We start from the raw sequence: 72,089 nt of genomic DNA, 5'->3' as shown, positions 1-72,089 counted from the left end.
TAATATTCAAGATAATGACCAAAAACTGCAAAATTTCCTTAAAATTACCAATTAAGTGGCAGCAACCCAACAATTGGATGTTTGATTCATCTGAAAATTTCAGGGCTGATAAATCTTGACCTAATGAACATTTTTACTCCATGTCAGATTTGCTCTAAATGCTTTCGTTTTTGAGATATAAGCCAAAAACTGCATTTGACCCCTATGTTCTATTTTAAGTAACGGCGGCCATGTTTTTTGACGGATCAAAAATCAAAGCACACACTTTGTGCAGGATAATCTAAGGAACAATCATGCTAAGTTTTAACCAAATCCATTTAGTAGTTTCAGAGGAGAAGATTTTTTAAAGTTAGCAAATATGATGAACAAATTGTGAAAAATTGTCATTAAAGGACAATAACCCCTTAAGGGGTCAATTGACAATTTTGGTCATATCAACTTATTTGTAGATCTTACTTTGCTGATCTTTTTTGCTGTTACAGTTGATCTTTATCTATAATAATATTCAAGATAATGACCAAAAACTGCAAAATTTCCTTAAAATTACCAATTAAGTGGCAGCAACCCAACAATGGTTTGTTTGATTCATCTGAAAATTTCAGGGCTGATAGATCTTGACCTAATGAACATTTTTACCCCGTCAGATTTGCTCTAAATGCTTTCGTTTTTGAGATATAAGCCAAAAACTGCATTTGATTCCTATGTTCTATTTTAAGTAACGGCGGCCATGTTTTTTGACGGATCAAAAATCGAAGCGCACATTTTGTGCAGGATATACTAAGGAACAATCATCTTAAGTTTCATTCAAATCCATTCAGTAGTTTCAGAGGAGAAGATGTTTGAAAAATTGTTAACGACGACGACGACGACGACGACGGACGCCAAGTGATGAGAAAAGCTCACATGGCCTTTTAGGCCAGGTGAGCTAAAAATCTCCATTCGGAACAAATCTGAACTTAAATAGCTTTATACATACGGGTCAAGAGTTTGAACCGCCATGCACAACAATTGTAAATAAATCTACATAGAGTAGACATTTTTTCCTACGGATTATTAACAAAATAGGAATAATAAGAAGATAAGGGCCATCCGTAATTTACGATGTATTAGGGTTTTTTTATATTTGTTTCAGACCGATTGTATCCTGTTCCCGATTATTATCTCTTGAAATGTAGATTTGCATGGTGATGGAAACAGGGAAAATAAAAGACGCCTACTCTGACATCACTGTCAATCTTCCCAATTTGTTTTTGTTATCATGATTTGTATTTTTTAATCAATTTATGAGATTAAAACTTAGATAATAATCAAACCAGAAGAAAAAAGTAAAAAGTACAAAACAACATTGGAAGCTGTTGTCCCCAAATATTGTATTTATTTATGGAAATTTTCACTACATGCCAATATATATTAAAAGAAGATGGGGTATGATTTCAAATGAGACAACTCTCCACAAGAGACCAAACTGACACAGAAATTAACATATATAGGTCACCTATAGGTCACCGTACGGCCTTTAACAATGAGTAAAGCCCATACCGCATAGTCAGCTATAAAAGGTCTCGAAATGATATTGTAAAACGATTCAAACGAGAAAACTAACGGCCTAATCTATGTAAAAAAAAATTATTATAAAACCAAGAGGTGCCTCTTCGTGTCTCTTAACTCACAAATTTTCTCGCTGAACAATTAATATGCTTTGATAAACATATAACTTTGAAACTAGCTGTATCTGCCAATATGATTTTTTTTTTTAAAAGGTGTGATTAAGGCAGCACAATACAAAGATTTTATAACTCCAACTCCCAAAATCTGTAACTTTCTTAATAATACTCGAAAATTTATAAAAGTGGTAGTTTTGGATATCTAACATATTAGTCTTTCAAATTAATGCAATGTTAGTATTATGCAACAATTATGTAATCAATTATAATGTTAACTGTGTCTAAAATATTTTTCACCAAATTTCCACTTTCAATTGAAATTAGCTTCTGCATAGCTAAGTATCCCTAGAGGATTGATTTTATTATATGTTATTCCTATGGCCATCATCTACAAACCTATCAAACCTCAGATTTCAAATAGAATGTATAGAACAAGTTTTACACCTTATTAAACATTATCTTCTTTTATGTGGTAAGGATGTTTACACTAATTAGAGATTTATGAGAGAATAGAATACCATAGAGACAATCTGCGACACCCTTTTGAAGCCCATGATAGATGATAGAGCTAAATTCATTGAAGTGAACTTACCCAGATTTTGCCGCTAATAATAAAAATATGGCATTCATTTAAAAATGTTATATTTTATCTATCTATATATACCTCTTTTATTATTTTCTATGCATTCATAAGAAAGTAACAGCATTTCAAAGGTTAGTTATTGGAAGTAAAAAAATCTTTGTATTGTGCTACCTTAAAACACATGTACAATTAATGCTCAATCTATATACATGTTTACCAATTTGCTATTGTTGATGAACTCTCTTGTATTTATTTTTCGGTATGTTATAAATTAAAATGCTAATCCATATGTATCATTCGGTCTTTTTTCTCTCAATTAAGTTGTAAGTCAGAAAATAAATCTCGAATATTGAATTTCAATGATTGATTTGTGTTTACTACAATTGTACCATTTTCAGCACTTCTTAGGCCGTGTTCACACCAAACTCCATGTACAGTAAACTTGTTTACAATTAGTTTAATGTACTGGACATTGGTTTCACATTAAATTTGTTCACATCTATACAGCTTTTTTAATTACCTGTACATAAGATTCGTTCACACTTGTAAACTCTATGTCATTTAAATGTTCATTACGTAGAATCGAATGAAACAAGTTTTCGGACAACTTTTCTAGCAGTAAGGGAACGACCATTTGACTCTGAATAGGGGGATGGAAATATTCCAAACACCAATTGGATAAAGAAAACAATTCTGGTTCTATAGATGATAAAAAATATTCTGAATCAAGAGTTTCCCCATACATTATAGTGTTAAATGTTGGAAGAAAAAAAATTGATTACCAGCATCAAAAAAAAAAAAAAAAAAAAAAAAAAAAAAAACCCGTAAAACGTTTGTGCGGAAAAAATTCTGACTCAGATAAATAAAAAAAATACCCCCCTTTTGTTTTTTTGAAGTAAAGGGGTTGCTTCTTTATGGAAGCCAATTTGATTATTTGCAGTGGTTTAAAGATACTAAAGATGTCTCGATTAAGCATTAAAAAACGTAGGCTGCAACAGCGTGCTTACAGACGAAGAAGAAGGATTGATATATTAGGGATCACTATATTTCTATCTTTTCTGTTTGTTCAAATGGTACTTTTCTCCAAGAAGTATTTGGCAAAAAAAAGGGGGGGTAATGTTGTTTTTTTTTTAACTTTTTAAGTGTAATTTCACGGATCCGAGATACTGCACAAACAATACATTTACCTCACACTGTTTTAGTAATGCATTTATGAGTGAATCGTTGTTTGAGTAAAGACCAGTGGCAAATATTTCTGTGTAAGTCAAGTTTATTCGGAAATCCCTTAATTTTCAAATGAATTATGTGTTCGGCAATGATGCTGCTTTTAGTCTTGATAAGGGCTTAATAAAGCTACGTTAAGTTTTATTTCTAAACAAAACAAATAAATATATCAAGTTTAGACAAATGTTTCTGTAAAGAACTTTTATTATAATAATTGCTATAAATATCAATTTTATTCAAAAATCGTTTCTTCTTTAAATATGCACAGTGAAACTAATGTTTTAAATGCCTAGTTTTATGTACACTGAATCTACACATGGCCTACATCGAGTATCGACTGCATGTAGACAAAACATGATATACACTACATCTAAACATTGAGTTTTATCAATTGGAACGTAATTTTGTTTAGTTTACGTGTGAGTTACACTTACACAACACCGAGTTTATGTCAATGGGAACACGGCCTTAGTGGCGCTTACATTTTATTGGTTTATTTAAGTGGAGTGTAAAAAAAACCTACTGATCTTCGACTGGCTTGATGCATTATTTATTACTTTTTGAATTTTGGATCCTCAATGCTCTTCAACTTTGTACTTGTTTGGCTCTATAAATATTTTGATATGAGCGTCACTGATGAGTCTTGTGTAGACGAAACGCGCGTCTGGCGTACTTAATTAAAATCCTGGTACCTTTGATAACTATTATAACCTTTTGTCATTCAGTTATTAGTTTTCTGTATAGATCCCTATTCAATTGAGGTTGTGTCTGGTATGAAATGTAAACATGCTTTCATAGTTATACATTCCGATGATATTGAAGATTAAAGACACCTTATTTTAACTCAAATTATTCTACATATACAGTTGGGTGCAGACCAAGCATTACATAAAGTAAACGCAAGTTAACGCGGCGTGCACATATTTCGTTAGTTAACTTTAAATTTCGCGTTTACTAGTAAACGCCCGTTTACTTCATTAACGTTAACGCGGTCAAAATGGAAATTTCTAATGTCTACTCGAGTAAACGCGCGTTTACTCTGTGTCCGTTTAGTCAGTAGTAAACGGCCGTTTACTTCAGATTTCACAAGTTTAATTTTACGTGCACGTAAAAGTAAACGGGCGTTTACTACAGATTTCTCAATTGTATTTTTACGTGCACTTGAAAGTAAACGCGCGTTTACTTTTCGCGTTAACTAATTGTGTATCTTATAAAATAATCGTCGTGTGCATTTGTACATTTATTTATGTTGTTAAAATGACTTAATATTTTACGTATATGTGTTTTGAACCTTAACATTCAAAAACACTTTTTATTAGAAATATAAACATTTATCTAGCGGATATTTCTAGATCATTACGAATTGTTTCGTCAATAAATTCTAGATGTACTTCCTGTAACATTTTCTGTCTAGTGTTTACTTTAAAGTCAGTAACAGATCTACTCTGACGGAAACGTCGTAGAAATGCACTTATCCCCTGTCTAGAAACTTGAACATTATCTGATCGTATCAACTCATCTCTAACTTCAGTATGTTTTTGCCAGATCTTCTTATACTTAATATCCTCTCACGAATGGTTTTACAGGTCCAGGACGCATTTCCATTTTGTTCTTATATGCAATGATTAATTTTCAATAAATTAATTAAAGAGGTGTCATTTCATTAAATGCAATCGTCAATGTGTTGATCGAAAATGGACAGATGGATATTTTGATGTACCTTATCATGTGATATATTAGGTCAGTGTATCCAGGATACGAGGTCAATCTGCGTTAACGCGCGTTTACTACAAACAGTAAACGGGCGTTTACTTTTTTTTTACAAAAATAGAAGACACGCCTTTTTCGCGTTAACGGGAAGTAAACGTGAAAGTAAACGCCCGTTTACTCTTTACAAAATTAGAAGACGCGCGGTTTTCGCGTTAACGCGGAGGTAAACGCGAAAGTAAACGCCAGTTTACTATTTATGTCTACTAAAATTTCGGAGTTAACGCGGAGTTAACGCGGCGTTTACATGAAGTGCACGCGAGTAAACGCCGCGTTAACTTTTTAGGCCCGTTTACATGTAATGCTTGGTCTGCACCCAACTGTACCTCCAACAAATTCAGATTATCACGAAACAATCGTTTTTAATAACTAAAAATATTATCAATGGTGGCCAAAAAGCTATATATTATACATCCTTTTAATGCGCACAATGCAAATAAATCACAACATGACTGCAATTTCTATTCAATGATATGAACGTACCCAGTGTTTTCTCTTGAATTCCGACAGCATCTATTACAATATTCGGTACAATCAGAGAATCGCCATCCTGGATTGTACACGTCTTAATCTCTTTTGAAATCATAGACCATACTCCAGCTTTATTGTAGCCTCTTATAAAAACCTTGCGGCATTTTGAGAAATCCAAACTTTTGTTTAAATATATCACAAAACGTGCCTACAAAAAAAACCCAATACATATGTATAAAATTGTAAACTGAAAATGATGCAAGTATAGCAGTGAAGTGATTGCAAATTGTATCTTATATCAATTTCGCATAATCTTGAGATCATATACAAATAGTTTATACAAGTTAGAGGTAAAGCTAGCTTTAAAACCAAGATGAATCCACTATTTTCATGCGTGTACCATGTCAGGAATATGCCAGTTGTTATCCATTCGTTTGATGTTTTTGATATTGCCATTTAAAAGGGAATTTCCTTTTTGAATTTCCTCGGAGTTCATTATTTTTGTGATTTGACTTTTTACTGATATAATAATAATCTAGTTTGAAATGGAAAACATTATGATTAAGTTAAACGCTTTTGTAACATTGTTTATCTATTTATCCTCTAATTCTGAACCAAGTATAGATAGCCTTATTAAGCATTCACACACTTTCTTTTAATTTGTTTTGTTTTTCAATACTATTCGACTGCGATTTAGCCTGCCGACTATTTTGCCTATGTGTCATTAACAAGGCCTATGTGTGGGTTGAGTATCGTCGTTGTTTACAAATTTTTGAATTTCTTGAAATACTAAGGCTTTTCTACCTCAGGCATAGATTACCTTAGCTGTATTTGGCAAAACTTTTAGGAATTTTGGTTCTGAATGCTCTTCAACTTCGTACTTTATTTGGCCTTTTTATAAGTCCTGTTATCTATGATGAGTTTATTATCAACATTAAATGCTTTAAATATATTAATGGAAAGATGAATACACAATAATTACATGTTCCAAGTCTACTGCAGTCAAGTTGTCAATTTTATTCCAAACAGTATGCAATCCAACATTATCTCCTAATGCCCACTCATAAAATGTGACAACACTCTGCGCTGCTTTGTGGTCTTTGATATCAGGATCATACATCTTCTCAAGTGTAACATAAAGCTGAAACAGTAAGAAAATACAGAACTGTTCTTGTATATTCTTTGCACTACAACAAAAATACAAAAAACAAGATAAGTATTAATGTAACGACAAATCATTTTGCCAATAAGGATCAGCACCACATGTGAACACTTCGTACATAAATAAGGCCATTAGTTTTCTCGTCTGAATTGCTTTACATTCGTCATTTCAGGGTCTTTTAAAACAGTTGATTTTCTATATGCAAATGATATATTTTTAATGTCTTTTTGAGAACAAATGGTTTGAATTTTCAAATTGCAATCGGACTACGTCTTTGTGTCATATTATATTGTAGTTTGAACAACCGTTCAAAACTTTACTTAAGTTTTTAGACTTTTTCATTTCTTAAGACAATCATACTTGTTTAACGTACCTGATTCATATTTGTCATATTCACAAGTTGAAGGGTTATGTTACCGGTAGATGGAGGAGATATTAAAACCGTTACACCATTACCGTTAACAGGAGGAAAACATAAATTCTCAGCACAGAATTTCACAACAGCTCTGTATGAATTTCCTGGTTTTAAGTCTAAATCACTCAACGTAGCATACTTGTGTCGACCAATATACTCGTAGTCTTTGAATACTTTCCAAATATCTGAAGGGAAAATAAGAATATCATAGCAGTACAAAACTGATGATTGTAGTTTTTTTTTAAATTCTAGCCGGAAGTTTCCCTCCATACACAATTAGTAATTAATTGACGATAATTTATAGCTAGAATCGTTACATGTTAAGAAGTGGCATGTTCAATTATTGTATTGGTTTTGATATCTCTTGATAGTTTCGCTATTTTGGTGATCCAAATTTGTATTCATATCAACGGTCAATTATTTTATTGAAGAAAGTTTTTTTAAGGTAGGGTAAAGATATCAAATTCATATGCAAACTCTACAGTTATAAACAAAACAAAGAAAACCAAAGACTGAGCATCATGAGTTTAACCAACAAACCGGGTTTTTATGAATGTGCTCAATTCAAATTATGTTCATCGGGGTAAAACATTATATAATAATCAGATAACAAAAAAAAGTCGAGTCTGCTATTTATTCGATGTGTCCTCAAAATAAAACGAAAGGAGAGCATACGATCTGAAATGTTCATGAGCAGTGGGTACTAGATAATAAAAATTAAGTCAATCAGACAAATAATACATTTTACTTGTCCACCATTGCTTCTCACAGTCTTTAACTGTATTTCATGTAGGGAAAAATAACCATGCAATGAAATAAAAGATTTTAATAAAATAAGAGCAGTATACCTCTGCCCATTCAACTATAATTTCGTCAACAAACTAAACCAAATAATTGTTTAAAATATTTGTTAAGGGTCAATTAACAACACGACCCTCTCTAAAATTAATTTTATTGATTTTGACAGTGAATTATGAACAACATCGTTTTCATTTTCGAGCGTTTGAAATATCAAGAGCTATTTTGATAATTAATTTAAAATTGTGCCAAATCACATGACATAAATTCCCTTATACGATCATTTCCCCGTTGTTTTGTTATTGCTTTTTTCGTATTTTATTCGTTTGTGAAATAATTACCACTAATTGTGTAATAGAAGGCAGTAACTTACTTCCAACAAGTCTTTCTTCTACCTTGACAAATGCATCTCTTATGTATGGATCGTAAACAGACAATACGTTCCAATATACACTTAAAGTTGTCGTTGAAGTTTGAAATTCATTGTCCTCATGACAAGTTGGACGGGTGTCCTTCAAATATTTAGACAAACAAAAATAATCGAAGCTAGCTACATCTTTAGAATATATTTTAAATTCATAATTATTAGCGTATTAAATATGAGGCATCCGTAGTTCAAATAAAATGTGTAGGTGATAATAAAACATACCAGAGCGTGTCCTTTTAACTGTATGTGACTCATACAGGAGAAGCAGAAAGAACTGTTAAGAAATTCTCCAGTATTACGCCTAAAAATACCATTTGCTTGTTCTCAAGTATTAAGCCTTGAAATGCCATTTGTGTGAAAGTTACCGGATCAGAATTGTAAAAAAAACCCATTCAAATCAAATTATCCTGGCTCCTTGTCCATCATATCTATTCATTTTTGTCAATGTGGTGTATCATACTTGTAGTTTGTTGTATTTTTTATACTTCTGAATAGCATGACCATAAACAGCTACACGGCTCATATCTCAATACAGTTGAGATCATACCTCATTATTTCAGATCAAACTGTTTGTAATTAAAAACATAATCATCTCATTCCAATATGCCGTAAAATTACTTAGTTTAATTATATTTTCTTGGTCATAATTGCTTATTTGTTGCAAGGAGTCCACTCATTAAGCAAAGTTTTTCAGTATAATTTCACCATTTTAATATAATTCAACCTACCTGTGTATGATGACTTATCTGAAGACCCGGAGCGTCTAATAAAAATAAATAAATCAAATACTTATAACAATTATGTTTTAATTAATAAAGTAAAATATTACTGTAGACTATTGTGACTTTTGATAATCAAATCCTTAAATGTAATACCAAGAGCCGCGTTTCAATTCACATTAGCATTCTATTTTATTCTCGTTATTTTGAATAACTGAAGAAATAAGATTCTGAAAGTAAAATATACCAGAACAGTTATTGCCATTCCTCACTACAATCCCTGTGAGATGTTTGTTGATGTCCAGAACTCTGGCACCATCAGAGCTAACATTGACTCTCCCTGCAGTTGTTTTTGCTTCTATAGTCACATAATACATCTACAATTCATCAATATAGAATTAAACCCAATTTGCTGATGTGTACATTTAGCATCCAATCTTTCAGTGCTAGAATAACGGAATGATCAATAAAGAAATTCATTTTTTATTTGAAAACATTGTAATGAAGTCTATAAAAATTAAACAAGGAAAACTTAAAGCTTCCTAGGTCGTCTAGTAGGGTTCACTGACCGGCCCTTAGAGATTTGCGCCGCGGAAGATACAAGTTTTTCCGTTTTAGAAAATAAAAAAAAGTACCGAAAAACTAGTCAGAAGAGCTAAGATCATCCGGAAATTGATGAAAAATCTAATTACTCTGATTTTTATTTAAAAACCTTATGTCGTCTAAGAATTTCGCAAGACATTTACGACATAAAATATCAATATCGCAGTTTAATAGCGTGTTTTCAACATATAAAATCTTATGCAGATTACTGTAAATTCATTATACTCTCAGAGAAAGGAACGAAATGTACCATATTGTACTACTTGTTAGGTAGACTTAATACCTGATCTTTTTATCAGTTTAAAGGCTTTGAAACTAAGACTGAAATAACTTTAAAAAGGAATAAACAAAAGAAAATTGATGATTGTTATAAAGAACTCAAAATAATCATTCAGTGATTACAAGGACTAATTAGTAAATGATATAAGCCGATGACAGTTCATTCTGTAAAATATTGTATAGGTCTGAGGCCGAAGACCGAACACTCGGAAAATGGTAAAAAAAGAAGGGGTTAAACATGTTTGTGAGATCTCAACCCTCCCCCTATACCTCTAACCAATGTAGAAAAGTAAACGCATAACAATACGCACATTAAAATTCAGTTCAAGAGAAGTCCTAGTCTGATGTCAGAAGATGTAACTAAAGAAAATAAACAAAATGACAATAATACATAAATAACAACAGACTACTAGCAGTTAACTGACATGCTAGCTCCAGACTTCAATTAAACTGACTGAAAGATTATGATTTCATCATATGAACATGTATTACTGCATGAAAAATAAACACCAGGTATTCGTATCATGATTTTTGCATGCGCAAGGACTACTCTAAATATTTTGCGTGAATATATCACCTTTTTGTTTTTTTTTATTTCAGTGATTGAACGTTAACTATCCTTCACCTGTACGAATCAGATATGCTACCTTTAGCTGTCCAATATTTTTAAGAAAGAGGAGGGCTTTTTTAAAACATATTGGACAGTTAAAGGTAACATAATGGTTTCATACAAGTAAATGATAGTCCAATCACTGGAATAAAGAACGGGTAAAACAATAGAATGACGTAACAACAATGTTTTCATATAGAATTTAAAAAAATCCACATTATTTATATATCTATTCGATCCGTATGATCTCGTCATCCGAAATTATCAGCCGCATTCAATATTATGACATCAAAACTCATGTTACTCCGTTACTCCATCAATGCGAATGTAAGGATAACTAACAAAAATTAAGTTGAAGTAAAATACTTGACGAGTTCCAAATTTGACCAATTCAAATATGTTAAGGTGAATTTTACGGTTATACTATACACCGTATTTAAAAAAAATCATATTGAGGCACTGGAAGTACATTTGTCTTCAAATTTGTGTAAATGCAAATATGACATTTGATTCATCACATTTGTCATAACATATTTCTTAGTTAAACCTTCAAAAAGACCGACAATTCGTACCTGAAAAGGATGTAGAGTTAAACCATTAAAGATGTGAACATCGTTTGTTGATAACGCAGTCATTACTGATACGTCACATGTTTTGGGAACTGTCCCAATACAAGCACTGAAATGAACAAGTTGATGAGGATGTTTAAAGCCGGACCATGCTACTGCTAGTGTTGTTCTTTCTATAGTAAAATCTATATCTCCGTTATCCTTAAAAGAAAAGGGAAAATATTTTGATTATTTACTTCATAATTTCCAAAATGGATTTCAAAGAAGAAAAAATTAAGCTATGTAGACTTAAATCTAAAGAAATCTAAATCAGGAAATCACATTGAAGTTATGTTACGTTAATTAAATATAACGTTCAAAATGTAAAAACGTGTCTACTGTGAAATGAAAAATAAATTTTTTCTATCTCCTACCCGCGAATATCAACAACATGAGTATAAACATTACACCAATTTATATACATTGTATATTAAAACACATATAGCAATTACACAAACATAAACTGATTTTGTAAAACCTCAATGTGAAAGTCAAAAGATGAACTACGTGTACGCTCTTTGCTCTGTTTTATTTTTACTACTCACGATTTGAGTATTACCTTTAGCTGTGTTCCAGTTTTATATGTAGGTAATACATCTGTAACTACTCCTTCTGCAGGAAGCTGTACATCATGAATGTATCTCGCCGATGTTTTCGTAACTGACAGACCAGCTAAGTTTGTAGCTTTGATGGTAAAGTAGTAAGCATGATGACCATGGAGCGCCCATTTTAGGTTTAAGATAGGTAACGCTGTGCAAGTTGGATGCTTTGTTTGATAACAAGTTCCGGCGAACTGTAAATTTCTAAATGGCTGAATGTCGTACATGTCTGGTTTGTGACCTATTTAATTCAATCATACAGTTAAATATTTATTTAATCTAATTTTCACAACTCTCAAACACTGAATGATGAAGCATAAAATATAAATCGTGATGCATATATATAAAACACAGGAACTATCATTAAAAATATGATTGACATCACATCTATATTGGTATTTATTAACGTAAATAATGTATATTTGCATCTATATTACATCCAAACTGTATTATATATGTAGGTCTTGGAGGTGCGATGGGGACGCTGAAGTGCGATGGTCACGCTGAAGTGTGATGGTCCGCGCCGAAGGACGATGGTCCGTTCGCTGAAGTGTGATGGTTTGGCGTGACGTTTGAATAGTGCGACGTTTTTAGATACAACGTACTATGTAACATTAAATACAACAGAATTAAGAATAAAACAGGGATTCTCAGGCAGGAGAATAATATTTTGTTGATAAAGGTTTCATGCTAGTAGATGAAAGTTGCATGTGACTAATTAACTTAAGTTAAGGATAAATAAAGTAACCAACGATTCTAGTCTCGTACAGTTTTCAGCAATGCAGGTGGATATTACAAAAACGTTTAAAACTTTGTCAGGCGTCAAACCATGGGGAACATAGCGACAAAAGATAAACTTGGTTTGCAGATGAGCTTACCCGTGTTCGCTGCAAATTGTTCATACGACAAATGAAATGTCTTGAGCTTAAGATGAATTTTGATTCCTCCTCTAGTATGCTTCACAAAATTTTGTATGGACAATAAAATAAAGAACTTACTTAATAGTATTACAAATGTTTGTGCTATATCAAGTTGATATAAATTTTTGTAAATCCGAAAAAATCCTGATCTGTAAGAACACCGTCACTCTAGTCTTATTTTATTGTGGTTACAGTATTTAGTTTTCTACAACTTGTGAAGCCGAAAATAACCTGACTGGTTCCTACATGTATACGTGTACTTCTCAATTTATTTATTCTACTCAGCGGCGAATCAGCTTATTTCAAAGATTTTGGAGGAAAACGGTACAATTACTATTTATTTTATATAGATCTACACTCTGATATTTTTCAATCTTCTACACCATATTTTCTGACTCAATATTAATAGGAGAATCGGTAAATTATAAATTAGATTAAAAAAAATTAAGATTGTAAAGTCTTTGTGTGGAATGAACAAACATTAAAACATATTTCAAATGAGAGGCTAGCAGCTACTTTTGTCAATTTTAAATGATGTAATTTCACTAAAATTTTGTTTTTACTCAATGTCACATGCAGACAGACCATCGCCCTTCAGCGTAATCACCATCGCACTTCAGCGTAACCACAACAGCGTAGTTATCAACAAGTTAGCGTCACAATGTCACCATCGCACTTCAGCGTGTTACCTATTGTACGCACTTCAGCGTGACCATTGCGGTTCGGAGTACCATCGAACCCCCGAGTCCTACATATATACGCACCACGTCATTCATCAATTAAAGTTAACCATTGTTTGAGTTTACCTGTATCGATGAGTATATCTTTCATACAGAAAATTAATTAAGAAACAATTCAAGCTCCCCATGAGTTAACTGGATTCTAAAACGTCAAATACAGCCATTCGGTTTGATCGAAGCACTCTAGGTGAAGGCAAATATGTGCCGTTCACATAAATAAACGCACTATTGAATTGATGTAAAAGAACGGAGCAAACCTAATAAGTGACATGCTTAAATTATTTACAATAACGTATTTGAATAGGTTTGGATGAATTTAAATGATAATGTAACATATATGCCTTATATCTCTTACAAAATGACATATTTGCATTTTAGCGTCGTTTGTTAACGTTTCATTGTTGTGATGATTTTCAGTTTCACAAACGGATATTGTCCTATAAAATGCTTATATTCATACGTTGTCGTTCTTTGACGTCGGGTAGCTCATTCATAAAAAAAACATATGATGTGGGAATACGATCGGAACAGCTCAAACAGTATATTCATATTATACATGTAGCATGGGTGTATACTCAAATCGTTTGAAAAACGTCCTGTTAGAATTGTTCATTTACACCTATGATATAAAGTTTCGAATTTTTATTGTGACCTCAGAGACAGACATCTTAGCTTTAGTTTGATCACAGCTGTAATTTTAAAATATTTTAGAGGCCTGCAAAATGATTTACATAATGTTCTGATAACACATCGCTGTCAATACATTAATGGAATTTTATGAAAGTGTCATAAAGTTTATAGATTTAGCCAGCTATAAAACCAGGTTTAATCCAACTTCTACATAAGAAAAATGCCTGTATCAAATTCAATATGACAGTTGTTATCCATTCGTTTGATGTGTTTGAGCGTTTTATTTTGCATTTGATTACGGACTTTCATTTTGAATAATCCTTAGAGTTATTTTTGATATTTTACATTTTCCTAACTTAATGTACACATATACTACTTGCCAACTGCGAATTGGAAATGCATCGGAAAAGGGTCATCTGGATCCACAAAAGCACCAACCGACCAATTTGCAATTATATTTTCGTCTACTAAATTAACGTCAATCTGAACACCAGAAAACTGTGGTTTTGTTGTGTCAACTATAAATGGACCAATACTCTGAAATATGAATAATAGTTCTCAAAGGGATTTTCGTTAACTTATAATTATGAAAAATACAAATGAACACCAAATTTAGTCCTGGTATCTATGATGAGTTTATTTAACACTGTTGATACATTTAAGGAGGTTCAAGGGTATAAATCAATTTTGTTTTTAAATATAGGCTTTCGCTAAAAAAAAAACAATAAATGAACTTTATCATATACTTAATAGAAAACAGTTGATATTAACTCACAGTCTGTCTTTCCAAATAGCATTAATTTTTGCTAAGGTTCTTTTTTCTGTTGAGCTCAATGGAAAATTAGAGGTAATATCGAAATAAAGAAAGAACTAAATTACAGAAATCATTTTAATTTCATAATTGTTTTGCATAATTATAAGTACAACTTATTTGAAAAGAATAATGAAAAATATAGGACACCGATGAGTTAAAGATATATTTTAATTTAATGCAAACAATTTAAAAGTCATCTGGGCCCAAAATGAATTGATTTGTTTGGTTTATTTTTGCACCATATTATAAAGTAACAACTAACAGTGTAATAAATAGTATTGGTAATGAAAGAAATTATAAAATAGGTACACCATGTGCTACTTATTAAAATAACACAGGAGCCCTTGAAACATTTCTTGTTGTTCCATGATGTTTTTCGTGCTAATTTGATTATAATTAGATATCCCATCCCCTCTTTCTGTTGTGTTGCAATATCTCGCTCATGCACGCTTTGAATTTACTGTACAATTGCTGATTTCATTATTCCAATCGTTTATCTGAATTTACAAGTTATGTATCTCAACGCAAATTGATGTATTAATATGACACAGCAATTCTATAACGAAAGCAATGAGGGTGAAACATTCATGATATAAATACGTTGCATATGAAATGACTTATCAAATAGATATAACCTGTATGCCTTCAACTCCAGCTTTACTAATTGATTTTAAGATAACGTGAAATTCCTTTCCATCTGGAACATCGGGATGATTCAGTCTGAAATGTGTATGGTGTTTGGTTGTTCGAAATGGCACTATATCGGGGGCGAAACTGTGTGTGGTTGAGGACAGTCCCACTTCGTAATCGTGAATTAATTTGTAATCAATTCCTGACTTCCATGACATTTTAAACTGAAAATAAAATTATTATTGGACAGAATTTTGCTTATTGAATAAGAATATGCATACATTTTAGTATACCATATAATGTCAGTTTATTTTCGATTTGTAAGTTTGACTGTCCCTCTGGTATCTTTCGTTCCTCTTTTATAGAAAATACAGATGCAATTTAATTATTTGTCAATTGTCACAGTTGTTAAACAATAATAGCATGTTTTTAAGACTGAAAATGATTTGCTTATACCGTGTTCACAATTTCAAGATCAGGCATATTCAGAGTTACAGTATCAATTCAATAAAACATTGACCAGTGCAACTAAAAGTAGACGCAATTAGGGGAATTTCCTAGTTTGGGTATACATGTGCTTCATATATTTGTACAGCTGTCAATTTTGCCTTTTTACTTTTCTTGTCTGTTAAACGATTATGACTTAAGTATTGCTGGCATGCGTATTGTATTATTGTTCTCACAATATCATTGAATCCGAGTTAACTAAGTATTTCTTAATGGTTCGCTTCAACTATAATGAAGGCATTAGGTACATGCCAGACTGGTTAAATATTAAAACTACTCATACAAACCTGAGATGCTTTAACTACAACTGCTAGTATATTTAAGTTATCGGAGTGTACACAGAGTTTGCTTCCGTAACTTGACAAAGGTTTACCAATAGGAAATACAGTAATATTTTGTTCTTTTGAAACACTGAAATTGGAAAATTAGTATCTCAAACCCAGATCAATAGAAGTTACAAAAAAAGTCACGTTTTAGAATAAAAAACTGCTGTATAAGTGTATCCATTTTTTATCACTTTTGATTGCGTAAATAAACTCATCATAGATACTACCGTTTGAACAGGAGGTTTTTAAACTAAGTTTGGTGCACAAGTTTCTATGGTTAACTTAAACATGCATTGAACATAATAAAGGCATTTAAAAAGATGATGATTCCCCGTAATCGATTACATATCTTCTCCAAAAGACGTTCGTTTGTTTATGTTTTTATTGAGTTTTAATTATAATGTGTGTTCCTTAAATTTCAATTAAACGTGTACTGTTTATATCAGGAGTGCGATTCATGAAACGGGTAATGACACTTTTGTGATATCTTCATAATATTGTTTTACTAAGAGTTTATTCAGAGTATAGTTTGTAAAATTGTGAGGTTTGTGTATTATTTATTGCAAACTGCTGAAAAGTTTTATTCTTTTGTCTGTCTTTTTTTTTTGTTATTGCTACCTATTAAATGTTTGTCTTTCATAAGGTCACATCGTAGAATAATCTGTTAAAAAATTGTTTTAAATCAGACTTATTTCGTTTAAGATCTTCGTTTGTAGTCTTTGTTTACAAGATTAATTTTATATTAGTAATTGTATACGATGAATGTATCTGTACACTTTAATGCAATGTTTCAATGTTTTCGCTGTTATTTTATAAATTTGCCTCTGATAAAATGTGTTTGCCTATATAAAAGATGTTTTGTGAAGAGTCGTAACTTAATGTTGTGTCGTGTGTGCTGTTGTTTGTTTGTCTTTTTCATTTTTAGCCATGGTGTTGTCAGTTTGTTTTAGGTTTTATGAGTTTGACTGTCCCTTTGGTATCTTTTGTCCCTCTTTTAATAGATCATTATCAAATCAACATTGACTATATAGGCAATATAGGAAAGGTGTACTGACATACGTAGTCTCTAAACACATTTACTCCAAATGGAGCTTTCGTTAGTAGAAGCCATATTAACTATGTGTATCAGTGAGAAAAATGTAAAAGCATAAAAATATAGTATATATACCAATACACATAATTAACAGCGCCTGGTGATGTTTCATAGCCTGACCGGTTTCGGTCAAAAAAGGACCTTCATCAGAGGCAGAATGGTGAATTAATGTTTGCACCCTATTTATATAGATATGGTTACCGTCGGTTAAGTGAACAGGCGGTTGAGTTTGTATAGATATGGTAACCGGCGGTTAAAATATATAAATAGGGTGCAAACATTAATCAACCATTCTGCCTCTGATGAAGGTCCTTTTTCGTTCAATATTGACTATATACTTTAGCATTAAACCCATCATAATTTCTATGTTCATAACCCAACACTGAGTGACTTTACCATATAATGCATGTTTCTATTTTCTTAGATAAAGAAACTATTAACCAATCTGATAATTTCTAAACCTTTAGGAGTAATTCGTTGTTGGGACAATCTTATCTCATTCTTTTGTAACTAATGCAATTAGATTTTCCTTTTTTGTGGAATGTAAAAGTAAAATTGTGTGTTATTGTTTCTTACTTGCAGCTAGAACTAATATTTCCTACTAGATGTGTCTGTAAAACATTATCAAGCAACCATACACTTCCGGTATCATCTTGAATAAGTCTTGCCCTGGTTTTTGAACCCTCAAATACAAAGTCTTTTACATATGGTATAGTTGTCATTACAGTGACACCATCAGAACAAACAACATTTGAATTTTCCATCGCTCTATTAACAGCTACGACTGATATAAAATATGTTCCTTCATCAGGAGCATCAAAAGAAGCAAATGTATTATATGTTTTCTGCGTCTACAATAAAGCAGATACCTTCATTTAAAGTCAAGCCCGTGGTTTATCATCATCAACAGGACATTGTCAATACAACAATTTATGTAGAGGATGTTATGATAAGCGACAATAATTTATTGGTAATATTTAGTTAGAAGGTATATCACATATTAAATTTGTTTTTCTGTAATATAGATTTGTGTCAATAAAAGAACTTCAAAGATGTACTTTTATATATGATATTTCTTAAAACAAAATAAAACCGATCACGCTAGATCATTTTGGAATATGAATAGAAATATTTATGGAAAGCCCAAAATAGAAATCTATAATGAAAATCTACCTGAGATCGCTTAAATGAGGGTGAGACCCCCCCCCCCCCTGGTCTTTCAATGTTCATAGAATTCCATTAAATCATAGACTCTGTGTATATAAAGGTTGTATCAGAAGGATTTCCCAGAATAATGTCATCTTTGATATTTACGGAGGGCTTAGATTGTCACATTTTAGCAAAAAATTGTCAAAATTTTAGGACAAAGGGCACAGGGCAATGGCGAGAGCTCCCTGATCTCTCAATCTTTCTAATATTATGCAGACATTTAGTTAATAGGTAGATACAAACGTGACTAAAAGGAATTTGGGTACACTTCCTGCCTTCTATATTTACAACCGTTATATATACAGAGTCTATATATTCGTCCAATTTGTTGTACATTGAAAACACAGGGAGGTCTGATCGTCAATTAAGCGGTCTTAGGTAGATTTGCACTATATATTTCTGGTTTTTTTTGGCTTTTCATATATATTTCTATTTATAGTTCTATATGTTTCTAGAGTGATCGGTTTTTAATTTTGTTGTTGTCGTTTTATTGATAAAAACCTATATATCATAAAGAAAAATATGCATTGATAAGGGTTTATACTCGAGGACAACGAGAGTTTAAGACAACTTGATGGGGTCATAAGACGATTTCCTATGTATCTTTTCGCTTCTTTCAACTATAAAAATTATGTTTAAATATTATACGCGCGTTTCGTCTGCATAAGACTGATTAGTGACACTCAGACCAAAAAAGTTAGAAATCCAAACAAGTACAAAGTTGAAAAGTATTGAGGACTCAACATTCCAAATAACATAAAGGATATATCTATGCCTGCGATAAGATATCATTATTTCGAATAATTCATACTTTAACAAACAGTAAATTGATAAAAATGACTATTTAATTGAAATTGATATCAATACCGAGATACTGACTACTAAGCTTGTGATACCATCAAAAACGAAACGTCCACCTGCAGTGGCATCGACTTAGTGGAGTGAATAGTTATTAAGGTTAAATGCATGAAATTCATTAGACTTTTAATGGAATACTATTGTGAATGTGTTACGGTATAGCATACAATTGGCGTAATTAATGTAGTGTTTTAAATCATTCGAGATACTGTGTTTACACCCAATGAACATTTTATATGTCATTAGACTTTACAACTGACTTTATCGCCAACGTCACCAATTTGCTAAATAAAGTCTCATATCACCTATATATCCATATATCCATAAGACAAGGTCCAAAAATGCTTTATACCTTTGTGTTTCTGTATATCCTCCTTCATTGAACACTGAAAAGGTCGGTCACATAGCAGCTACTTAACAGAACCAATACAAAACAAATTTTAGAAATATATGTTTTACACGGTGTTTAAATTGTAAATTAAAAAAACAAATATATAATATAAATGATTAGCAATGCACGCCTGGGATGGGTATTTGAAAAATGATTACCTGAGGTCCTATGCATGGATGTCCATGTCTAAATCGAATTGTTTTCAAAAAAGTCTTTTAAGGAAAGGAGTACCTTATTACTATTCTTGAATCCTTCATTTGTAAAACAGGAGTCAGCAAAGATAAATCGATAGAATTCTACACCACTTTCTCTATCGAAAAAACCTTCCCAATGTGCGTCTAAGTGTAAATCTGTTTGGTAGTCAACTTCTGTGTCACCTCTGATACCGTCATGCACAGTGCCCTCGTGTGGTGGCGAAACATCTATTGTAATCTTCAACGGAAAGATAACGACATTAAATTTTGTTTCAAATTGAACTCTATTCAAAACATATTATATTTAATTGACTTGCATATTTAACGACCAATTACTAGTATTTAATAGTGTACAATAATGAAGGTATAAATATATATGTTCACAGGCAAGTTGTCAACAATGTTTAAGCTTAAGCTGAACATTGATATGACAATCAAAGATATTTGAATCTAAACAAAACGAAAATTACTTTACCCTTTTAACTGCGGTAGTTTTTATCAGAGCGTTATTTATGACTTGGATCTCAATGAAATAATCTGAATCATGAACTCCTTTATCCTTTCCTGTTATTAATCCAGCATCTTTTCCTATTTCTGCTAATTTCGGTTTGACATGGAAATGTTTATGGTAGCAACCATGAAACATAGTACAGTAACATGATGAGCCTCTTGGTTCGTTTTCGTATTTACTTTCACATATTGTGAGATTCTGAGAAAAAAATAAAAGAATATGGTGTTTTTATAAATAATGCATTATCAGAACAATTATAGTCATGCTTAAAAAGAAATTGCGTATATGTTATTAAAAAATCATCGAAGGGCAGAAGTAGTTAATGTATTCCAAGATACTATGCAGGAATATAGATTTACATAATTAAGTGCAAATATGGTCAGTTAAGGTTGATGCGGTCAAATAATTTTGTTGTACAAGTCAGCCTGAAGTATCAAAAATACTGAAATATATTTAAAACAAGAAGACCATGTTGGCACCCTATATTTATTCGGACACAATTTATTAGTTATTGTATTCCAAGATTGCTGTCATTTGTCTTATACATTGAATCCTGATATATGGATTTACAAAATAAAGTGGATATATGGTAAGTTTTGGCTGATGTCAACAATATTTATTGTACAAGTCAGCCTAAAGTATCAAAACTACTGAAATTTTGTTACGTAGCAATATAAAAGGAGGACATGCTGGCACCCTAAATTTATGCGGTCAAATTGTTTTAGTAATTGTATTCCAATATTGCTGTGATTTGTATTATACATTGAATCCTGATATAAAAAAATATGGCTGATTTACTATGCGGGTGTATAGATTTACACAACAAATAGCAAATATGGTCAGTTTATGTTGATGCAGTCAATTTTGTTTGTTTGTAAATATCAGTCTGAGGTATCAAAACTACTGAAATTTTATTACGTATCAATATATCAAAAAAGGAGGACATGCTGGCACCCTAAACTTATGTGCAGACAAACTTTTGAAGTCATGTGTTCCAATAATGCTTTTATTTTGTATAATGAATTATATCCTGACATTAAAATATTGCTATTATACTATGCGGCTACATGTATATAGATATACAGTATATAGTGCAAATATGGTTGAATTTGATAGGTATTGCAAGATATATTCAATAAAATTGAGAATGGAAATGGGGAATGTGTCAAAGAGACTACAACCCGACCAAATAAAAAAACAACAGCAGAGGGTCACAATTGCCAGTTAGCATTGTAACCAAGAGCGTTTTTTAATTAATAGAAAGGCAGATCACGGATACATTTGTATAACAAGGAAAGTTTTATGCGTACTTTATTTACAAATATATGTATTTAATCCTGTTTATATAACGGATGTATTATTTTACTTTATTTTCGATGTTTATACCAGGAAACAAAGATATTAAAAAATATTTGTTTTTAAAAACGATGTTAAGCGGTCCTGGTTACAAGTTAACTAAGTGTTGAGCAGACCAGTCAAATTTTATCATGAGAACAGGTATGGTGTCAAACGGAATTGTCAAATCAAAGTTAACTTAATATGTTAACTTTGTGGCAGGAATGGTTTGGAAGTTAACTTACGTTACCTTTATTGAAGGACTGGTTTCGAAGTTAACTTATATTAATAGCGGACCTGTTTCCAAGTTAACTTTTTGGCAGACAGAAAAACAGTTCTAGGACCAAGTCCTTTTTTTAAGTTAACTAGATTTTGTTCCTAACACTGGTCTAAATCCTGTCATGGTCATGTTGACTTATTTGTAGATATTACTTTGCTGAACATTATTGCTGTTTACAGTGTATCTCTATCTATAATAATATTCAAGATAATAGCCAAAAAAACGGTTTAATTTCCTTAAAATTGCCAATTCAGGGGCAGCAACCCAACAACCGGTTGTCCGATTCGTCTGAAAATTTCAGGGCAGGTAGATGTTTACCTGATAAACAATTTTATCCCGAATCAGATTTGCTCTAAATGCTTTGGTTTCAGAGTTATAAGCCAAAATCTACATTTTACCCCTATGTTCTATATTTAGCCATGGCGGCCATCTTGCTTGGTTGGCCGTGTCACGCCACACATTTTTTTAAACTAGATACCCTAATAATGAGTGTGGCCAAGTTTTGTTTAATTTTGCCGAGTAGTTCCAGTAGCCTACAAAATTATAATCCTGGTACCTTTGATAACTATTTATACCACTGGGTCGATGCCACTGCTGGTGGACGTTTCGTCCCCGATGGTATCACCAGCCCAGTAGTCAACATTTCGGTGTTGACATGAATATCAATAATGTTGTCATATTTTTATTTTATAAATTTTCTGTTTACAAAACTTTAAATTTTTCGAAAAACTAAGGATTTTCTTATCCCGGGCATAGATTACCTTAGCCGTATTTGGCACAACTTTTTGGAATTTTGGATCCTCAATGCTCTTCAACTTTTTACTTGTTTGGCTTTATAAATATTTTGATATGAGCGTCACTGATGAGTCTTATGTAGACGAAACGCGCGTCTGGCGTACAAAATTATAATCCTGGTACCTTTGATAACTATTCAGAGAAGAAGATTTTTGTAAAAGCTAACGACGGACGAAGACGACGGACGACGACGGATGCTGGACGCAAAGTGATGAGAAAAGCTCACTTGGCCCTATGGGCCAGGTGAGCTAAAAAAAAAGAAAAAAAAAGAAAATACAATTATAAAAAGATCTGGGAAATTGGTGCAAAGAATAGATTTAGCTTATTATTAGTTTTCAATTATATATATACATGACATACATACAATATAATACATATAAGATAAATACAATGTCATTTTTATAAATAAATCTTAATTAGAAATATTTTACATTTTCTATTGAAAAGATTAAGATAAAACAAAAAATAAAGAAGGAAAAAAAAAACACAAAAAACAAAAATAAAACACAAAAGGATTATCCAGTTACATCCCTATCTATATTTTAAATATCACATAATTTTGTTGAAAATTTACGAGACATATTTCTTTCGTAACAGCCATCAACTCCGATCAAGTACATATCATGACAATAATATTTTCTTGAAAAAAGATTATAATTAAGTAGTCATAAGTAATTGTACCAAACAAAAAAAAAGACATTAGCTGGTATTCAATAACAGTTTTTCAAAAACATTCCATACATTGTCAAATTCAGTTATCTTTTTTATTTTTTACAGTTATCATATCTTTCAGTTTTATTATAATTGATTGCAATGAGAGATTCTTTTTAAAGCATCTAGAATTATACACATATTGTTTAATATAAAGAAAAATCATGTTATATGGGGTGTTGGGAAATATCTTGGATAAGTCTCCAAAAAGAAAGTTTAATTTATTTATTGGGAGACTTATTCCACCGGAAAGGAACCAGTTATCAACATTCTGTAGAAAATCTTGTACAGTATAACAATTCCAAAATAGGTGTTCTATAGACTCATTATCTGATTTACAAAATTTACATAAAGGATCATCAGTCAATTTTATTTTAACTAAATACTGATTTGTGGCAATAATGCAATGGTTAATCCTATATTGCAACCACTGTAATTTACTATTTTTAGTAACAGCAAAAGGCAGTCTGAAAATTTTTTTCCAGTTCAGATTCTGTTCACCTAAAATTTAACCCACTTAAAGCTGTCCAGTAGGAATAACATTATTTTTTGTCAGTACAGAATACAAATCTTTTGATCCTTTACAATTTTTTAAAAATATTTGTAGACATGATGGTATAAAAGGACAAACTAATTTGTAAGATCCTTAAGGGAAAGATTTTGATGCCTCTTTCACTGCCGAAATAGCACTGTTAAATTTAAGAAAATCTGTGATAATGTTATATTTTTGCTTAAATTGGTCAAATGAAATATACGATCTATTTTGGTCAACTATATCATTTACAAATCTATTACCACTTTTGAACCATTATTGATAAATAACTGATTTATGACCAATCTTAATAGTATTATTCAGCCATAGTGGATTTGATAAAAATGAATCATAAGTAAAATTTCTTTCTTTTTGAATAATCATTTCCCAGGATCTTAGTACATCTTTCCAAAAATGGTGGTTAACTGTCATATAAAGTTGTCTAATATAATCAACACCATAACTAAACAACTTTCTTTTATCTATATTTGACATGAAAATATTTTGCAAATTTTATACACAGTATTCAGTAAAGATATAGGGCGCCAGTTTTTTTTAAAAGTGGCGGGGTTTATTCCCTTTTGGTAAACGAGTAATAATTCCTTGTTTTTGTGTAACAGATAGTTCCCCTGTTTTTGCACCATAATTTAAAGAATTATCAATAAAAATTTGAAGATCCTTCCAAAAATTTGTATAGAACTCTGCTGAAAAACGATTCGTTTCAGAAGTTTTGTTGTTTTTCATTTTTTTCAATGCTTCTCTAGCTTCTTTAACAGTAATAAAATTAACGGTACCAATTTTCTTACACCAGATGTGCATTTCGACAATACATGTCTCTTCAGTGATGCTCGTGGCCAAAATATTTGAAATCAAAAGCTTATATAAAAGATGAAGAGATATAATCCAAAAGGTCCAAAAAGTATAGCCAAATCCGTGAAAGGAATCAGAGCTTTGCATGAGGGAGATACATTCCTTAATTTATAATAATTTCTATCATTTTGTAACAGTAAATTTTAAATACACAAAACATCCGTATGTTCATGCCAGTACCGAAGTACTGGCTACTGGGGTGGTGAAAATTATACCTTCCAAGCTTTCTTTTTCCTGAGACGAAAGTAAAGGAACACTTAAAATTTTCAAGTCTTTTTTTAGATCACTTAAAGTACTTTTAGTATCCCTTTTTTTTACAAAGATTGTCATAAAAATATTTAACTTCATTCAAAATATCTGTTTGTTTTGTTATAATTTCCCCATTTTCTTTCTCTACTTTGGGAATAATTTTGATCATAAAATTTCTTGATTCTAAGCCGCAGAAATAATTAGTAGGTTTTTCCCCTTCCTGTATTCATTGGACACGGGATCTTACTAATTTCCCTTTTAATTTTTGTGTTCGTAAACTTTCGAGGTCATATTTTTTTGCTTCTAATGCGTTAATGGAATGTTCGTCAACTCTGTCCTCTAATTGAGTTGTTTCATTTCGAAGATTTATTTCACTTTTTTCGTCTTGCTTTTTTTATAGCTTGAATATAAAAATTGTCTTCCCCCTAATTTCCATAAGAAGAGTCTCAAGCAAAAGCTGATAGTCAATTCTAAAATGAATGTCTGTATTATTTATTATGTCAATATTTCCTTATAATAAACTAAAGCACAATATTATTTTTTCACTTCCTGATTTATTTGTTTAATAGTATTTATATAGTCTATATCATATAATAAAGAGTTGTTAAACTTCCACAAACCTTTTTCCCCTAATACAAGGGTTAAATTCCAAATCTAGCAAAATCATAGAGTGATCTGACCAATAGCTTGGAAGAACATTACAATTTTGTAGACTATTTAAAAAGTTTTCAGTGAGAAGAAAAAAGTCTAATCTAGCCTGTTTAAAAGGATTTCTCTTTCTCCAAGTGTATCGCTGTACATCTGGAAAAAGTTCTCTATGCAGGTTTATCAAATGTCTTTCTTCAATAAATTCCAATACTTTTTCCCTAGCTTTCGGATTGTTAGTATTCACATAATTGCAATAATCTATACATGGGTTTTGGACAAGATTGAAATCACCACAAATAACAATATTCATTTTCAAAATCATCAATAACAGAAATAATATTAGAAAAAAATCAGGATTGTCTGTATTTGGTCCGTATCGACTTACAAGAGTTATCTTTCTATTTTCTACAAAAATATCTAAAATTAAATAGTTTCCATTTATATCTCTTTTTTTCAACACTTTGCATTCAAAATTATTATATTTTATTTATAATTATATTTTTAAAGGAAGAAGTACCTGTGCCATGCCTTGAGCATGTAGTTCAGCCTTTCCATGAAGAATGAAATTGGAAGTGTAATTATCAAATAGTCGCCATTCAACCTGATTTAATCCACTGTCGAAATCAAACGCCTCCCATTCAACGCTGAAAAATTTCATAAATGTGATCAAAAAGCAGCAATTATATTTCATTAACGTAACGACAGAGTTGAAACAATTGATTATAAAAAAATTAATAAAGATAAATAAAAAAAACGTTCAATCACCCATATATATACATCCTACCATCGTTTTAAATTTTTAAAATTTAACTGTCGAGAGTGGATAAATATCGTATTACACGAGATTTGGTGGTAGAATCTGTTTCTCTAATGATTTTCTAACATTATGCAGGCAAACTTATTCCTTCTTTTCAAATGATCTGCAAAAAGATGTGTTCTTTCTATGTGACGTCATCAGACATGGTCGCCTTTTTTCATGCAGTCACAATAGGAATTTCAGAGGAAAGCAAGAAAATTTGACGTTATAATCGGATTTTAACCAATGAAGTACTGAGATCAAACGAACCACACGTTGATGAAATTTTGTTTATAACATGGGTGCAGAAAGGGATAAATTGACGAAGAATTAGAGAAATACATGGACACATTTCAAAACATGCTGGAATGCCTTGATTTTTAAATACACATGTCTGTAACTGGTATTATCAATTTAAGTTATGCACATGTAGAAAGGTATGCAACAAAAAGATAACATCAAGAAAGGCGTATACACTTACGTCATTTTAGAAAAATCCTCTATACTGTGAACAGATATATTCACATTATCCCCACGTGATAACCATAAGTTGTCAATGCGAGGAGGACTGACATCTTTGTAAACTACTATTGTTTCTTCTGCATACTTTTCTAATATGTCATAAGCCCTTACAGTTATGTCTAATCTATTTCCATCATTCCATGGTACGTCGATTTGTCCAAACTGTGATAGAACATCCGCTGTTGGTGTAAAAGCTTGTTGTGCAGACCGTGCCGGACTATAAACCTCATATTTCACTTCAAATCTCACAACACCTATTTTAAAATATCCCCCAAAAATTGATACTCAGTTATAATGTTCTTACTTAAATATGTTTTTCTTGGTATTCATGAGATAAAATTTTTAAAGTTAATCAAATAACATGCGCACAGTCTTGAGAATATTTAAAAGATGCAATCCAATTAAGCTTAATTTAAACATAATTTATTTGCAAAAAAAGCAAAAGGGATTGGAAACAAGTTATAACAACATTAGAGACATTATAGATATAAACACAAAGTACGTTTTTGTGTGTGTTGTTACGTTTCGGTGTTGTGTCGTAGTTCTCTTATATTTGATACGTTTCCCTCAGTTTTAGGTTTAACCCGGATTTGTTTTTTTCTCTATCGATTTATGAATTTTGAACAGCGGTATACTACTGTTGCCTTTATTTAATAAGAAGTATAATAATGAAAACACTGGACTGGAGTGAAAATTTTCAAACAGTATTTCTCTTGCTTCGTTGTGAAAAGTGCGCTCTAAGAAATAGTGTATACTATCCTCAACAGGGTGGTCACAGCTGCATGCGGGACTGGGTTAAATATTAACACGATGTAAATCTGAATTTAAAGAACTTGATATAGGAAGATGTGGTGTGAGTGCCAATGAGACAACTCATCATCCAAATAACAATTTAACAAAGTAAACCATTATAGGTCAATGTACGGCCTTCAACACGGAGCCTTGGCTCACACCGAACAACAAGCTATAAAAGGCCCCAAAATTACTAGTGTAAAACCATTCAAACGGGAAAACCAACGGTCTAATCTATATAAAAACGAGAAACTAGAAACACGTATAAATTACATAAACAAACGACAACTTCTGTACATCAGATTCCTGACTTAGGACAGGTGCAAATATTTGCAGCGGGATTAAACATTTTAATGGTACCAAACCTTCTCCCTTTTTCTTTAACAATAGCATAACATCACAACATAGAAAAACGGCATATAATTCTCAAACGTGTATGAATAATATTAAGTTTTCTATTCCCACAACTAAAATAGGAAGGTGACTGTTTTAATTTGGACTTCATCTTTCGTTTTAAAATACTTATATTTTGGGACGAACGTATGTCGGGGTTAAGGCTATTCAATTCAATAGTAGTGGATGGGAAAAAGGATTTTCTAGTTATGTCTAGTCTATAACCGGGTGCTACATAATTATTACTGTTTCGCAAATCGTAGTTAGATACTTGACCAACAAGTGGGGGCATTAAATCACAGAGATAATCAGGGGCAGTCCCATTATGTAAAGAATAGAACATTATTGAGCTTTCTGGACTTTCTTCTGTCCACAAGCAATTGCCAGACAGTTTCAAAATATATTAAGCTAGGGTTTAAACTAAATAAATGCATGCTTCTTTTAGCATTATCCCATACCAATTTGCAGCTTTGTGAAATCATTCGAAAGTATTAACTTAAGTTCAACTTTAAAGTTTACGTTTCACTATTGAACAAGATTAATCTAAGAAGTCTTTTCCCTTTGATCTGTAATTTATTTTTCATGTAAAAGAATTGTTTTGATATGACATGGTATTATTTTTTTCTCATTGTTGAAGGCCGTAAGGTGACCTGTATTTGTTCAGTTTTGTGTCATTTGGTCTAATATGGAGAGTTGGCTCGTTGTTAATCATACCACATATTCTTATGTATATATCAGCTGCAAAATATGCAATAATGTTTCGTTCTCATATGCAGTTAAATTGATGTTTACAAAATTTTCATACCTGTTAACTGATCTGTATCCTGCTGGTCACGCCCGTCAATTTCACCCAATACCCGGGAATCTTTAAATACCCGCCGAGTGGTTAAATAATCAGAAAACTATCCGTTTAACCCGGAATTATTTATCCCTGAACCGAAACAGTTAAATGACCAAAATGAACTCAAATCCATCTATGGTCAACTTTGTATGAGGAAATTGAAACTCATGTCAGTACCAAATTACAAGACAACAAACTATAAAATCAGTTGGAAAGGGTTCCACATATCACATCGATTCAAAGTAGAATAATTTATAAAAAAAAACCCAGACCGGACGTGACATCCCAGCAATGAAAGACAATAAATACGGATCTGAGAGCATTTTTAGATACTCACTGCTATTTCATCGCCAATAACAACTCATAAAAAATTATGTATCAAGACTAAAATATCTATCAGTACATGTCCAACAGCAAATGGATTAACTGTAAAGACGAAATTAAAAGTCAGAGCAAACATGATATTGTGCTATGTAGCTTATCTTACCATGAGCATTAGGAATTTCGTCTACACTACGTTTCCCATAGTGATCGTCATATTCACCAACAACGTCAGATAGACTTCCTACATTACCCAACCAATGATTCTGTTTATGTCTAAAGTTTATAAAACGATCCCTCCATGATACTTTCAAAGTTTTGCCGCTCACAGAAATCCAAGTATAATTTGTGTCTTTTGATGATTGTTCAACAATAGTTCTTTTCCCTGCCATTGTATCAACTTTGGACTGGTTGTCGTACAGAATCACACATCGCGTAGCTTTATAATTTAGTGCTTTGTCATAGACAATGAGTGTTGTGGAGTATAATCCTGGTGTCTTCAAAGTTATGACAGCCTATAAATACATAAATGTTATATCATAATATTTAAAAAAAAAAAAAAAAAAATTAATAAGACATACATTGTAATGCATACAAGTTGAAAGGAAAATGCAACATTTGCTTATAAAAAAGAAGATGTGGTATGATTGGCAATGAGACAACTATCCACAAAAGATCAAAATGACACAGACATTAACAACTATAGGTCACCGTACGGCCTTCAACAATGAGCAAAGCCCATACCGCATAGTCAGCTATAATTTGCTTGCTTATATTTGTGTCTCTGATGTAATTATAGACGCTTCAGTCTATAAAATACCGTTTTGATATATAAGAATGACTTCGATCTTTTCTAGTTGGTTAACGGATTCACGTTTGTTTCTTTTGATTGCTTTCGCTCTTTTACGTTTGTAATATCACGAAAAGGTTTGGGATTTTCAATGCGTTTGTCTTTTATCATTACTATCGCTTATATTATTAGTGTTAACATCTTATATTTCTAAGCAATACAAAGCGATTTCAATTTCAAATACGTTCTGATTGACACTTTTTTTTCAGTCGAATTTTTAAGTATACCTCACGTATAGGCCTCAGACCAAAACTAATTCCCTTTGTTCGTGGTCTAGGAATATAGTTCCCAATTGTTAGATGGGGTATTTATTCCTTAGTATTCTGACTACTGTTTTTTTTTAAAGTTTACTATTTAAGTGGTCCTATAAGTTGCATATATATTTATATAAGTAAAACATGTGGAAAAAGAATGTTGAAAGTGAAAGTTGTGATTTGGCAAAAATGAATATAGGATAGGAATTAGCTTTCGTCATTTATTCAAGATAAAAATCCTACCATTGACATGTTAATATCGGCTTTTACGACATTAAAAATGTATTTGTCTTCTATACTTGCATTTGTCTGACCAGTAGTAATGTTCAAATCTTGTGCCACCATCTTTGTTCCTTGAACTAACTTTGAGCCATCAGATGCCAACTCAAACACTTGATACTCGTAGTGATGCAGACCAGCCATGTCATCTTTCCATCCATCCCAAGAGATTGGTACAGTTGCCTGTACAATAAAAATGAAACTATGTTCAGATAAAGTAATTTATGAAAATAATAAAAATCTAAAATCCTTCTTTAGGTAACCTGTAACTACATAGGAAGCAAGGATTAATGCAACAACGTATTGACGATTAGGTAATCGATATTTGATTTATGTCCAGAAGCAGAAATTTCAAATTGAGAGATTTTATATAACAGTTGTATATGTAAACATTTCAGAATATGTCTTAGATTTTGAACTAAAATCATCAATCCATTTCTTTTCTAGGACAATATAATAGATTGAAAAGAAGCAAATACAAATCTGAAAGCTTATGGTGTATAACCAAAAAAAGCTTCAACAATCCCCAATATTGGAGACTAGAAATGTACATTGAGACTATCAACACATCGATAATACATGGTGACACTAGATGGGACACATTTGATCGTAATGAAATATCAATTACTCCTATAGGGAATTGACTGACAATTCAGCTATCAGACTTTTATTGTAGATCTTGTCTCGGTAAACATATTTGCTGTTCACTTTTTTACTTTATCTGCTAAGGTGTTCGTTAAAGATTATAAAAAAAGAGAGAAACAGCTTTATAGGAATATATCTGATATAACATGAATAAGTAAAAGACTATTGTTTCGGCATGGTTTGACTTATTTGTGGATCATTCCTTGTTAATCTTTTTTCCTTTCCAAGTCTCAATGTATAAAAGGCATTTAACACAGAGTCTTGGCACACACAGAACGGCTATCTGAAAAGGGTTTAAAAATAACTTGTGAAAATCATTCCAAAAAGAAAACTAACGATCTAATTTATATAAAACGAGAGAAAAAATGAACAACATAAATAAACGTAAAAAAAGTGTCTAATAAAGTTGAATCATCATTAAATATTTCCTAAGATAGGATTTTCTTATAATTTATCAAAAAGTAAATTAAACCACGCGTTTAAAAATAAATATATCAGACTGAATGGGTTACCAAGCCATTATAAACATTCATTAAAAAAATATTGCAAGAGTCATTTTCACTTACTGTATGGCCAAGTTGACAATTTAGACATATAAAAAAAATAATTGATATTTGTTAAAACAATACATAAATTAGTTTTCTTTATGTAAATGAAGAGTCTTACACATATATTACCATCCTCTCGACCGATTGTGTACTGCTATTGCAAAATAAAAAAATGTGATATACCTTTGTTCTACATTTACACACTGACATATAATATCGTTGTCTTGAATGAGTTAATTCGGGGGATTGATCAGGATTTAAATTATGCACTGCTATTATTTGACGAGTTCATACAAAACCCTCAAATGAACCATTTGTAATCAAGGAATAAATCTCCTTGTGCACAGCTTGATTGGACATTTATACTTTGATTTTATCAGGTCTTGAACGTTTGACTTAGGTTTGGATCTCAAAATTTTAGCTAACACATCACTGATTACATTAATTTTTGAAATGTACATCTGGTGCAAATAAATTGGTACCACTAATCGTGTTAATACAAATGAATTGAAACCTTAGCTGATCTGATGACTGTAGGTCTACAAGCATCAAACGATCTCTATCCCAGCTGCAAGTATTCTTTTTTTTTTTATTTATATATAGAAAATCTGCGGATTTTAATCGGAATATATATATATATATATATATATATATATATAGAGTCTATACGAATCTACCAACCAGTAAACTTAATAGGTATTGGATCATCAAAATTGACAATACTACACAAACAGGAAAAATTATATGAGTCTGAAAGATTGTGTAACAATACCGATAAATAGATGGAAAACAAAACACTAAAAAGTGTTGAATATCATTGCACAAAGATGGAAAAACTGAACAGATGATATAAATTATACAATAATTGCAAATATTTCGGCTCAACAAATGGCCTTCTTCGGTGACAAAAGTTTTAACAATAATGAGATATAATGTATAAGGTGTAAACATAGATCACTAATAATACAGGTAAGTTTTGGTCGATTGATTTTAATCCAAAATCCTGAATATAATAATATAAACACTAGACTGTAAATTTAATTATTTCTTTCTATTGATTCCATCTTAATGGAGGACACCCAGTGTTTTTATCCAAAACCTCTCCCGATTTTCTCTTTGCCTATGTTGCCATGTACAATCCTGTTCGATCACAAGGATCTTCATGTGATCAAAATCTTTCAGATTGTGATCTGGTAACCTGAAATGTTGGCTGACAGGAATATACGGTTTTTTTGTGAGGTCACTCCTGTGGCCATTGAGGCGTTTGTGAAATGGCTGCATAGATTCACCAACATATTGGAGACCACATCTAGGACACTCAAGAACGTAAATCACGTTTGAGCTTTTGCAGTTGACATTGCAGAAGATCTTGTATGTCTTTTCTGTGGTCTTACTGTGAAATGTTGATGAATGCTGCAATTGGTTGCAACATTTGCAGCGCTTATCCCCACAAGGCTGACAATTACCTACAGTATGGTTAGGTTTGGAAAGGTCAGCACGGACAAGTATATTTCTCAGGCTGTTAGGTTGTTTGAAGGCAATCATGGGAGGCTCAGGAAAGATTTTGGATAACTTCGAATGTTTCTCGATTGCTGTCCAATGATCACGAATGGTCTTGAAACTATTTCTCAGGCATGGATGGTAGGTGAGCACACATGGGATTCTTTTACTTTTCTGTTTATCTTTGTAAGTTAGCAGACTGCTTCTGGGGATGGATTCCGCTTTTCGAAAACTATTTTTGATGTTTTTGTGTTTATATCCCCTTCTTTTCAAATGTCCTTTAAGCTGCCCCAGACGTTGTTTTGCAGTGTCTTCAGAGGAGCAGATTCGCCTTATTCTTAGAGCTTGGCTGTATGGAATGCTCTTCGTGCAGTGTGGAGGATGGCAACTTTCAGGCGACAAGTATTGATGAGTATCTGTAGGTTTAGAGTATATATCTGTGTTTATTATACCTACAGAGAGGGTGCTAGATGTATCAAGGAAGTTTATGGTGGAATTACCTGCTCCCTAAAATTCATAAACCTGGTAACCCAGGTAGACCAATCGTCTCAGCTAATGGTCATCCCACAGATTCTACAGATTACTTACTAAAGATGCAGGATTTAAACCCTCTACCTGCCAATACTACTCTTGTCACTATGGATGTCACCTCTCTCTATACGAATATTCCCCATGCGGATGGTATTGAAGCATGTAGAGAAGTTTGGGACTCTCGATCTCTTAAAATTCCACCTACTGATTGCTTAGTTGAAATGCTTACTATGGTCTTGAAAAAGAACAACTTCACATTCCAAGGAGAACACTATTTACAGACAAATGGCACTGCTATGGGTACAAAAATGGCTCCATCTTATGCCAATATATTCATGGGTAAATTTGAAAAGCAACTGCTGGAGTGCTCCATCGAAAAACCGCTTTCCTGGTATCGATTTATTGATGACGTTGACATGAAATGGGACAAGGGAGACCAAAAATTACAAACTTTTATAACAAATGCTAACAATCAACACCCTACCATCAAATTCACCCATGAAACATCTAATTCCACCATAAACTTCCTTGATACATCTAGCACCCTCTCTGTAGGTATAATAAACACAGATATATACTCTAAACCTACAGATACTCATCAATACTTGTCGCCTGAAAGTTGCCATCCTCCACACTGCACGAAGAGCATTCCATACAGCCAAGCTCTAAGAATAAGGCGAATCTGCTCCTCTGAAGACACTGCAAAACAACGTCTGGGGCAGCTTAAAGGACATTTGAAAAGAAGGGGATATAAACACAAAAACATCAAAAATAGTTTTCGAAAAGCGGAATCCATCCCCAGAAGCAGTCTGCTAACTTACAAAGATAAACAGAAAAGTAAAAGAATCCCATGTGTGCTCACCTACCATCCATGCCTGAGAAATAGTTTCAAGACCATTCGTGATCATTGGACAGCAATCGAGAAACATTCGAAGTTATCCAAAATCTTTCCTGAGCCTCCCATGATTGCCTTCAAACAACCTAACAGCCTGAGAAATATACTTGTCCGTGCTGACCTTTCCAAACCTAACCATACTGTAGGTAATTGTCAGCCTTGTGGGGATAAGCGCTGCAAATGTTGCAACCAATTGCAGCATTCATCAACATTTCACAGTAAGACCACAGAAAAGACATACAAGATCTTCTGCAATGTCAACTGCAAAAGCTCAAACGTGATTTACGTTCTTGAGTGTCCTAGATGTGGTCTCCAATATGTTGGTGAATCTATGCAGCCATTTCACAAACGCCTCAATGGCCACAGGAGTGACCTCACAAAAAAACCGTATATTCCTGTCAGCCAACATTTCAGGTTACCAGATCACAATCTGAAAGATTTTGATCACATGAAGATCCTTGTGATCGAACAGGATTGTACATGGCAACATAGGCAAAGAGAAAATCGGGAGAGGTTTTGGATAAAAACACTGGGTGTCCTCCATCCAGATGGAATCAATAGAAAGAAATAATTAAATTTACAGTCTAGTGTTTATATTATTATATTCAGGATTTTGGATTAAAATCAATCGACCAAAACTTACCTGTATTATTAGTGATCTATGTTTACACCTTATACATTATATCTCATTATTGTTAAAACTTTTGTCACCGAAGAAGGCCATTTGTTGAGCCGAAATATTTGCAATTATTGTATAATTTATATCATCTGTTCAGTTTTTCCATCTTTGTGCAATGATATTCAACACTTTTTAGTGTTTTGTTTTCCATCTATTTATCGGTATTGTTACACAATCTTTCAGACTCATATATATATATATATATATATATCTCACTGTTTCCTTTAAAATAATGTGAAACTATTTAGAGGTTGGTTTACAAATAAGAGGTTGATTTTGATTAGATAATTGATAGTGTGCATATAAAATGATTTTTAAAAAATACTTTAAGGAAACCTATACCGATTGTTTAGATCTTCTGAACATTATAGTGCAAAGTAAAGATGACCTAATCAAAACTCATCCATTGTAAATTCTAGCGTCAGTGATGAGTCGTTTACAAAACTGTAATCCTATAATGAATTTATCTTAATTTCAACCTTCGTTGAATCACTATATATTTTATCATTTATTTCACCTTATCTGTCACATCTGTTGTTTTCACGGGAGATGTTGAACATTTGCTTTTATCAGCGACACACTGGTGGTAGGGCTTTATAAGATCCCATTGAAAAATATAATTTTGTGAATGTGTCTTTCCTTTCAATGATACCCGTATGTTGCGTGAGGCCTCTCTATCAATATACAGCAAGTATCCTCCACTCTTCAATGTCCATTTGAAAGACAATCTATATAAAATAAAATTGAAGTACCCGTTTATTACAATTGCTTAATATATTTTTTAATCAAGTTAACACAGTGAAATTGTTTTGCAGGATATTGCAAGGTAAATATAAGAAAATAGTTAAGAAAAGACATAGTTGCGATTTATAAAAAGACACTGTAGATAGTTCTGATGCCACGGGGACATAGTTAAACATTTTTATTTTTATACCCATATAATGTAAATGATTCAATTAATATCCTTACCTGTTACCATGTCTTTTGTCCCAAACGGCTATGTCAACTGCCCCTCTAGGTTTTTTTCTGTTGCAATGGTTATCTGACATTGGCAAGTTTTCATTTGAATAGCACGTATAACTACGTACTTCTGTGGAGTAATTACCCCCTAAATAATGAAAACAAATTATTTACGATTAATAACTGATGTGACATATTGAAGTAAAACTATAAAAGATGTACCTGTAAAAAGTATAATAACAAAAATACCAAACCCCAAAGAAAATGCACACTCCTTGTTTAACACTTGCCCAATTATACAACAATGTCGTTGGCATTTTCTAATTAATTTACTTATAGTAACACAAAAGACAAAATGTCACCTAAACATATTTTAGTGTTTGTATGTAATCTAATCGTTGACGTTATTATTGTAAATATTAAACAATAAATAGTTAAACTTGTACAAAGTTCATACGTGATGATTGTTTTACCATTATCATTCAACTGGTTTTTAGTGGAAAAAGTAAAATAATAAGAAAAAATACTAAACTCAGGTTACATCAAATTGACAGTGTTATCTATAGTAAAATGTGTACCCTTGTCATAACGTAGCTCCATTGCAGCATAAATGATCCCATATTTAAAATCCTTTACATAATGAGTTTCGCCTGCTGGATCCATAGGTGGGTGCGCTCCTATATCCGGAAACTTGCTATTGAATTCCAGTTCAGCAGTTTGCCATGCTACATTATTTGTCCATCTTATAGGTTGAGGACCTGGATCATTTGGATCAATTGGTGTTGTAATTATTTTGTCTGTCGCACCAACTTTATGAATCAGTTTGGCTTCTGCATATTTTACATCAACGTCAATAATGACTACAATAAAGTTTGTACCATTAACAAACAAAATAAATAATAATGAAAAAAATAGAGATCAAATCATTACTTAATTTAAAGATAACACGGTTTAAAAGAAAGTATTTTAGTGTCTGTGTAGTGTTGGGGCTAGGACAGAGGCGAAAGAGAGATTTCTGGAATCATACTAGTCTATTTAATATATATAGTACAGGAGGTTATTACTTAAACCTGTATTATATATTAAATATACCAGTATGATTCAAGAAATCTCCACTAATATAGGAAGGTTATATACTTAGACCAATTCAAAGTCTGAAATCAATAGAAATATGAAAAGATTAACAAAGAAGTTGTTTAATACGGGTACAATAATGATCTTCATTATCAGAGAATTGTCATGTTCGGTTTTATTCCATTTATTGGTTCTCTAAAAGAAAACGTTATTTCCCCGCTGGTGGCCATCTTCGGGCCAGGTTAACTAAAAAAAAGTACAGATCTGAGAGTGCCTTAGTTACTGAAAGCTATTTTAAGACCACAAATATCCAATAAAAACATGTATGCTTTCATATATCTACTGACATGATTATTAAAATAATTGAGAAGTTTTTCCGATGATCTATTTCGAAGAAATTGTTAAAAATTTGACTTCACTTGTATTTGTTGATTTAATTAAAGTTCCTTCTGGTCATAATAGCCCATAACGTGTTCATGTACTTACATGTAAACATCACTGGCTATCAAATTTTATTTTTGTGTATATTGTCAAGGCAAGAGTTGTACTTCGAATGTATCATATAAGTAGAATTTTATTTAAGTTACGAAAAACAGAATATCACATCCATATTTTTAAAGTTGATGTTGTATATAGAGCCTCTAAATATAATTTAAGTACAATTAAAGTGTTCATATCAGCAAAAGGGCACACGTAACGGTTCTTGGAAATAACTTATGCTGATTGCGATCTGTAAAAATGTATTGGCATATAGTCATAAGTTGAATATTTTAATTTCTACATAGAATAAAAATGATAAATAGCCGCTTTCTATACGTAAAAATAGCTAAACCTAAAATCGTTTTTAAATTTTTTAGGAGAAACATACTATTATCACAATGATGTCCTCCAAACCCTTTCATGCAATTGCAATTAGAAGCAAGGTCCTCTGCGCATGTTCCCGGAAAACATCTAGTACTATCCGATCTCCAAGAACAAGCCTCTGTGGGAAAAACAAATAAGTGTTTATTCATTAGTTATGACTATATTACATGTATACAAATAAATAAAAAAAGTCTGTTAGTGTGAAATACCCTTAAGAATTACAGATAAAATTAAAAATGCTGTGTTTCCGGAACAGGCTAGTTAAAAATACAGACACATTGTCTGGTGAAATGTATAAATTACTGTTCAAATTAAATGAAAATGGCAATAGAAACATGCTTAATTATATTAAATCCTTATATGATGAAACGGGGTATAGTGAAATATGAAAAAATCAAGAATATATAAATCCTGAATTTATAAAAATTGTTGCAAGACAGAGATTGCACGATCAATTTATACAAAAGCGGTTTTCAGATGTGTCTAATTCTTCACGAGGGAAATATTATTCTAAATTTTAGACAGAGTTGGAATTAGAAGATTATCTTTTACGGTTAAATCCTGTAAATAGAAACTATATCTGTAAACTGAAAATATACAATCTCAATTTTCCGATAGAGACGTTTTTGGGCTGATATACCAAGGAATGAAAGTTTGTGCAATCTCTGTTAACAAGCTGTTGGAAATGAATTCCATTATATTTTCTGCTGTAATGAATTGAAAGATATTCCAACTAAATATATAACGGGTTACTTTGTTAATGTACCCAGTGAGTCAAAAATGAATAAAATGTAGAAAATAGGTAATACACAAGTTCTTACTCACCTATCATGGTTCCTCAAAAAAATTGTAAAACTCTTATAGAGTCAAATTGAAAAGTCACCTTATTTCATGATCTAGTACACTCATGATCTTATACTCGGATGATATATTTATTTACATTCCCATAACACAACACTCTATTTACACGTGGTGGTGACGTGACGTACAACAACCGAATCGAATACATTCAAAACATAGTTGAAGCATGAACTTGTGAATTATCTTTGAAATATGTGTTAATACTTATAATAGATATACAGTTATGCTTCTATCTATATTTACTTTGTATAAAATAAATTTTATGGCTTCAAATAACTTGAAATCATTTACTTTAATAAAAACATTTATAATAATTTCTATACTCATTCGGTCATCTGTAATTATAGTATACTATGTATAACTGATGCTCCTGTAGCGCAGTCTCTACGTCTGAGTTTGATTACTAAAGTTTTTATAAAGTTTAAGTTAAATTATAGATGAAACAGACTGAACTAGATCTGAAGTATAATATTTTACTTGGTTTCGGAAATCATGTAAAAGTAGATAAATATCATAAAATGACCCAAAAAAAAAATGATCGAGGTCTAATTTTGATTAATATTAGCCCCTTGTTTTAAGAGGATCACAATAGTTTCCAATAGAAAATCGTATTATATGTTGAAAACACCATATGATGTATTCTTCTTGTCAATCAGAAAATCAGGAATCTTTGTGATATCAGTTGAAGCTTTCGTTGATGCCTACTTTTCGTAACACGCATGGGTTCGTACTTATCAGTTATTAAGGCCTAATAATTCCTTCATATCAGTATACAGTAAGCAATCGACAGACTCAATATTGAATAAAAAGTCAGCATTCACACTCATTAAAAAGTCTTCCCTCGCTCATATTACATGTATACGAATTCTTCTTTCCCAATAATACTTCATAATGAGATTTTCTAGAAGAACAATGTAGTTCCTCGGAACTAAACATATTGTTAGCATCCAACATGTTGTCCACTTAGAAGGGAGACGTTGTTAACTGGATTTACGAAGGAAAACAAGTTTATTGATATGAGAATATACATAAATGCATTAAAAAGTGTGTCAACCGGTCAAATTAACACGGAATAACGATTTGAGAGTACGTGTAGTTACTGAAAGCCTAAAACTATTTTAACTTTGTCGTAAAGCGCGAGTTTTGACTCGTCACAAAAGCAGAGTTTACTCACCATTGTTTTTCTTAAAATGTCAGGAATATTGCAGGTTTGATCGTATTGTTCTTTTCTTTGCATATTGCATTGTCGGTTTTTTGTTGCACTTCAGTGTTTCTTATGTTTCGTTGTTTTCCTCTCATAGTTGACGTGTATCCTTCGGTTTTAGCTTATAACCTAGATTTGTTTTCTCTCAATCGAATTATGACTTGTGATCAGTAATATACTACTATTGCCTTTATTTAACAATACAAAAATCATGCATCAAAGATTTAAATCAATTAAAACCCATCCCAGGGATAAGGTGTTTTATACATCATTGACACTCAAAATACATAACTTCTGCAATGCCAAGATAAAAGTATTGACTGACAGTAAGATCGTTAGGATTCAAGCGTGTAATAAAAATGTATCCTTTTATATAGAACAATCTTAAGATAGAAAACTTACGTGGATTTGTATTTTATTTTATACATCCCTATAATCATTCGCGATGAATACAAATTCAGTTAGGTTGAAATTTGTGTTGACAAAATCGATGTTAGTCCCAATGTAAACAATATTCAAAAAAATGTTTGCAACATTAATAAGATAAACTTCACTACTTTACTAAAATTTCGATGCGTTACACGGATCACAGAGTGGTTGTCTGCCCTTTTACTACACTTTTACCGAACATTGTAGGATGTGAAATACCGTATTCAAATTTTTGACAGGTACAGTCAATTTAATAATTAAATATTTATATCTATGAAAGATTGACTTAATTTTACTAAATTCATAATAGCCTTTAAAATGTATGACATTACCAAACACACGGGCATAACACCGTATAATAACGCCAAAAGAACATCGCCTCTAAAAAAAATTAACAAAAGGGAATACAAATCGTCTCTTTTGTCGTAAATTTAAGTGTTTAATTTTCCTTTAGAAATAGAAATATCTAAATCTAAAGTCAACTACTACTGTTTAAGTTAGCTATATTTAAATTAAGTTCCCATGGTAAATTGTTAGTATATTTAGAGAACGCTCTATAATTTCCTAAACAAATGGAGCACGTTTTTTTAGAATGTTAAACATGTTAAAGGTAGTTTTAAAAACAATCACAAAATAACACTTAATAATTGCAACAGTAGTAAATAGCTGTTTTACAACAAAAATCGATTTAGCGAAAACAAATGCGTGTTACATACTACAACCGAGATAAACACGTCAGCAATAAAAGGAAAACAACAAAACAACAGAATCAGTAAACTACATTTAAAATTAAAATATCGTCAGATCATGTGACTTTCTTGTTTCCATATTCACGGTGGGTATGGTTGTCCTGCGAGAGAACGTTCTGTGCTGGTGATTCGGTCCTGACGGGTGCTGGTGATCAATGAAAAAATGTAAACAAAGACGAAAATGATGATTTTTGACGTTTTCACTCATAAAAAATGGAAGAAAACAGTTGAGATTTTTCAATTTTGTTTCTTATGGGTTCATATGTAAACCATTAAAAAGTTGACCTTCTAAACTGTTTCAGTAAGCGTAACACAAAAGTGCTCATTTTCAGAAAATCTAGAACTGAAAAAATAAAACAAAAATGCTCATAGAGTCCGCTTTCCATACCGCAATCCACACGGCAAAACTATTTTGTGAAAAAACATTGCAATTTATTAAAATTTAGCATTTTCTCAATTTATTCATGTCCTGATACTGTGCTGGTGGGTCCTGTCATTGTGCTGGTGGGTCCTGATACGGTGCTGGTGATTTTGGATAAGAAGTTGGTCATATTTGTAACAAATGTTACAAAATCAATAAAATTGGGCAGATAATTGTTGTCAATAGGATCTATGACTCCTATTTTAGCTCTTGTGCATCCATTTGGCTGTTTAATATGTGTTTTCAAATGATCGTAACTTGTATAACATAATTACATAAAAGGACAACATCTTTCGTCCAATATCAGATAACAATATATAGTATCTAAAATAAGAATAGTTTTATTAAGATATTAAATGCCCCTTACATTGATGCTTCAACAATGATCAAAGCCCATGCCGCATAGACATGTTTGTTAGCGCTCCGCATACCCATCCCCACTTCCACCCAACCAACCCTCCTCATTTCCTCCTTCATTGTTACAGTGGTGTACCAACACAACAATTTATCACATAAAATAATAACACAAAGACACACATTATTGAACAACGAATGCTCGCAGGTACTGAAAGCTAGTTCAAAGCTGCATTTTCAACTAATAGATAAACCATGTTCTCATATACAAATATTCCAATCGTGTCGATTAAAAAAGTCTCAAAACTTAAGTTCACATTTTAATGTTTGATGAAGCAGTTTCTTTAAAAGTGTGCAGTAAATCTTTAAGGATAATGTACCCTTGTGTTGATCCCATGCTAAACATAACAAAAATCTCTGTACAAAGGCATAGGCGGATCCAGGGGGGGGCCTGGGGGGGCCCGCCCCCCCCCCTTTCGTGGGAAAAATTTGGTTGATTATATAGGGAATCACTGAAGCATGACTGGAGTGGGGCCCTCCTTAGGTCAGTCAGAGGGCCCCCCTTATGAACAGTTCTGGATCCGCCACTGATTAAGGTTATCTCGTCTTCATTCTCTGACATATTCTAGTCTGCCCTTTCATAAAATAGTGAATTTTTTTTAGTGTTCTATCGAACTTTCGAAAAAATATACCCGATAACCGTTCAGACAAAAAAATTATGTTGAAAAAATCTTACAGATACAGCAAGTGATTCTTAATAGCTATAAGATACATTTTTCTTTTAAAATACAACTTTTAAATCTTACGAGAAACTATGCCAAGCTTAAAACTTTCACTGTAATCTCGCTCTAACTGCTAAAGACATATGATTCAAACGCTCAGAAAGTCCTTTGTTCTATATTTTTGCTCTCCATTTTTATGCAAAACCTTTTACATTTTTATTTTATGGGTTATTGTTGAAGGTCGTACAATTACGTATGGTTGTTAACACATACTTCCTTTGGTTTCTTATGGAAATTTGTCCATTGACAACAAACATACCACATCATCTACTTTATATAAGTATTGTATAATTTACAAAGTATTTTGGTGATCTTGCAAAATGATCGTAATCCCGAAAATCGTAAACATATTTCCTTATCTTAAAAGGGTGCAAGAAGGGATCCATTAACAGGCCAATAAATAAGATTACAGTTAATTTAAAAAAAAATAAAAATATAGGGGTATTTTTTCTCTCATAATAACAGTAAACAGATTCACAACAATGTCAATTTCAAGAAAGCAGACAACAGTTAATCAGCCAATAACAGTACAGCATCAATGATCTTGAATATATGCCACTTTTAACTAAAATATAAAGGCACAGAACCAGGACATAGGAACACAGAACCAGGACCGTTTTTCTTATCACCAGCACAGCGTCAGGACAATTCCGTTTAACGAACTTGCACGACTTTTGCAATATAATATTGTTGTAATATACTTTGCATGGTACTTATGACGCATCAGAGAAAAATTAAGCAACAAAACAGTCGTTTTATTGCCATTCTGATACAATGTAAACAAACCCACCAGCACAGAATCAGGACCCATCAGCACCTGACAGGACCAAATCACCAGCACAGAACGTTCTCTCGCAGGACAACCATACCCACCGTGATATTACAAATATATGTATTCGTCACAACTACTTCAATAGTGTTTGTCTTTTATTTAATTTACAATTTTTCCGTGGGTAAATACAGATCTTATTTTTGCCTGGAATGGGTGTTCCTTGTGCAACATATTATTTTAATAATGAAAACATTTTGTCTGATATTGTATGGTGGAGATTTCAGTTTTACCGTTCTCTTTATGATGATAATATTTGCAGAGGTTTGTAAAGTTTACAATTTTCTCCGAGATTTCGGTTCCTGCAGTATAAAGTTGTATAATTTCCATGGCTGTACATGAAGCAGCATACTCTTATATTGTTTAATAGTCAATTCCGACTCTCGAATATTCGTCATCGTAACAGCATAGTTTTCTTTTGATGATTTCATGCAATGTCCATAGCATAAAGTTCTCAATTATTGTAACAAATAGTTTTTCATGAAATCTTTTATCTTACACGTCGAACATTTTTCGATATAAAACCTAAACATTATAGTTGAAAAAAATCTATATCTTAACATTATATTGTGTTGTAGTGCATGTTGTACCAATGAATATCTGCTTTTCTTGGTTGAAAAAAACACAACACATAATCAAGTATATCATCTAGTATTAAATACATGCGAATGAATTCATACATTGCATATCAGTTTAGCGCAGTTATAATTGAGGCTTTGATTGAAAAAAAAATAGCATTCACTTAATTTAGTGAACTATACATGGAAGGTCGTTGTTTGACCAATAATGGTTTACTTTTCAAAAATTGTGACTTGGATGAAGAGTTGTTTCATTGGCGTATTAAAGTATTAACAAAATAAGTCTGGTACCTTTGATAACTACACCACATTTTCTTTAATGTATATTCTATAGAACAATGTTGGACTTTTTAGATACCTTTGTGTGTAGTTTAGGATAAATGATACACAAACTTGACTCTTTAAGAATTTGTTGGTCTCGTTCTTTTTGTTATGAACAATTGGGGAATAAATACAACCTTGGTGATTTAAATCACATTAATATAATAATAATAAAAAGCTCTTACTTAGACAAGACGTTTTCGTGCTCTTTGGATAAGGCACATACGCTCTCCAACTTTTTTTTGGTTTTATTTCTCCATCACACCACTCACAATGGTTGTCACGCACTGATGTGCAATTTCTGTGATTGCAGTGATCTATTGGAGGACAAACTACAATTAAAGAAACATAAAAGGTATCAAATATTCCATTTGTTTTTTATAAACTTTTGACGTGGCTCAGTATGTACAAATCCCACCATTGTGATATTATGCTATTGCATTTATTCATTCTTAACTTCAGTTTTGCTTTTGTACTATGTTTGTAAAGTGGCTACATGCCAATTTGTTTATATATATATATATATATATATATATATATATATATAGATTGCCTAACAATGTAATTTTAACACACTATTTAGTATGTAAATATAAGAATGTTTAATATATTTACAAAATGATGAAAATAAACGCAATATTTCGCTAGACCAACTAGCTTTATCAAGCGTGCATCTATCCAGGTGAAATAGGATGTAGATGATAAGAAACTTTTGCAGCTCAACGTCTGTGTTGCACTGAACTGCCTTCAAAATAAAAAAAAAATTTGCAGCTCAATGTATATGACCTTTTGCATTTAGCTGCTTTGAAAATAAGAAAATTTTGCAGCTCAATGTACATGTTGCACTTGGATTTAGCTACCTTAAAAATACATAATTGGTAGTTGAAGTTAGCAACGTCCATTGGCCAATATTACGGGATAAAAAGGACGATGCTTTGTTTTAAATTATTCTTTCCTGTATCTTTTTTCGTCTTTTTCGTTAAGACCATCAGGTTCTAAAGTGTGGAGTTGGTGGATCCAAAAGTTTTCTCTTCTCCTTCTCGCCGTGGTGTCCCATTCGGTGTTGACTTCTATAATTTGGAAAGTGACATTATCAAAAGGATGTTTCGTTGAACGAAGATGTCTTGTGAGAGGACAGTTTTTGTTGGTTTTGTACGATGAACGATGGTTATTGAGCCGAATATTAAATTTGTCCATTGTTTCTCCCACATACTGAATGCCACAAGTGTCACATGTTAATATATAAATTGAGTTCTCCGTTTTACAGTTGGAATTAGAGTAGATGGTATAATTTTGTTTAGTAACGGAGCTGATGAAAGAACTGCTTGTATTGGCAGCTTTACAACACAAACAATTCCTTCGACCACATTGTTTGTAGCAACCGGGCGATGGATTAGGCTGCTTGGTTAATACAGATGTCACTAATTTGTCACGGATGTTTTTAGGTCTTCTGAAGGCCATGACTGGTGGTGAAGAAAATACTTTTTTTAGATTTAAATCATTTTCTATAATTTTCCAATGCTTCTGAACAATGGATGACACATTTTTTAAATCAGGATGGTAAGTGAGTACAAGGGGTGTTCTGTTAGCTGCTTTATTCTTATCTTTGTACTCAAGAAGTTCTTGGCGACTAGTTTTGTTTGCTCTTTCGAAAGCGCTATCAATAATGTTGTTATTGTATCCTCGAACAACTAGATGTTTACGAAGTTGTCCAAGTCTAGCATTTTTCGTATTTTCAGTAGAGCATATTCTCTTGATTCGCAATGCCTGGCTGAATGGGATACCACGGGAGCAGTGTTTAGGATGGCAACTTTTAGGAGAAAGGAATTGATGTTTGTCCGTTTGTTTGGTATGAAGGTCCGTTATAATGGTTCCGTTCTTGATGTAACTCGTAGTATCGAGGAAGTTTATTTTCTCCATAGATGATTCATATGTAAATTTTATTGAATGGTGGAAAGAGTTGCAGTGTTCTAGAAATTCATTAAGATGTTCTTGTGAATCTGTCCATTTGAAATCAATATCGTCAATGAATCGGAACCATGATAAGGGCTGATATGGAGCACTAGCCAAGAGGCGTTTTTCAAGTTGGCCCATAAATATGTTGGCATATGACGGGGCCATTTTTGTGCCCATACTAGTACCGTCTATCTGGAGATAGTGTTTTTCATTGAAAGAGAAGTTGTTATTCTCCAGTACTAGTTTCAGAAGTGTAACAAGGCACTCAGTAGGAGGATTTTTTTCACTACGAGTGTTCCATGCCTCTTCACAGGCTGCTATTCCTTCGTCTTGTGGAATGTTGGTATATAAAGAAGACACGTCCATGGATGCAAGTATAGTATTGCTTGGTAAAGGATTGAGGCTTTCCATTTTTTTGAGATAATCAGTTGTATCTTGAATGAATGATGGTAGTTCTTTCACATGAGGTCTTAGATGATGGTCTACAAATTCTGATATCTTTTCAGTTGGATGACTATTCGCTGACACAATTGGTCGACCTGGATTGCCCGTTTTATGTATTTTAGGCAACATATAGAATCGTCCGGCCTTTGCTTCGTTCTCAAGAGGTCGGAGATAATCAAAGGTGTCATTGTCTATATGCTTTTTGTCGAACATCTCTTGAAGGATGGTGTTGATCCTTCGAATAGTATTAAGCGTTGGATCTGTGGTTAATTGTTTATAAAAAATGGAGTTAGAAAGTTGTCGATTACCCTCTGCTATATAATCTGTTTTATCCATGACAACCACAGCGCCCCCTTTGTCGGCAGGTTTTATTACAATATCCTCTTGATCTTTTAACGCTTTCAAAGCTATACTTTCTGACTTGGATAAATTATAATTTCTTGTATTTGTTATACAGGACTTTATATCAGACCTCACGTAGTTAATGAATGACTCCAAGTTATCATTTTTGCTCTTTGGTGGTTTCCATGAACTTTTTTTCCTAAATTTTGGGATGGGCGTGACTTCTTCATTGGTGTCAGTATCTGAATCTGTTAATTCGGCTTCTTCAAGGTTTTCTTGCCCCTATTGTAGAAAAAATCTTTCAAGCGTAAACGTCTAGCGAATTGGTCTAGGTCTTCGTCTAGCTGAAAGTTATTTACAGTTGATGGGATAGGACAGAAGTTTAAACCTTTACTTAAAAGAGATTCCTCAGCACGTGTAAGTTCTTTAGATGACAAATTTACAACAATGCTTTCAGTTTTTTGTTTCCGTCTTTTAAATTTTCTTTTTCTAGGGATCTTATGGTTTGTTATATTAATATCATTCATATGCTGATTTAAATGGACAGTATGAATTTTATCTCTTTGAAATTTATTCCTTTGTTTTTCTTTATGTTTTGATAGTTCAATTTGTTCAATATCTGCGAGGCGACGTTTAATTATTGCTAAATCGTCACGAGAAATGTTACTATTGTTGATGATATCTGATATTTCATTTACAATTTGTTTGTAATTTGTGGTTGTAAAAGAAAGTAACAGTTGAAGAAGCTGGATTGAACAGTTAAACAGAATTTCATTCCAACGGCTCATGAATCTTTTGGATTTATGTCCCGGTGCCTGGGGACTCACTTTGATGTTTAAACCTTTTGGTACAGTTTTACTTTGAATATAATTTTGTAAGTTAGATAAATGATGTTCAGTTTGTAGTTTCTTTTTAGTTAAAGATCTTAATTTCTTGAAATGCTGTGAGCTATCCATGTTGTAAAGATAGCGATAGATTTGAATGGATTACACAAACATTTGTGTAATGCGTGCTACTGGAGATAATAATATAAGTGCCTATAAATAGCAGCACATGACATACAAATCTATGGGAGTGTGGATTAATGCCATCACCAAATTTAGGAAAAAAAGTTCATGGAAACCACCAAAGAGCAAAAATGATAACTTGGAGTCATTCATTAACTACGTGAGGTCTGATATAAAGTCCTGTATAACAAATACAAGAAATTATAATTTATCCAAGTCAGAAAGTATAGCTTTGAAAGCGTTAAAAGATCAAGAGGATATTGTAATAAAACCTGCCGACAAAGGGGGCGCTGTTGTTGTCATGGATAAAACAGATTATATAGCAGAGGGAAATCGACAACTTTCTAACTCCATTTTTTATAAACAATTAACCACAGATCCAACGCTTAATACTATTCGAAGGATCAACACCATCCTTCAAGAGATGTTCGACAAAAAGCATATAGACAATGACACCTTTGATTATCTCCGACCTCTTGAGAACGAAGCAAAGGCCGGACGATTCTATATGTTGCCTAAAATACATAAAACGGGCAATCCAGGTCGACCAATTGTGTCAGCGAATAGTCATCCAACTGAAAAGATATCAGAATTTGTAGACCATCATCTAAGACCTCATGTGAAAGAACTACCATCATTCATTCAAGATACAACTGATTATCTCAAAAAAATGGAAAGCCTCAATCCTTTACCAAGCAATACTATACTTGCATCCATGGACGTGTCTTCTTTATATACCAACATTCCACAAGACGAAGGAATAGCAGCCTGTGAAGAGGCATGGAACACTCGTAGTGAAAAAAATCCTCCTACTGAGTGCCTTGTTACACTTCTGAAACTAGTACTGGAGAATAACAACTTCTCTTTCAATGAAAAACACTATCTCCAGATAGACGGTACTAGTATGGGCACAAAAATTTCCCCGTCATATGCCAACATATTTATGGGCCAACTTGAAAAACGCCTCTTGGCTAGTGCTCCATATCAGCCCTTATCATGGTTCCGATTCATTGACGATATTGATTTCAAATGGACAGATTCACAAGAACATCTTAATGAATTTCTAGAACACTGCAACTCTTTCCACCATTCAATAAAATTTACATATGAATCATCTATGGAGAAAATAAACTTCCTCGATACTACGAGTTACATCAAGAACGGAACCATTATAACGGACCTTCATACCAAACAAACGGACAAACATCAATTCCTTTCTCCTAAAAGTTGCCATCCTAAACACTGCTCCCGTGGTATCCCATTCAGCCAGGCATTGCGAATCAAGAGAATATGCTCTACTGAAAATACGAAAAATGCTAGACTTGGACAACTTCGTAAACATCTAGTTGTTCGAGGATACAATAACAACATTATTGATAGCGCTTTCGAAAGAGCAAACAAAATTAGTCGCCAAGAACTTCTTGAGTACAAAGATAAGAATAAAGCAGCTAACAGAACACCCCTTGTACTCACTTACCATCCTGATTTAAAAAATGTGTCATCCATTGTTCAGAAGCATTGGAAAATTATAGAAAATGATTTAAATCTAAAAAAAGTATTTTCTTCACCACCAGTCATGGCCTTCAGAAGACCTAAAAACATCCGTGACAAATTAGTGACATCTGTATTAACCAAGCAGCCTAATCCATCGCCCGGTTGCTACAAACAATGTGGTCGAAGGAATTGTTTGTGTTGTAAAGCTGCCAATACAAGCAGTTCTTTCATCAGCTCCGTTACTAAACAAAATTATACCATCTACTCTAATTCCAACTGTAAAACGGAGAACTCAATTTATATATTAACATGTGACACTTGTGGCATTCAGTATGTGGGAGAAACAATGGACAAATTTAATATTCGGCTCAATAACCATCGTTCATCGTACAAAACCAACAAAAACTGTCCTCTCACAAGACATCTTCGTTCAACGAAACATCCTTTTGATAATGTCACTTTCCAAATTATAGAAGTCAACACCGAATGGGACACCACGGCGAGAAGGAGAAGAGAAAACTTTTGGATCCACCAACTCCACACTTTAGAACCTGATGGTCTTAACGAAAAAGACGAAAAAAGATACAGGAAAGAATAATTTAAAACAAAGCATCGTCCTTTTTATCCCGTAATATTGGCCAATGGACGTTGCTAACTTCAACTACCAATTATGTATTTTTAAGGTAGCTAAATCCAAGTGCAACATGTACATTGAGCTGCAAAATTTTCTTATTTTCAAAGCAGCTAAATGCAAAAGGTCATATACATTGAGCTGCAAATTTTTTTTTTTTTATTTTGAAGGCAGTTCAGTGCAACACAGACGTTGAGCTGCAAAAGTTTCTTATCATCTACATCCTATTTCACCTGGATAGATGCACGCTTGATAAAGCTAGTTGGTCTAGCGAAATATTGCGTTTATTTTCATCATTTTGTAAATATTTTAAACATTCTTATATTTACATACTAAATAGTGTGTTAAAATTACATTGTTAGGCAATCTATAATTTTATTTGTGTAATTGAATTAATCTCTGTACTGATTAATCCACACTCCCTTAGATTTGTATGTCATGTGCTGCTATTTATAGGCACTTATATATATATATATATATATAGAGAGAGATTAATACATGGCCTTTTCCATATCAGCCTGGGTATCATCCAGAGACCCCCATATCAGCCCGAGACGGAGTCGAGGCGCTGATATGGGTCGAGGGATGATACCCAGGCTGATATGGAAAAGGCCATGTATTAATCGCTTTATCATATACTTCCGACAATAGTTTTATGTAAGGCAAAAAAAAAAAACCACAAATGCAACAACTAAAACAGTCAAAAACTTTATAAAGAAGTTAAGTTATAAATCCAATATACTACAACTGTCAATGCAACCAACAGCATCACTACCTCCATATACATATATGTACATTTTATGGTAACATTTCCTATAGAGGCATTTTGAAACATTGAGTAGTTGGAAGAGTTTCATGATCATTATTACTCCATGTTTGTTGTACTATAAAATGATTCATAATTGCCAATGGTATTTGTTAGTAAGTACTAAACTATCCCCACAAAACTGTTCCCGTAAATTTTGACGTCGTCATCAATATCTGACGTCACAATGGAAAAAATAAACAACCGATACCGGAAACACCGGAAGTAACTTGCACGAGAAGCACTGTTATGGGTTTTTGCACGAGACGCCCCTGATATGGGTTATCAGACCGGGCTGATATGGGTTATCAGCCTGGGTGGGAAATTATGGCTTGTGTACTTCCGTTCGTTACACATATGCAAAAGCTATCATATTAATGCTAAGTATATGATAAATATATATATTCCATTGTTCAAAATAAACTATTTTTTAATGTTCACGCGTATTACGACATTTACATCCTCCGTTAATTCTCTAATATGCGTAGCGGAACATATTGACTATATACCTTTGGTTCCACTAATGGTTAGCTTTTGAATGACGTACATCTATTAGGTTATCTGTAATTTGAATATTTGAATGGTCGCGGCAGTCCATTCCAATATTCAAAATTGGTTATTTCTTGTGGGAGTTGTCTGATTGGCAATCGTTCCCCATCTTCATTTTTTTTTTTATATTTCCTTATTTCCATGCGTATTTTGGCATTTGGGTCCTCTTTTATCCTTCTAATGATCATTATGGCACAATCAACAAGTTGTTTCTTTGATCAGGGACGAAGTTATGCAAAGATTCAGTTAAAATTAAAAAAGACAATGTATAGTATTTCAAAATTTATATTTATGTTTGGTACTCAGATCATAGATATAGGAAGATGTGGTGTGAGTGCCAATGAGACAACTCTCCATACAAATAACAATTTAAAAAGTAAACCATTATAGGTTAAAGTACGGCCTTCAACACGGAGCCTTGGCTCACACGGAACAACAAGCTATAAAGGGCCCCAAAATTACTAGTGTAAAACCATTCAAACGGGAAAACCAACGGTCTAATCTATATAGACAAAACGAGAAACGAGAAACACGTATATATTACATAAACAAACGACAACTACTGTACATCGATTCCTGACTTAGGACAGGTGCAAACATTTGCAGCGGGATTAAACGTTTAATGGATCCAAACCTTCTCCCTTTTTCTGAAACAATAGCATAACATCACAACAAAGAAAAACATACGATAAAATATCAATTGGCAGACTTAACTCAATCATCCATACATTAAACAAAGAAATTTCTGTTAAAAATACAAAGGGAAAGCCGCTAGTTTTGCCTCGGAAACTAAATAAATAAATAAGGATAACAAAGAATGCTTTGAATTCTATTGTTCTGATATCAATTTTGAAAATTTGTTAGATAACACCAAAATGATGAATTCCGTATTACGGATTATAGTGTCACAGTCCAAAAACGATTTTTTTTTTATTTCATTATTCACTTTTCAACTTGACTATTGAAATATAAAGTATCTCATTATTCATTATTCATTACTTAATGCTGAACTATTTCATTATTCTTTATTGCATTTTCTTTTTATATTATTATACGTTTCCGATTTATTGGATCTTAGTGAGTATACAAATAGCAGATTTCCAGTTTTCTGACGATAACTCAGAAATCCTATATTGACATAAGTTACTTTAGGATTTTTAAAAACTTCTAATTTTACATTTTGAGTAAAAGGATTTTAGTCAAACAGAAGAGAGAGGGTTCCAGTTTTGGGTCAATTACTCAAAAAAAAACTTTGGGCAGTTTTCATGTTTCAATGTTTCATTGTTTCAACGGGTACAACTGTGCATGCGTTTTCTTTCTTTTTTTTTGGGGGGGGGAGGGGGAAGGGTTTCCATTTGAGCAGTGCTCACAGCAAATTTAGTTGCTCAAATAAGTTCATTGAAAATATAAAGACAAGAATAAAAAGGGAAAGGCGTACCATGCAGGTGTAATACCACCAAATCATGGTACGTCACATCCGGTTGCATACGAAAGTAGGCCTAAAAAAATATTCCCTTGAATTTGACAGTTGTAGAAAATTAACCCTGCATTTCAATGCACTTAAATTTTTCTGAGTCGTAAATATGTATGTTGGGTGTCTGAAAGCATCATTCTTTTTTTATTTGATGGTCTTATAAAATATTTTGGAACGTTAAGGTTACATAGTTACCAAAGCAGGTAACCAGTAAATAACAGTGTAAAAATTGGGTTGTCTACCCTCGGCGGTGGTTACTTTCTTATATGCAATGAAATGTAGTGTGAAATTTTCACTGTATCACTGGAAAGGATTGAACTTTACACATGCAAAGTATTTCTTTGGTTGAAATAAAGGTAAATACTGTACGATTTTTTTAAAAGTGCCAATTTAACAAAGACTAATAGGGAAAAATCAATGGTGGTATTACACCTATTTAGGGAAACTAAATGTGCACTCGTGACCTTATTGTACTTTCACTTTTAAAAGTTATTAATAAACCAGTTCATACATTGTAAACATGGACTATTCGGAATGGATTTAGACACAGAAAGTACGTTTGAGGTAAAATTGCATTGAAATGGGGGTTTACGGGTGTTTTCTTAGTCAAATGGGTGGACAGACGAAGCTGTATTTAGATTACTATGTTAAATTTTAAATTACCCTTACAGTTTTTGTTTTGTTTATACAACATGTGAATTTTTTATTTCAGTGTTAACCATGTTCTGAAGAGCATTCTGTTGAAAAATCTTATATGTGAATTGGTCTGCAGATGACACTTCAGCATTAAAGTATGTATCAACTATCATCATGTTTTTTTTGTTTTGGCCGCAAAAGTTTACAATTTGCCATTGTGTCGTCTACATTTTGCACAGACAATAGCTCATCTAAACACTTATTTGTCCTGAATTTATACACATCAGAATCCAGTCTCACATACTTAAACTTTATAATTCTTACCAATTATTTTTTGTACCAGCATTCCAAGGGACATAACCCTTTTTAAAAATATTTTGAGGTATTTTTTTATTACTCTTTCTCCCCATTTTCTAATGTAAAATACAAGAAAGTGGACTTTTTGTGTAAATCTATTAGAAATATACTGTTATGAGTAAATAAAAAGACTTTGATACCAGTAGCAATAAATGATTGACTAAAAGGGAACCGTTATTTCTCACACTGGGGGAACAGACCAAAAACTCAAGTTACACATAAGGGCTTATAGAAACTTCCGTGTAGACTGTTAACATTTATAGAGACAGTTCTTTCAGCTAAAACACTTTAATTATTGATTTAACATTACATTTATTTCATTTTTGTGGGAAAATAATCACATTTGTTTTATTTTTTAGACAAAAGATATCAAGTTTTGATGAAAAGGGAAGGAAGGAGGAAAAATGGACCAAAACAGACCAAAACAGACCTTCAAATGAACTCTAAAAGGTGCAATAAAATTGTTTATCATCTTAAAGTTGTCTTTTGTATTCTATTTAATTGTTTGAATGCATATATCATGAGTTTATGATCAGATATTAGTCAACACTGCATTTTATAATGTTACACTGAAATTAGGATTTTTCAAAGAAATTGGACTGAAATTGCCGTAGGATATGGCCTTACATTATAGTGATTTTCTCTGAAACTATAGTTCTGACTGAGACAAAACTTGACAGTCATGCTTGAAATAACTTGCAATTGGAGGGGAAAAAATTGCATTAAGTTTATTTGACATTTAGGTGTTCTTTAGGTGTAATACCACCAAATCATGGTACGTCACATCCGGTTGCATACGAAAGTAGGCCTAAAAAAATATTCCCTTGAATTTGACAGTTGTAGAAAATTAACCCTGCATTTCAATGCACTTAAATTTTTCTGAGTCGTAAATATGTATGTTGGGTGTCTGAAAGCATCATTCTTTTTTTATTTGATGGTCTTATAAAATATTTTGGAACGTTAAGGTTACATAGTTACCAAAGCAGGTAACCAGTAAATAACAGTGTAAAAATTGGGTTGTCTACCCTCGGCGGTGGTTACTTTCTTATATGCAATGAAATGTAGTGTGAAATTTTCACTGTATCACTGGAAAGGATTGAACTTTACACATGCAAAGTATTTCTTTGGTTGAAATAAAGGTAAATACTGTACGATTTTTTTAAAAGTGCCAATTTAACAAAGACTAATAGGGAAAAATCAATGGTGGTATTACACCTGCAATCAGAAATCATGGCGCAGATCTTTATCAATTTTGTCTCACAAGTTTGCAACAGGGATTCCATATTCTAGATGTCGTTTCTGATATTTTATATAAACAATGGCTTCACGCATTCTTAGTTGGTTTATGAGGAACAAAATTATGCACTGGAATGGAGGTGGAACGGACGGACAGCCGGACAGACAGACTATATACCCCCATTTGTTGTGGGGGAATAATTATTTGAAGACAAAAATTAAAAAAAAAGTTACAATACAACTTGAGTAGTATATATACTTCGGCAATAAGGTCCATCAGAGTAGAATCCATTGTTACAGCCAGTACATATATTTGGTCGAGAGCATTTTCCACCACTAGATCTTTCTGTACTCCCATCACGCCTCCTGATTATGTCATTACTGTAGTACTTGTTGCAAGCTGCACTTTTTGTCTTCCCATCACATATGGCTACAAACATGAATTAGAATATGTAGTTAGTAATCACTATATCAATACATTAGTTAACGGTATGGCAGCATGCTATCTGAAGTCAAATGACTAGGAAATTCGACGGTAGAACGCGTCGTCATACTGCGAAGCGTTTACATTTTAGTTCAGTGATTTTGTCATACTTTGGTTCAGTTTATCATGGTTTCGTTATGTTACTTCCAAGAAAGATTGCATATATTTTTTCATTTAAATGCAATATTTTTAAATGTAATTGTTATATTTATTCATTTAAATGCAATATGTTTTAATTTAAATGGTACATTTTTTAATTGAAATGCAATACTTTTTTATTTAATTGGTATAACTTGTCGTTTTTAACTTAATTTTACAGTGTTTAGTATTTCACATTTATCAGTCAGAGGCATTACTTAAACAAGTAACAATTAAAATTACATATACAAGTAGTGTTGAAAACGAGGCTATTTTAAATATTACTTATACAAGTAATTTTTCTAAATATTATTTTTATTGGTGTCCAACTATACAGATTTTACTAGCTTTCACAAATTTTCACTGTCATCTGATTATTTTCCCCATGAAATATAAAATCTAATCTTTCTGAAACACTAATTGCCTTTCCGACGCACTTATCTTTCATATCGACGCTTTTAGGTCAAAGATTGGTCTCTTAGGACTATCAAAACATCATTTTCCTCAATATTCTTGAAGGTAGACAGATATAAATAGATATAAACTTGTGAATTAATTAAGATTTAAAGTTATTTATAATTTGTAACCCAAAACAATTACATATGTCCCTTAAATAAGTGTTATTACTAATTTTTTCAAAGATGTATAAAATAACTTATTCAAGTAACATTTTTGTCACTATTTTTTAAAGTAACCCTTTATCTCTATACTCCTCTTAAATCTGATAAATTCTTCATTTTATGATATAAAAAGCTGTAAAAATGTATGAAAACTACATTTAGTCCATGCTTATCTTGAAATTTAAAATTACTCTATTGAGTAATTTTTTTTAATTTTTTAAAACAAAAATTACCTATACACATTTTGTAAGTAACTAAAAAAATGTACTTGTTTAAGTAATGCCCCTGACTGTTTATACGCAATGATTGCATTATGGAAAATTGTTTTGACGTCAAAAGTTCAAAACAACGTTTGTTATTGGTCGATTCTGGATTGTCTGTGTAATCTTGTACGTTTAAATTAAAGGTTCATTGTATTACTACAGCTTTTAAAATTCATGACTCAATATTTAGAGAATGAAAGCGCAAAGTGTGTTATTATATTCAAAACAATGGTATGATAGATTGTTGGTGACCCTCTACTGTTGTCTGTTCTATGGTCGGGTTGTTGTCACTTTGACACATTCCCCATTTCCAATCTCAATTTTATGATAGAAAAAAGACACAATAGACAAAAAAAAGAAAGACAATAAATGACAGGGCAAACAATAGGAACGATAAGAAAAACAACGGACAGCTGAAACATCACTACATAACTGAGTAACACGAATCTAAACTAAAACTGGCGACACATGTGCTCTGGAAGGATAATCATCTGCAAACGGACGTTGTGCATACGATTTTAGGATTTCCACAAGTAAATTATTGACACCAGTGGTGTAATTTCAGTTTAACTTCGTTGTAGAGGCAAAACTCGCAATATTGTGCAAAATTCAGTAACCAACAGGGAACAATATTTTTGGAAGAAGAACCCTTTTTATCCACCAGGAGCAGTCGCCAATGATAAATTTTTTTCTTAAAAGTGACTAGTGGTATATTTGGACATTCGTTTTTCTCAGTGTTTAGTTTATGCATAGTGTTTATCATACTGTCTCTCAACCGTTTTGTTTTGTTGTTTAGTGTCTTGTGCTTTTCCTTCTTGTGATTTTGGAATCAAGATCGTGTATGTTTTATTGTAAAAATTCCAAATCCTATCGGACGCCTTTAAATGAGATGTTGTTTTACCAAATCAGGATGTATCTATATATCCCTGTCTCGGTTTTTAAAGTATCATCGTCGATATCAACCGGATAACATCTTACATCAGTGGGTTCTAGAACACATTGTGTTACAGACACATTTTTTTGGCTTTGTATCAAATGAACCGTTTGTTGCGATATAGATGCAACCTTTCTTGGTGTTTTACCTGCAGTCACGATTGGAAGTGTATCTAATGCGTTCGGTGTGGTCGTTTTATATTCTGATGACTTAGGTACCGGTACAGGGACGGTAGTTACAATTTTAGAACTAGTATTTACACAGTTGGTTGATAGGCAATACAAATGTTATCTGATTTGTTACATTTAATACAAAATTTTTAAAATGTTCTTGTTCGAGGTTTAGAAAATAGTTTTTGTTGTTTTGAAACTAGTCTGCTATGGGCTTTTTTTCGATATATATCTGAACATAGCACACACAACATTTTGGCTTCATTGCTATATAGTATACATATAAATTCTCGTGGTATTGGTTATGTACAAGCTGATACCTCAGTTTGACGATAATTGCTCCTTACATTTATATAATAAATGTAAACACAGGAAAAGGAAGTAAGTGAAAAGAAATAGGAATGCACACAATAAGAAACACATTATATGTTTTTGTTCTGTTTTGAAAGTATATACAATGTATAGTCAAAATGATCCATAATGACTTCATGAATAAAACAGTTATCCGAAAAGAATATGATAGAAACATTAAAATCAAATATTTGAACACAATAAACGCAAAACGCAAAACAACCAGAAATATGTAAGCACCATCCTAGGCCTTGATCTGCAGGACATATCATCTATATCTCTTTGCGTGTTAATGTATGATATGTCCTGCAGATAAAGACCTAGGATGGTGCTTACATATTTCAGTTAAACACTATATTGTAACTTCGCTATATATTACAGATTTCAATATAATATATTTAAACATCTAGATAATCATACCATAAATGCATCCGGTCTGCCAATAGTCATTTAACCAACCAGTTTTGCAGTATAGATTATATTGATACTTTGCCCTGAAATTAAAGCATTTTACCAGTGAACTCGGGAAAAATGATTTCACTTATTTCAATATCTAACATTCAATGTTGTACTAGATTACTTTCTCTCTTTTATTTCTAAAACAACATTTCATCGTATAGCAAGACAACAACATATATTTATAAATAGTTCCAATATATGATGCTTCTTCTTCTGCGCAGGCAATATTAAATATAAACTACAGGACATATATATTTTTTTTAAATTTTAAATAGAAACATACACTAGTTTTCTTTCTTCGGATGTATATATCATTTTCAGTCAGTTGGGTCTTATTAAAACTTTCTTTATCAAAGATCGATACAGAAGCAGCTATATATTTTTAGATAAAAATACCAATGCTGCTTGATAGGGAATTCGTTAATATATTTTCACCACATCCTCCACTCCTCCCACATTATGTTCGGTCATTCACCACGACAGCGCCAACGTGATTGCTTCTTGATTATTAGGTTAATTTAAATTGATCTTTTTAGTTTCTTATTATTACTATAAAATTTGGTATTATACTGTGTCAAGTATATACTAATAATAGCCAACGATATATCGTACGGGGCGATGGATCATAAAATTATGATACAGTACCCTACAATATACATGTATATTATATAACAAATTCACATAATTTAATTTTGAATGTAACACGTCTTATGATTGGCTGAGATTGTTTTGTTTATCAGCGCATAGACAGAATTAAGCCATGTGACGTTTTTTCATGGTTTACTCCGGTTTAAAATTGAATTTAGAATTAAATTATAAGAAATGACTGTAATATTTTTCTGTCTATTCGAAATAACAATAAAAATGTGGTGCACACTCAAATAACCCGCAATTTTTTGTATGTTATTTTTTCATAGATGGAAGAAAAATAATCATAAAATCATGAAAAAATGATAGAAATTCGTATAAACATGTTCTCGGATTAATTTGCACTTCTCGTAAGTGCAAATTGGAACCACATTTTTTTTTTGAAGTAGAATTATCAAACTTGGCAATAATATACCTATACCCATAGGTAAAGCAATTTAAAAAAAAAATGATATGTCTCGCCCCGTTCGGCAGTACGAGTGAAATTAGTGTCAATATCCCATAGGATTTTTTTATTTCCCTTAGGATTTTTCAAAATCCTACAGGATATTTAGAAATCCTGTAGGATAAAGTCATAATCCTACAGGATATTTTTAATATCCTGTGGGATATTTAAATCCCTTAGGATAAAAATATCCTATAGGAGATAAAATATCCTATGGGATAAAATTAATATCCTACAGGATTAAAATTCCTATAGGATTTTTTAAAAATATCTGAAATCCTATAGGATATAATTTATCCTATAGGAATATAATGGAAGACTATTTTCAATAAAAAATGTCCCTTAGGATTAATTATTTCTCCCAAGGGATTTAATATGTCCTATGGGATATTTTTTCTCCCTTAGGATATTTTATTTTCCTAAGGGATATAATTTGTCCTATAGGATATTTTATTTTTCCTAAGGGATATAATTTGTCCTATAGGATATTTTATTTTTCCTAAGGGATATAATTTGTCCTAAAGGATATTTATTCTCCATTATGATTTTTTTCTTTCCCGTAGGATTAATTTTGTCCCTTGGGATATCTTTTGTCTTTCAATTTGATAAATGTAAATTTTGTGCTATGAGAGAGTTTTATCCGATTTGCCTTTTTTCCATAAATACATGTATGGTGTTGCGTGTACGAGTGTTTTGATTTTGATTAAAAAAACCATGCAAGACCCTCACAGGTAGTCAAGATGGGAAAACCTTTATCCTCAATATATAATTTTTTTTTATCGTAGTGTGATTGTTTGATATCAAAATTTGGCAAATCATTGAGTCAATAAGCCCCAACTAAAGGTGCAGAGCCTTAATAACCATCATTAAAATGAGAAATATATATAACATCCTTTATCAGTAAAATGTAAAATGAATCGTATCTTGACATGTATTAGTCAAACTGAAATAATAATTTAATCGTTTAACTAATAGCAAAAGGCTGCTTAACGTTTGCAATATTAATGTTTGGGAGGAGGAATAAATTCCTTAAACTCTAAGAGTCCAATACGGAAGCCTGCGTTACCGGAAACTAGTGATAGTAGGGAAAATTAGTGACTCATCCTGTGTTTTGTCCCCATTTATACCCGCTTGGGGAAACTGTCCTTAACTTTCTTTTCCAAAACCATTCCCGAGCAAGTCTGTCAGCCCTTTACTAAGCCTGGTTGTGGTCTATGAAAATGATGTTTTTTTTAGGTAAGCTTGTGCGTGCCCAGGCTATTTCAAATGACGACCTACGGGAAGGCCAGGCTTGCATTTGTAGTCACTTAAATGACCATTCATGCGTTTGTTGAATGGCTGTTTTGTCTCGCAAAAAGTAAAAACACAAAAATACTGAACTCCGAGGAAAATTCAAAAAGGAAAATCAAAAATCAAAAGGCAAAATCAAGAGTCCAAACACATCAAACGAATGGATAACAACTGTCATATTCCTGACTTGGTACAGGCATTTTCTAATGTAGAAAATGGCGGATTGAACCTGGTTTTATAGCTAGCTAAACCTCTCACTTGTATGACAGTCGCATCAAATTCCATTACATTGTCAACGATGCATGAACAAAACAAACATACTCAAAGAGTAAAAATGTCAAAAATAGGGGTACAACAGTCAATATTGTGTTATCATCTTAATATCACTACATAAACAACAAATGTAACAAAGAAGCACAAAAAGGCATACATCGAATTTAACATTCTCATTTTGCTTTTCTTATACGGCTGAATTTAACTATGTAAAGTCTACCCATAAATGAAAGAAGGTTTTCATTACTGGTGTAAAATTGCGCGTTTGAAATTTGCACAGGTAGACATAAAAATAATTTTTACTGCAAGGTTTTTTCATAAGTAAATTATATTTACTGGTGGGCGTTGTATGAATGTCTGATAAAATCATCAAGTTTTTGTTAGTTTCAATCTATTTAATTTAGCTCCTATCTACATAAGAAAATAGCTGTACCAAGTCAGGAATATGACAGTTGTTGTTCATTTGTTTGATATGTTTGAGCTTTTTATTTAGCCATATATATGATTAGGGACTTTCCCGTTTACCTATTTGATTGTTTGGTGTCCATGTGTTGCATATTTATTAAACTCAGCTACGAGGTTGTCGTGTATCTTTGCACTTTATTTTGAGTTTATGTATTTTTCATACTTTAACAGTATGTTATTTCCTTAACATGGTTCAACTTTTTCAAATGATAAGAGAAGTTCTTTTGATACAGAATGACGGTTGTTACAAGATCATTTCATGATCATTCTTCTCGATGTACCGAATGACATCCATGAAACACTACACTGCTGCTAATCCTGATTCTGATTTTTTTAGTAAAGGATATACTAGTAACCTGTACACATTACTTTTGTCAAAGGAGATATCTGTGCATATCTAAATAATAATAAGCTTGAGTGTTTATTGTTCTCCAATTTTAATCGTGGACTGCATATGGTTTAATTTGCAGCATTCTATTTAAAGAATATTTAGTAAAAAAAAGAAGGTCTGAGCTCAGGTTTTGTTATTAGAATGGTGTATGAAGGTGGAATAATTTTTTAACGAATCTATGATAACATACCTATATCTTGTACAGCGTCCCCATTTCCAAAAATGGCATTTTTTGTGATATTTTTCTGAAACATACCATTCTCTTTTCATAACATTTGTCCTATAATAATTAAAGCAGACTTGAAAATGTTGTTAATAAATAAACTCATCAAAGATACCAGGACTAAATTTTGTATATACGCCAGACGTACGTTTCGTCTTCAAAAGACTCATCAGTGACGCTCGAATCCAAAAAAGTTAAAAGGCCAAATAAAGTACGAAGTTGAAGAGCATTGAGGACCAAAATTCCTAAAAGTTTTGCCAAATACAGCTAAGGTAATCTATGCATGAAGTAGAAGAGCCTTAGTTTTTCAAAAATTCAAAAGTTTGTAAACAGTAAATTTATAAATATAACCATATCAATGATAATTCATACTGGGCATGTGAAACAAGCAAGTCAAAATAAAAATAAAAATACCTGTAAGAATGACAAAACAACGTAAAAAAATAGCAAGACGAAAACAAAGACTAAACAAAAGCTATATTATATGTAAGTATTCACACTGACACAAATAATTTCGTGTATAAATTGTTTTACATGTACTTATACGTCTTTATTCAGTCAAATTCAATTTAGAATTGCTTTTATTTACTTTCCTTTTTCTAACATGAATTGAAACAAAGCAATTAAACTACAAATCGTTAAACAAAACGTTTAATGTAAGTCAAACTAAAAGAAATCACGTTTTTTCTACTAATGTCGAAATGCATTTTGAAACGAAAGATTTATTGTACTTAAATGATTTTGTGCAGATAATTTTTGGATACATGTGTACCTGTTTTGACACTATTTTGGTCATTTTATATAACATTCATACCGAAATGTATCACAAAAATTACTATAACATTTAAGATAAGCAATTAATGATGAATTGTATATCATGTTAATTCATCAAATAAAATGCAAGTTTTGATATCATGTTGTTTTATAGCTTAAATTTCATACCTTCCTTCTTGAAGTTCCCACCCACCATGTGTGATTCTTACAAAATTAATCACAAACAAAAGATAACTGAAATGATAGCACTTCATACTGTCCTAACAAATAACATGTTTCTATCCAGATATACTGTTGAAGACTTAGAATCAGTAGTTCGGTGTAATTCAATTTAAATGCCGATAAAACTCACTGCAATGACCTTATACTACAAACCAATCATTTCTACTGAAAGTGAGATAAAATATCTCACACATTATTTTTGTACAACATAAGTAACTAGGTATTGTAAAACTTTTTCACTAAATGATGTTTATCATTCATTTATCAAGAAAGCTGTAGTTAACATCATGAAGTTGGTTAACTTGTATGACCGATTTAGAAAAGTATTTAAATAAAAGCAAACACACTTAAAAGTGTAAACATTAGTACAGAATCATGTCCAGAAAAGTTTTTCTGTTTTATCGTTTTTATTCAATCGGAAATTTATGTTTATGCTATCATACAAAACATGTTAAATTATAAATAATAAATTCCACAAATTGATATTGTTAAAGGGTACTTATTGTAAAGTGTTAGGAGAAGTATAATATGTTCTCAATTTAAAATGAGAAGGCGTTGAGAATTATAAAAAAGAATAGATTTACCCCGTCAGCTGTTCCTGTAATTTCCGAATATTATGAATCTAGGTCGTGGTCGTTAAGTTATATCATGTACGTTGGATTTGTTTTCATGAGCTTATTTAATTTTGATCTGAAATATTTACTCTCTCCTAAAGATATTGAATATTTAAAACGTAATGTTTAGTTAATTGTTCAATATAGTAAATTGACCGTGTTCCGATTTATTGAATTAGAAAGAAAAATCACAAAAAAATACTGAAATTAAATAGCAAAATCATTAGCTCAAACTCATCAAACCAATGGATAACAAATGTCATATTCCTGACTTAGTTTATTGATTAACCCCGCAAAACTTATTACGCATGTGTTTTGCCCAAAGCAGTTATTGTCATCCATATTTGTCTTCTTTTTTTTTGTCTGAGTATCATGTTGGTTCTTTTATAACTTACTATAGGGTATGCAAACAAAATGTCAATTAAAGCTGTTAAAACCAACGCCATTCTGTTTATGGCGTAAAGTTGTCAAATTATTAATTTTTAATCATACCATATCTACGAAGTTTAATAATTGTTGAAGTCTGCAAGGTGACTATGGTTGCAATTATTCTTGTTAATTTGTAAGTTTTACAACTGGCATTGTTTCTCTCATTTTAAACCTTAACAAACTTACACTATACTGCTATATTTGTTTAGTTTGAATATTCTTCCGTGTGTTTGCATGTTAATTTCGTGTAAACCCGAAGTTGTTTTAATACATTGCGTTTCAATTTGACAGTTACCCTAATTGGTTGACTAAAATATAATATTTTACTAATATGTATCTAGCTGTTGCAAATTTGCACTTCAGTGTTGAAATGAATATCAGTTATACTGTCATTTTGATGAATTTACTGTTTCCTACGGATATTCTTATCTCATGCATGGATTAGCTTATCCGTATTTGGCACTACTTTTTGCAATATTTGGTCTTCAACTTCGTATTCATAAACAAAGAGATGAGGTATGATTTCCAATGAGTCAACTCAATTTAGAAAGCATTAGGCCGTTAGTTTTCTCGTTTGAATTGTTTTACATTGTCTTTCTGGGCCTTTTATAGCTGACTATGCGGTACGGGCTTTGCTCATTGTTGAAGGCCGTACGGAGACCTAGAGTTGCTAATTTCTGTGTCATTGTGGTCTGTTGCGGAGAGTTGTCTCATTGGTAATCATACCACATCTTCTTTTTAATATTAGAATATTTTTTGCAAGCTTTGCCCTACATCTGTATTTATTTATCATTCTATGACAAATACTAAACACCCCGTATTATATAAAGGATTTATCATGATCCAAGATTCAAATGTGTTTTTTTTTAGAACAGGAATAAAAATTCGAATTCTAATAATGAATAATAAAATATGCTTTGTACATTACAAAACAGAGGAAAGGTGTTCCAACTTTTTCTAATTGATTTGGCTTTCATTTCGATAAAAGGTATAAACGTTGATATACGCAGGTAAATTTATTACAAGGACGATTGTGTATATTTAAGCCGTTACGCTTGTTTTGTAAAAACAAGAAAGTTTGTTTCTGGATAAGGTAATGCAAAATCGATAATTTCTTTTATTAAAACTTTCGTTTGAAGATAGATAGATAGACTTCTAGGTATTTCTTAATTAAGATATGACAAAGCCTTTGTCGATTTTTGTATATAAAATTTTGACGTGTTTGTTTGTATTCTAAAAACTACCATTCACTGTTTTGTTTTCGTTTTCCATAAAAGATTGGCATAATAGGAAATTAAGATGGATTACAAAGATCTTTATTCACAGAGCATTAAGATATATTGTTCTTTTGAATGTCATAAAATAAACCGAAGCTTCAATTCTATACGAGACAGTGTTAGATATCGATATGCATTTGTTAATCGTGATAAATTTTCCGTGGCAGCCTTTCTCTCGCCAGCGTAGTTCTTCAACCAAACAAATATTTAAACAATTTTGTTGTTGGCTGAGAACCTTCCTAAATACTATGCTTCACATATTCCAGCCTATATATGTATCTTGGTTTTGCACAAGGTCATGTTTTTCTCTTTAGTTTTTATAACGTCTTAAACTATATTCGTTGGATGATGGGTGTGTACTGATTGATAATTTATTCTTAGATGCATAATCTTTGTTTTAGTTGTTAGTGGCTTTGAACTAGCTGTCACTAACTGCGAGTACTTTCAGATCTGTACGTTGTGTCGTTTTGTCGTTGGGATGGGCAACTAACCAGGAACGTCCATTCTGTGCTTTTGTTAGATGGATTTACATTTGAATCCATCTAATGAGTTAAGCCTTTTGCAGCTGAATTTTATTGTTCGTTCTTATTTTGTACTGTTACACCACTTTCCCAGTTTAGGCAAATAGTTTGAATCCAACTAACATGTTAGTTACACCGCTACATTATGTATGTGTGTGTCTGTCTCAAGACAAGAGCATGTAATTTAGTGGTTGTCGTTTGTTGATGTGTTTGTTTTTCATATTTATTTTACGTTCATTTTTTAACATAAATTAGGCCGTTAGATTTCTCGTTTGATTTGTTTTATATTTGTTATTTCGGGAACTTTTATAGCTGACTGTGTGGTATATGTTTTGCTTATTGTTTATGGTCGTACAGTGAAAAGTAAAATCACAAAAATACTAAACTCCGAGGAAAATTCAAAAAGGAAAGTCTATTATCAAATGTCAAAATCAGAAGCCCAAACAAATAAAACGAGATGATAATAACTGTCATATTGCTGACTTGGTACAAAATGTACAACAGAAACAACGATTGTAAAGTTTTTCATCGTGGAACTAATTTGCTTGCTTATCAACGATTCAATTTTGTTCGGTTTTGTTTTTAAGTATTATAACTTTATTATCATTGACCTTAAACTTTTGTCTCAAGGTATAAAGATGAATACAATTTTCGGCCAAAAACTTACTTTGTAGAACACTTTAACACAACCATGTTAAAAGGCATTTGCGTGTTGCTAAATCTTTAATAGTCAATGATATTATGATACTTTGTGAACATTATATAATCAGTTTTATTTGTAATCTCTGTCTTTTTATGGAAATGACGGCTATAGTTCCAAGTATAAACTTTTCACTTCGTATACTTCAACTAAAACAATATTGAATATCTTGGTGAAGTGTTATATAGCGTATCGTGGCAATGATCAATATCTATAACTTTTTAAATCGTAAAACAAATATTTTCAGACAATTAAGGTATCGAAAGTCAAGCAATACTTTATTTAAATTAAAGGGCCACTTACTTGTTTGATTTATGTTGAATATGCGGCTTAAATACAGTGTGCATATGATTAATCGTGAACAAGGATAAACATATATTAATCTATCTAATTCGCCTTTTATAGATGTATAAAAATCGTCTTTTTTTAGTTTCTGAACACTGCATAAAAAAAGAAGAAAAAAAGTAAAGTTCACAAACTGAAGCAGTCCCAATCCATGTTTTACAGAACTACTGCTAATTAATTCAAATTTATTGTTTAAATTTACGAAATATTTAAGGAGACAACCTATACATTTAACCCATTATCTCAAAAGATTGGACCTAAATCTAAGCTTTTGTTTAATCCTTAAATAGTGGAGATCTGAGAAAACTAGATAAAAAACTCACCAATAAAATTGGAATATAACTTCACTATACCTGTGCGAATTTCAAACGCGCAATTTTACACCAGTAATGAAAACCTTCTTTCATTTATGGGTAGACTTTACATAGATAAATTCAGCCGTATAAGAAAAGCAAAATGAGAATGTTAAATTTGATGTATGCCTTTTTGTGCTACTTTGTTACACTTGTTGTTTATGTAGTGATATTAAGATGATAACACAATATTGACTGTTGTACCCCTATTTTTGACATTTTTACTCTTTGAGTATGTTTGTTTTGTTCATGCATCGTTGACAATGTAATGGAATTTGATGCGACTGTCATACAAGTGAGAGGTTTAGCTAGCTATAAAACCAGGTTCAATCCACCATTTTCTACATTAGAAAATGCCTGTACCAAGTCAGGAATATGACAGTTGTTATCCATTCGTTTGATGTGTTTGGACTTTTGATTTTGCCTTTTGATTTTTGATTTTCCTTTTTGAATTTTCCTCGGAGTTCAGTATTTTTGTGTTTTTACTTTTTTCTTTTATTAATTAAGGATTGAATCATCATACAAATGAAGGGGACGTTTTAATTTCTACACATTTTACCAAAAGTTTTCTTCAAAGCAAATTTTCATTTTAAATTTAAACTGTAACTTGATTACTTTTGTATGCTTTTGACAAATCTACCAAATGAAAATATGTTGTAAACATTTTGATTCTTTGAATCGAGTATCAAACATTAACATTTTTAAATGACAGAGGAGGTCGAAACAATCAGACTAGGTATAATTCCAAAAGTAAACGTTACTATAGATAAATCAATGTAGCAGTAAATATTCTGTCAGTAAATTTGCGTATGCGTTTTTCTCTCTCGAAAAATTATCAGGTACAGACTGAAGAGCTGCTAATCTAAGTAATTTTGACCAGTTTAAGTTTTAAAGTTAAGGTTTCATCGGTGCTTCAATTCTTCAATTATCAGTTGATTACTCATAATTTAAGACAATCGACAAGTGTTTGGCTACAACCAGATGAGATTTCGATTCTGTCATTGGAATGCAATTTCAAAACTCAAATTAAATCACTTTAGAATTATAATTATTCGCTTTTATTTGATAAAGTGATACCGTCTAAACTGAACAAACAACTTTGAATTCACAAACATCCAATAATTTAACAAGTCAAACGATTAAAAAAGTCCTTTTAAATTCGTTTATGTAACTGATAACACCTGTTTTAGAAAGATACTTGTTGAATAGGCTATTTGTTTTATATAAAGCATGATTGATTGTCAGTCGATTTATACATGAACAAATAATACAAAGCCCCTTATTTTTTTTTTCATTTTTACAATGCAGTATGATCTCCATATTTTTAAATCAGCTTTTTCTTATATCACTTTTCAACAGTGAAACTAAAAATATTAATAATATTCCAAGGTATGTTGCAAACTGTGAAACCTTTACACAACTATTTCTTTCTTAAAGTGATATAAGAAAGAAGATGTGGTATGATTGCCAATGAGACAACTATCCACAAAAGACCAAAATGACACAGACACAACTATAGGTCACCGTACGGCCTTCAACAATGAGCACATACCGCATAGTCAGCTATAAAAGGCCCTGAAGTATATTTTGGGCATGTGATTTGTTTCAAAATTACACAATAACCAATGACTATATTATATGATTATACGAAGCTTTATAATTTACATTGTACTCAAAATGTCAGCTTTTGAGTTTAAAGTGAGGTCTACTAATTTTTTGACTATTTAAAAAAATTACCAATTTTGACATTAAAATAGGGTATTTTTTTTTGGTTCAGTATTTTCCTTGGTATTCGCTTTTTGTTTTGCCATTGTACTTTATTTTAATTTATCCAAATTTTAGAATAAAGTACAATAATGAACCAAAACAAAATCCTATTTTAATGTCAAAATCAAAATCTCATACACATCAAACGAATGGATAACAACTGTAATAATCCTGACTTGGTACAGGCATTTTAATGTAAAAATTGGTGAATTTACATGGTTTATAGTTCTTACGTGTATTGCTATCGAATGTAGTTCAATAATATTGACAACAAAGTGCAAACAAAACAAACAGACATACATGTAATAGGTAGAATACAGTTACAGCAGTCATCAGTGTGTTATGATCTTGAGTACAATAATAAAATAAAACCAACATTTTGGCAAAAATGAAGGACAAGAATACAAAATAGAGCATAGCAAAATAACACAATGACGGCCCGTACACGTCTGCGTCAAAGGGATGTCTATAAGTAACGAAAGTCCGAGTTATTAAATTTGACAGTGACGACGCATAATTGAAAACTCGTTACATATATTACATTTAATACATATATATGTTGATAAACTATAATTTATAGTTTGTCAATTTTAGATTAATCCTTTAAATGGCATTCTTGTCTATATTAATTTATTGATAATGGAGTACTTTTAAAAATCATAAATTTATATAAATTGGACACCTGTATTTTTCAAAGATTGATACATGAACCAAGTGTACGATTTATCTAAATTTTAGAAAGTATTTTAATGGGTATCGAATTTTTTTTCGTGACAAATAGCAAGAATAAAAATTTTTGTAATTTTATATTGCAGTATTAAATTTATAATACATGCCTGTAAAAAAGATATACACATCTAAATGTCTGTAAAATAATTGTATTTTGTCATAGATAGTATATTCATTCCATTTGGTAGAATGCAAGGTTTGAATATCAGGATGCAGGATGTTGATTTGACTGCCACTGCAAAACGAGGGTACAATAAACAAATCTGTGTTCGACAACAAGTATGCATTACAACAGCCACCGAAGCACCTTTGTTCTTCGTAATGAATACGCAGATAGTGGCTGTAAATGATTTTGTTATTTAAGTTAATTTTGGTTCAGAAATATGGCTACTAACGTTTCTACGTTAACATACAGGCGTTTAAAATGTTCTGACGTCAGACACACAAATCAATGAATGTGTATGTAGATAGATGTTTTTGTATTCTGTTAAATTGTTCCTTTTAAAATTGTTATACGATGATGACTGATGTACCCTTAGTTTGACTATTTTATTTATTGTGTCTGTTTAGTTAACGCATCAATGTAAATCTAACGGAATTTGAATTTGATCATAGTGGGAGGGTTAGCGCTATAAAACCAGGTTTAATCCACCACTTTTTACATTTGAAAATGCCTGTACCAAGTCAGGAATATGACAGTTCTTGTCCATTCGTTTTTGATGCGTTTTGTTGTTGGATTTTGCCATGTGATTATGGACTTTCCGAATTGATTTTCCTCTAGGTTCAGTATTGTTGTGATTTTACTTTTTTCTATATGAACATACAGGCC

General features: G+C 32.0%; 3 protein-coding genes and 1 long non-coding RNA gene across 4 annotated transcripts in view; 1 reads left to right on the top strand and 3 right to left on the bottom strand.

Annotated features, from left to right (window-relative positions):
* Window positions 1-12,165, bottom strand: part of LOC139529866 (uncharacterized) — a 42,892-nt gene extending 30,727 nt beyond the window's left edge. Inside the window, exons 1-8 of the mRNA XM_071325805.1 lie at window positions 11,890-12,165; window positions 11,295-11,492; window positions 9,478-9,607; window positions 9,240-9,274; window positions 8,458-8,596; window positions 7,245-7,471; window positions 6,692-6,850; window positions 5,722-5,917 (exon numbers count right to left, since the gene is read on the bottom strand). Of these exons, the coding sequence (XP_071181906.1) occupies window positions 5,722-5,917; window positions 6,692-6,850; window positions 7,245-7,471; window positions 8,458-8,596; window positions 9,240-9,274; window positions 9,478-9,607; window positions 11,295-11,492; window positions 11,890-12,156 (1,351 nt within the window). The 5' untranslated portion in view covers window positions 12,157-12,165. The remainder of the gene's footprint in view (window positions 1-5,721; window positions 5,918-6,691; window positions 6,851-7,244; window positions 7,472-8,457; window positions 8,597-9,239; window positions 9,275-9,477; window positions 9,608-11,294; window positions 11,493-11,889) is intronic.
* A 2,426-nt stretch (window positions 12,166-14,591) lies between these two features.
* LOC139482936 (uncharacterized) lies at window positions 14,592-18,427 on the bottom strand. The gene is made up of 4 exons (XM_071266965.1): window positions 18,166-18,427; window positions 16,458-16,581; window positions 15,669-15,887; window positions 14,592-14,756 (listed from the first exon to the last, which is right to left on the bottom strand). The coding sequence occupies exons 1-4, from the start codon at window positions 18,351-18,353 to the stop codon at window positions 14,592-14,594; spliced, it is 696 nt and encodes a 231-aa protein (XP_071123066.1). The 5' UTR covers window positions 18,354-18,427.
* An 8,238-nt stretch (window positions 18,428-26,665) lies between these two features.
* LOC139482935 (uncharacterized) lies at window positions 26,666-64,591 on the bottom strand. The gene is made up of 13 exons (XM_071266963.1): window positions 64,472-64,591; window positions 63,497-63,586; window positions 59,756-59,829; window positions 56,635-56,805; window positions 45,630-45,776; window positions 38,921-39,034; window positions 37,557-37,838; window positions 36,988-37,126; window positions 36,536-36,746; window positions 31,185-31,403; window positions 30,004-30,352; window positions 27,450-27,744; window positions 26,666-26,816 (listed from the first exon to the last, which is right to left on the bottom strand). Exons 1-13 carry the CDS (start codon window positions 64,555-64,557, stop codon window positions 26,666-26,668), a joined length of 2,328 nt encoding a protein of 775 aa, XP_071123064.1. The 5' UTR covers window positions 64,558-64,591.
* On the top strand, window positions 54,121-55,617 carry LOC139529865 (uncharacterized). The gene is made up of 3 exons (XR_011665912.1): window positions 54,121-54,502; window positions 54,859-54,937; window positions 55,499-55,617. It is a non-coding gene; the product is annotated as an uncharacterized lncRNA (long non-coding RNA).
* Window positions 64,592-72,089: the final 7,498 nt, after the last annotated feature.

This window comes from Mytilus edulis, chromosome 7 (assembly GCF_963676685.1).
Source record: "Mytilus edulis chromosome 7, xbMytEdul2.2, whole genome shotgun sequence".
Classification (NCBI taxonomy): domain Eukaryota; kingdom Metazoa; phylum Mollusca; class Bivalvia; order Mytilida; family Mytilidae; genus Mytilus; species Mytilus edulis.
This window is presented reverse-complemented; position numbering and strand designations above follow the sequence as displayed.

What these genes read in the sequence shown, in the direction of transcription:
- LOC139482936 (XM_071266965.1), bottom strand. Translation starts at nt 18,353, where the DNA reads ATGGAAAATTCAAATGTTGTTTGTTCTGATGGTGTCACTGTAATGACA. An exon ending in TTGTAGTTAAAGCATCTCAG is followed by an intron (nt 15,888 to 16,457) that starts GTTTGTATGAGT and finishes TTTTATTTTCAG; the next exon opens with TTTAAAATGTCATGGAAGTC. An exon ending in CTGGAGTTGAAGGCATACAG is followed by an intron (nt 14,757 to 15,668) that starts GTTATATCTATT and finishes TTCATATTTCAG; the next exon opens with AGTATTGGTCCATTTATAGT.
- LOC139482935 (XM_071266963.1), bottom strand. Translation starts at nt 64,557, where the DNA reads ATGAAGTGCTATCATTTCAGTTATCTTTTGTTTGTGATTAATTTTGTA. An exon ending in TGGGAACTTCAAGAAGGAAG is followed by an intron (nt 63,587 to 64,471) that starts GTATGAAATTTA and finishes TAATTATTATAG; the next exon opens with GACAAATGTTATGAAAAGAG. An exon ending in CCGATATTAACATGTCAATG is followed by an intron (nt 30,353 to 31,184) that starts GTAGGATTTTTA and finishes ATGTATTTATAG; the next exon opens with GCTGTCATAACTTTGAAGAC.